The sequence below is a fragment of the Budorcas taxicolor genome, chromosome 25, assembly GCF_023091745.1.
Source record: "Budorcas taxicolor isolate Tak-1 chromosome 25, Takin1.1, whole genome shotgun sequence".
Taxonomy (NCBI): Eukaryota; Metazoa; Chordata; class Mammalia; order Artiodactyla; family Bovidae; genus Budorcas; species Budorcas taxicolor.
Window position 1 is genome coordinate 2,378,394 of NC_068934.1, and position 72,089 is coordinate 2,450,482.

A 72,089-nucleotide genomic window follows, 5' to 3' on the forward strand; every position below is an offset into this window, starting at 1 on the left:
AAAATTCTTCAAGAGATGGAATACTAGACCGCCTGACCTGCCTCCTGTGAATCCTGTATGCAAGTCAGGATGAAGCAACAGTTAGAACCAGACATGGAACAATGGACTGGTTCCAAATTGGGGAATGAGTACGTCAAGGCTGTATATTTTCACCCTGCTTATTTAACTTATATGCAGAGTATATCCTATGAAATGCCATGCTGGATGAAGCACAAGCTGGAATCAAGATCACCGGGAGAAATACCAATAACCTCAGATATGCAGATGACACCATCCTTATGGCAGAAAACAAAGAACTAAAGAGCGTCTTGATGAAAGCAAAAGAGGAGAGTGAAAAAGTTGGCTTAAGACTCAACATTTAGAAAACTAAGATCATGGCATCTGGTCCCATCACTTCATGGCAAATAGATGGGGGAAACAGTGGAAACAGTGACAGACTTTGTTTTTTGGGGCTCCAGAATTACTGCAGATGGTGACTGCAGCCATGAAATTAAAAGATGCTTGCTCCTTGGAAGAAAGGCTATGACCAACTTAGTCAGCATATTAATAAGCAGAAATATTACTTTGCCAACAAAGGTCTGTATAGTCAGTTATGTTTTTTCCAGTAGTCATGTGTGGATGTGAGTTGAATCGCAAAGAAAGCTGAGCACCAAAGAATTGATGCTTTTGAACTGTGGTGTTGGAGAAGACTCTTGAGAATCCCTTGGACTGCAAGGAGATCCAACCAGTCAATCCTAAAGGAAATCAGTCTTGAATATTCATTGGAAGGACTGATGTTGGAGCTGAACCTCCAATACTTTGGCCACCTGATGTGAAGAACTGACTCCTTGGAAAAGACCCTGAAGCTGGGAAAGATTGAAGGAGGGAGGAGAAGGGGACGACAGAGGATGAGATGGTTGGATGGCATCACTGACTCAATGGACATGAGTCTGAGCAAGCTCCAGGAGTTGGTGATGGATAGGGAGGCCTGGTGTGCTGCAGTCCATGGGGTCACAAAGTGTTGGATACAACTGAGCGACTAAACTGAACTGAACCAATTTCTTCTAACCCAGAGGTGTCAGCTTAAATGTCATCTGAGACGTCTGTCCTGCCTACTAATCTTAAAGTAGGTTCTCCAGTAGCACCCTGTTAGTATTTTCTTCACTAACATTGTAATCACATAGTAAATATTTTTCTTAGTTCCTTGCTTTTGCAAGCTCTTGTATTGAACTTTGAAGTCCAGTACATACCAGTGTTCTTTGCCATTATAGACCCTACATCTAGCATAGTCCCTGGCACAGGGATGGTGCTTCATAAATGTGTTTGGCTAAATTAAAGCTTTCTAAATAAGGCCATATTCAGTGACTTTCAACACCTATTTATTGAACCACTGATACATGCAGGGCACTCTGTAAGGCCTTATTGAGACAAAGGCAGAGACAAAGATACAGCTTCTCTGTGCAAACAGTCACAGTATATGAGAAATGATATATTTCCTGCCATATAAGTAAATATGGATATCACGATCATCAGTGATTGTAGGCCTCAAAAATAAGCTGGTGAGCCCTAAGGGTACGCAGGAAGGAGAATTCCTGCCATTTAGCAACCATCAGACTGCAGCCACTCCCAAGAGAGCTCAGGATGTGAATATACAGGACGCTGGCCGGGACAGCTAAGGGGCATATGAAAGGAATGATTTCAGGGAGCACAGACTCCTGCAGCCTCCCATACAGAGAAAAGTTCTAAGTCCCTTGACTTGGTTTTCTTTAGTTAACAATAGTCTTTTGATGTTCAGACTACCTGCCCTTTGTTGCAAAACTTCTATATATAACCTGGCTCTCACACTCACCTCCTCAGAGCAGTTTTCTCAGGGTTACTCAAGCTGTCTCCCAGGCTTGAAGTTCTAAAAATTCCCACAAAGTAAAATGTAACTCTCAACTTTTAGGTTGTGAATGTTTTTTTAAGTCGACAAGCATAAGACTCAGGCAGGGAAATAATTATGAGGAGCGAGGTGTTATAACAGAGATATGAGGAAGCAATTGAGATATGGTCCAAGGCATTAAAGTGAGGGAAAAAAAAAAACAAAGGAATTGCTAGGGTTCTGTCAGATTCTTTATAATATCGTTATTCTAATACAGCTTTTTCCTACCTCTTCTTCCAGTTTACAAGATCTGGAGCAGAAGTCACAGTAGTTTCTCAAGTAGTGAAATATGAAACCATATATTCTCTTGAATTTTATGATCACCCTTATCCCTTATCTCCATATCAGTCTGTAAAGATATTGAGACAGGCTGCTTGCTTCAGCTCAGACTTCCATTACAGGTCAGGTTTTTTTCTCTCACACTGCCAGATCGCTTATCCTGATGCTAAGATTGAGGACAATGGCTTTTGATTCCATTTAACACTCAAAGAAAGCCTTCCTAAGTGAACAGTGCAAAGATAAAGAGGAAAACAATAGAATGGGAAAGACTAGAGATCTCATCAAGAAAATGAGATACCAAGGGAACATTTCATGCAAAGATGGGCTCAATAAAGGACAGAAATGGTAGGGACCTAACAGAAGCAGAAGAGATTAAGAAGAGGTGGCAAGAATACACAGAAAAACTGTACAAAAAAGCTCTTCATGACCCAGATAACCATGATAGTTATCTGGAGATTACCATCTCCAGATTATCTCCAGGTTATCTGGTGAGCCAGACATCTTCGACTGGGAAGTGAAATGGGCCTTAGGAAGCACCGCTGTGAACAAAGCTAGTGGAGGTGATGGAATTCCACTTGAGCTATCCCGAATCCTAAAAGATGATGCTGTGAAAGTGCTGCACTCAATATACCTGCAAATTTGGAAAACTCAGCAGTGGCCACAGGACTGGAAAAGGTCAGTTTTCACTCCAATCCCAAAGAAGGGCAATGCCAAAGAATGCTCAAACTACTGCACACTTGCATTCATTTCACAGGCTAGCAAAGTAATGCTCAAAATTCTCCAAGTCAGGCCTCAACAGTACATGAACTGAGAGCTTCCAGATGTTCAAGCGGGATTTATAAAAGGCAGAAGTACCAGAGATCAAATTTCAAAATTCTGTTGGATTATAGAAAAAGCGAGAGAATTCCAGGAAAACGTTTATTTCTGCTTCACTGACTGTGCTAAAACCTTTGACTGTGTGGATCACAACAAACTGTGGGGAATTCTTCAAGAGATCGGAATACCAGACCACCTTACCTGCCTCCTGTGAATCCTGTATGTAGGTCAAGAAGCAACAGTTAGAACTGGACTTGGAACAATGGACTGGTTCCAAATTGCGGAAGGAGTACAAGGCTGTATACTTTCACCTTGCTTATTTAACTTATATGTGGAGGACATCAAGAGAAATGCCAGGCTGGATGAAGCACAAGCTGGAATGAAGATTACCGGGAGAAATACCAATAACCTCAGATATGCAGAGGACACCAGCCTCCCCTCCTGGCAGAAAGCAAAGAAGAACTAAAAAGCCTTTTGATGAAGGTGAAAGAAGAGAGTGAAAATGCTGGCTTAAAACTCAACATTCAAAAAAACTGAGTTCATGGCATCTGGTCCCATCACTTCATGGCAAATAGAAGGGGATGCAATGGAAACAGCAAAGTGACCAACTTTTTCCTTCGGCTCCAAAATCACTGCAGATGGTGACTGCAGCCGTGAAATTAAAAGAGACTTGCTCCTTGGAAGAAAAGCTTTGAGAAACCAGTCAGCATATTAAAAAGCAGAAACATTACTTTGCCAACAAAGAACCGACTCATTTGAAAAGACCCTGATGCTGGGAAAGATTGAATGCAGAAGGAGAAGGGAATGACAGAGGACACGATTTTTGAATGGCATCACTAACTCAGTGGACATGAGTTTCAGCAAGCTTTGGGACATGGTGAAGGACAAGGTATCCTGGAGTGCTGCCGTCCATGGGGTCGCAGAGTGGGACAGGACTGAGTGACTGAACAACAACTCTCAAAGGATAATGTTGCTCTTGCAAGACACTGTCCCAAGTGTTCTCATTACAATGGGTGGTTTCTTGGACAATTACCTGTCTGATGTGCATATTCTCTCCCACTGATCTGTAACAGGTACCCCACCCCAACATGGCTTACGATCCATGATGGAGCTCTTTCTTCTCTATCTTCCCTATATCTTTGTTATGTTTCTAGAACATTTCACATAAAACCTTTCTTTGGTGTTTGCATGTGTATATTTCAGAGTGATTGGGGTTGATCTAAAGGAAAAAAATGGTGTTGGCAAACCACAGTAAAACTCACAAAAGGATAAAACAGGACGAAACATAGATATTACTTAACTGCGTACATTTGAAATATTAGCATTTAAAGTACTTATCACTGTCGACTTAAAAAATATTCACAACCTAAAAGTTGAGATTCATGTTTTAATTGGCAGAAATTTTTAGGACTTCAAGTCCTGGAGATGGCATCTCAGGTAACCCTGAGAGAGCTGCTCCAAGAGGCGGTGGTAGTAGTGGTGGGAACCAGGTGTCTGCGACAAAGGGCAGGTAGCATGAACATCAAATGGTCATTGTTAATCAGAGAAAAGGAGATAACTCGAGTTTAGTACTTTTAGTGCTTTTCTGTATAAGGGAAGATACAAGAGTATGGGCTCACTAAAATCATTCCTTGGATACGCCCTTTGCTGACCGGGGGCCAGTTTCCTTTGCTCTCACATCCTGAGTGGCCTTCCCTCAGGGCTCAGAGTAGGGAGTGGCTGATGGTTGTTCAGTTCAGTTCAGTTCAGTCACTCAGTCGTGTCCAACTCTTTGCAACCCCATTGACTGCAGCACGCCAGGCCTCCCCGTCTATCACCAATTCCTGGAGTTTACCCAAATTCAGGTTCACTGAGTTAGTGATGCCATCCATCCATCTCATCCTCTGTCCTCCCCTTCTCCTCCCTCCTTCAATCTTTTCCAGCATCGGGGTCTTTTCAGATGAGTCAGTTCTTCACATCAGGTGGCCAAAGCTTTGGAGTTTCAGCTTCAGCATTGGTCCTTCCAATGAATATTCAGGATTGATTTCCTTTAGGATTTATTGCTTGGATCTCCTTGCTGTCCAAGGGGCTCTCAAGAGTCTTCTCCAACACCACAGTTCAAAAACATCAGTTTTTCAGTGCTCAGCTTTCTTTATAGTCCAACTCTCACATCTATACAAGGCTACTGGAAAAACCATAGTTTTGAGTAGACAGACCTTCGTCGGCAAAGTAACGTAGATGGACCTTTGTTGGCAAAGTAATGTCTCTGCTTTTTAATATGTTGTCTAGTTTGGACATAACTATTCTTCCAAGGTACAAGCGTCTTTTAATTTCATGGCTGCAGTCACCATTTGCAGTGATTCTGGAGCCCCCCCAAAATAAAGTCTGTCACTGTTTCCATTGTTTCCCCAACTATTTCCCATGAAGTGATGGGACCAGATGCCATGATCTTAGTTTTCAGAATGTTGAGTTTTAAGGCAAATTTTTCTCTCCTCTTTCACTTTCATCAAGAGACTCCTTAGTTCTTCTTCACTTTCTGCCACAAGGGTGGTGTCATCTGCATATCTGAGGTTATTGATATTTCTCCTGGCAATCTTGATCCTTGCTTGTGCTTCACCCAGTCCAGCACTTCTCATGATGTACTCTGCATATAAGTTAAATAAGCAGATTGACAATATACAGGCCTTGACATATTCCTTTCCCAATTTGGAACCAGCCTGTTGTTCCATGTCCAGTTCTAACTGTTGCTTCTTGACCTGCATACAGATTTCTCAGGAGGCAGGTCAGGTGGTCTAGTATTCCCATCTCTTGAAGACATTTCTGCAGTTTGTTGTGATCCACACAGTCAAAAGCTTTGACATAGTTAATAAAGCAGAAATAGATATTTTTCTGGAACTGTCTTCCTGTTTAGATGATCATACGGATGTTGGCACTTTGATCTCTGGTTCCTCTGTCTTTTCTAAATCCTGCTTGAACATCTGGAAGTTCATGGTTCACTTGAAGCCTGGCTTGGAGAATTTTGAGCATTACTTTGCTAGTGTGTGAGAAGAATGCAATTGTGCAGTAGTTTGAGCATTCTTTGACATTGTCTTTCTTTGGGATGAATGAAAACTGACCTTTTTCAGTCCTGTGGCCACTGCTGAGTTTTCCAAATTTGCTGGCATGTTGAGTGCAGCACTTTTACAGCATCATCTTTTAGGATTTGGGATAGATCAACTGAAATTCCATTACCTCCACTAGCTTTGTTCATAGTGATGCTTCCTAAGCCCTACTTGACTTCACATTCCAGGATGTCTGGCTCTAGGTGAGTGATCACACACCATCGTGATTATCTGGGTTGAGAGGATCTCTTTTGTGTAGCTCTTCTGTGAATTCTTGCCACCTCTTCTTAATATCTTCTGCTTCTGTTAGGTCCATACCATTCCTGTCCTTTTGTGTCCATCTTTACATGAAATATTCCCTTGGTATCTCTAATTTTCTTGAAGAGATCTTTAGTCTCCCATTCTATTGTTTTCCTCTATTTCTTTGCATTGATCCTGGAAGAAAGTTTTCTTATTTCTCCTTGCTCTTCTTTGGAACTCTGCATTCAAACGGGTATACTCTTCCATTTCTCCTTTGCCTTTCTCTTCTTTTTATAGCTGTTTATAAGGCCTCCTCAGCCAACCATTTTGTCTTTTTGCATTTCTTTTTCTCGGGGATGGTCTTGATCACTGCCTCCTGCACAATGTCAGGAACCTCCGTCCATAGTTCTTCAGGCACTCTGTCTATCAGATCTAATCTCTTCAATCTATTTGTCACTTCCACTATATAGTTGTAAGGAATTTAATTTAGGTCATACCTGAATGGTCTAGTGGTTTTCCCTACTTTCTTCAATTTAATCTGAATTTGGCAATAAAGAGTTCACAATCTAAGCCACAGTCAGCGCCCAGTCTTGTTTTTCTGCCTGTATAGAGCTTCTCCATTTTTAGTTGCAAAGAATATAATCAATCTGATTTCAGTGTTGACCATCTGGTGATGTCCATGTGTATCATCTTCTCTTATGTTGTTGGAAGAGGGTGTTTGCTATGACCAGTGCATTCTCTTGGCAAAACTGTTAGCCTTTGCCCTGCTTCATTCTGTATTCCAAGGCCAAGTTTAGTGCTTTTAGTACTTTTCTGTGTAAGGGAAGATGCAAGTGTCAGGGCTCACTAAAATCGTTCCTTTGATATGCCCGTTGCAGATGGGGGCAGTTTCCTGTGCTTTCACATCCTGAGTGTCCTCCCCCAGGGATCAGGGTAGGGAGTGGCTGATGGTTGCTAGATAGCAGGTATGTTCTCCTTCCTGAGTGCCCTTAGAGCTCACTGACTCAGTGATCCTAGAAATTAGACACTGCCCCGCCCCCCCCACCCCCCACCCCCAACCAAAACAACAACAACAAATCAATTTGCCTCAGAAGACCCTAGGGAAATACAATGAAGAAAAAGAAAAAGAAAAAAAAAAAAAACCATGCAAAAAACCACACAAGCAAACAAACCCAGAAAACAGAATATAAAAAACAAAGAGAACAACTTCAAAATTATTTTTATTTAATCCAAAAACTTTACTCATCCAGTGATGTAGTCCCGAGGGACCAGCTTTGCATACTGGAAGCCCTGGCTCCAGCTGCAGTTAGAAGTCCATATTTGCCATTTACTACATTACTATCCTTGGGCAAGTGTTACTTAGCTCTGTGTGCTTAGTTCCTGCATGAAAATGGACAAACACACTAGAATTATTGCAGAGGCTGATCATCTGAATAAAAGAAGACAATCCATGTACAGTGCTTAAGAATATTTGACACTGCATCAGTATTAGTCTTAACCTTAATTTCCTTTCAGCACTGTGGTAAGGGTAAGCATCTGTGAAGGGCACTGAAAAAAAGTCCTTAAAGTGAGACTGACTAAATGAAGTGCTTCTTGAGGGGACACTAAAGCTCTAAATAGACGCACAGAGAGATCAACAGCAAAGGAGTGGTCAGAACTTCAACACGGATGGCGCAAAAGTACTACCTCCTACTTCGCATTCTTCAGGGTGCCTTATAGAATGATTGTTTGCGTTCTTGCTCAGTCCTGTCCTGTCCAGTTCTCTGCGACCCTATGGGCTTTAGCCCATCAGGCTAAAGGCTCTTCTGTCCCTGGGATTTTCGTGGCAAGAATATGGAGTTGGTTGCCATTTCCTCCTCCAGTGGATCTTCCCCATGCAGGGATCAAACCTGTCTTGGCAGGCGGATTGTTTACTACTGAGCCACAGAATTCAGATTGCTTTCTGTATGTGTGTGTGTGTTAGTCGCTCAGTCGTGTCCGACTCTTTGCGATCCCATGGACTGTAGTCCGCCAGGCTCTTCTGTCCATGGAATTTTCCAGACAAGAATTCAGAATGCTAAAGCCTTGCAAATACATGGGCTCCTCAAATTTAAGCTCGTGGTTATATTTAAAGGCACCCTCCCCGCCCCCGCATGGTGACCCAGTTTGTAAAGAATCCGTCTGCAGTGCGGGAGCCGTGGGTTCGATCCCTAGGTTGGGAAGATCCCCTGGAGAAGGGAAGGTCTCCCCACTCCAGTATTGTGGCCTGGATAGTTCCGTGTCCTGTACAGTGCACTGGGTCGCAGAGTCGGACAGGACCGAGCGCCTCTCCCTTCCCCGCCCCCGCCCGTAAGGCCCGGGTCTCCGCTCGGTCTGCGCTGTCCCCAGTTGTCCCCGAAGCGCCTCCATCCCGGTGCCCGCGCCCGTCCTCAGCTCGGGCTCCCGGCCCCGGGCGCTCGGGGCGGGCTCGGCCGGCCCACCCGCGCAGTGCGCATGCTCGGCGGCCGGGCGGCGGGCGGCGGGCGGCGGGCTCGCTCCGCCGGCGCCCTCGGCCTGCAGCCGGCCACGCAGCGGCGGGAGCGCGCGCCCCGAGGCGGCGGCGTCCTGGAGACCCCCGAGCGATGGACGCGGCGGCGCCGGCGGCGGCCGAGGCGGCTGGGCGCGAGGAGCTCGGTGCGTGCGGCGCGGGCGCGGGGGCCCGGGGCTCGCCGTCGGCCTCGGGGTGCGCGGTGCTCGAGCAGGCGGGGTCGTCAGTGGGCTGCTTGCGGGGCGTGGGTCTGGCGTGCGTTCGAACGTGAGAGCAGCCGAGTCCCAGGACACGCGGGCGGCCCGAGGCCGCGCAGGGGCCTGACCTCGGGGGCCGCACCTGCGCAGGAGAGCGCGGTCAGGCGGGGAGCCGGGCCTGCAGAGGCTGTCAGAATGTGTGTGTGTGTGACAGTGTGTGTGTGACAGCGTGTGTGTGACTGTGTGAGAGTGTGTGTGACAGTGTGAGTGTGAGAGGGTGTGTGTGTGAATGTGTGACAGTGCGATAGTGTGATTGTGTGTGACAGTGTGTGTGTCCGTGTGTATGAGAGTGTGTGAGTGAGTGAATGTGTGTGTGTGTGAGGTCGGGTGGCGTGCACTGAGTGTACGTGTCAGAGGCAAACCACAGCCTGCGCTGTGACTCGCACTGTTTTTTTCCAGCGATGCTTTAAGGAAGTTGTCACAGTTGGGCTTTTCAGAGGAGGCACCCGGATCAGGAAAGCCGGCGAATCCTTAGTTTACTCTCCGCCCCCGGGCGTGGCCAGCGCTCTCTGATCAGACGCACACAGGCCAACTTTTGTTTTCCTCCTTTCGTTTCGTGTCTTATCTTGGCGACGGAGAATACATTGTTTATGGTTTCCCGCTGTCAAAAGGAAAACAAAAGTAGAGATCGGAGTAGTAATAATATTGTTCCTCCCGGTTATAAGCATCGTATTAGGAATATTTGTAATTCGTTGTTAAATCATTAAATGATTAAAAAAGAAGTTGAGGGAATTCCCTGGAGGGTGAGTGGTTAGGGCTCCTCCCTTCCATTGCAGAGGGCACGGGTTCCAGCCCTGGGTCCGGGAGCTAAAATCCTGCTTGCGTCTTTAAAGAAATACTTTATTATAGTAACAAGTAGACGTCCTCTAATACTGTGCACTTTGCAGTTGATTTCTTTCGAGTCCCAGTAATGGTGGAAATAAACATAGCGGTGTTGAATGTTTACTGTGTGTCAAGTAGTGTAAGCGCTTTTCCTACATTTTGTCTCCTTTAATTCTCACAATGATGAGTGAAGTAGGTGTAACTATTATCCCTGTTTTATAGATACAGTAATTTTAAGCTTATTAATGGTAGTACTCAGATAGGAACCCAGGTTTATCTGTTGTAAATTCGTTAAGAACCCAACCCAGTGAGGATGTCGGGAAATGTGTATTCTCATGCATTACTGGTAAAAGCAGTGTAATATATTTATCCTTAAAAACGCACATATTGTTTGACCCAGCATTTCTACTTCTAAAAATATTTCCCAAGGAAATAAGTCATGAAACATACCAACAGATGTTCATTACGTCATTTATAAAAGAGAAAAGCTGGTGACTAAATGTTCAGTTGAAGGAAATTGTTTAGATAAATTGTGATATAGCTATATGGTCATATGCTGAATAGCCATTTCAAGTTACATGGGAAGATATTTGCCAGATATATTTTTACTAACTGAAAAAATTTTCTGAATTATTTTTTTCAAGTTATGTCTGTTCATTAATTCAGTACATATTTGTTGAGCTTCTCCCATGCACTAGGCACTGCTTTAGGCATTTGGGATACATCTGTGAGCAACACAGATCAGATCAAGATTCTTGCTCTTGTGGAACTTATATTCTAGTAAGAGGAAGCAGACAGTAAACAGTAAGACTATTATTAGTTAATGTATATGTGTGTGCTCAGTTGCTCAGTTGTGTGGGACTCTTTGTGACTCCCTGGACTTTAGTCCACTAGACTTCTCTGTCCATGAAATTTTCCAGGCAAGAATCCTGGCGTGGGTTGCAATATCCAGGGGGATCTTCCCAACCCAGGAATCGAGCCTGAGTCTCTTGCGTCTCCAGCGTTGGCAGGCAGATTCTTTACCACTGCGCCACAATGATTACATTAGGCTAAAAGGGCTTTGGAGAAAAAGAACAAAGTAAGGGAAATCAGGAATGATTGTCAGGCTTGGCAGTTTATAGTATTTTATAAAGTGGTCTAAATGGACTTTATTGAAACAGTGAGATTTGAACAAAGACTTGAAAGACGTTAGGGGATTAGTCAAGTGGATATCTGAAGACAGACTATTACAGGCAGAAAGAACAGCTGGAGTAATGACAGAAATAGCAAGAAGGGCCAGGAAGCTGAAGCAGAATGGTCAAGGTGGTGATAAAGCCAGATTATGTAGTGGTGTGGACGTCCATGTAAAGCCTTTGGCTTTTACTCTGAGAAAATAGGGAGCCAACGCAGGGTTCAGGAGAGGAGAGACATGATCTGACTTTAATTCTAAAGGATCACTCTGGCTGCTGTGTGAAGAACAGGCTTAAGGGGGCAAAAGTAGAAGCAGGTTATTTCAGCAAATCAGCAAACAGATGGACTTGTCCTTCACAGCAGTGTGGTAGCAGCGTGGAGAATGGAGAGAAATGGTCAGACTCTGGATATATAAAGCAGAGCCAGAATGATTTCGTGACAGGTTCGATGTGGAGTGGTGGTGCAACAGAGGAGACAAGCCTAACTCCAGGGACCTGCATGTCTGGAAGAATGAAACTGCCATCATCTGAGACGTTGCAGTGGTTTTGTAGTATGTCTACAAATGCTTTGATGTTTCTCTCTTCTAGAGGAGGAACTTAATTCCCTTCCCTTTGAATGCGGGCTGTATTTAGTGACTTGTTTCTAGTGAATAGATACGGTGGAAATGGTGATGGAATCGTGGAAATGGTGGCAGTGACCCCAAAGCTGGGTCCTGAAAGGCACTGTGCCGTGCTGTCTTTTGGATCGGTTCCTTGCAGGGAAGCCAGCTGCCGTGCTGTGAGGACACTCAAGCAGCCGTAAGGAAGAGCCCATGTGTCATGGAACCGAGGCGTCCTGATGCAGATAGCAAGTTCCGATGGTTAAAGCTGGGCGGAGCAAGCTTGGTGGTGAAGATCAGTTTAGTTTGAGGCTTGCTAAGTTTGAGATGTCTGTTAGACATGAAAGTGCAGATGTTGAGTAGGCAATGGGATTTATGTCTAGAGTTAGTGAGAAGCCGGATCTGGAGATAGATATTTGGAAGTCATCAACATGTAGATAGTATTTAAAGCCGTAGGGCTGAATGAAAATAAACTGAAGTGAATTAACATGTTTGTTTGTGTGTACTCTAAAACGTTTCCAGTGGTAGTTTCTAGGTAACGAGGTCATTTTATTAAAAAAATTTGCTTATCTTTATATTGTCTAATTTTCTACAATGACCAAATATTATTTGATTTAAAAAAGAATTTTAAAAATTGGCTGTCTATGTGAAAAGCACTAGTAGAGTTGTTAAGATACAGGTTTCCTTGAGCTTAAGGTCCACACATTTTTTCAGAGCAAATAGGAACCTCTGGAAGGTTTCGTGCTGTGCATATAAGCTCTCTGCCTCAGAAATGGATAAAATAGTGACTGTTCTTCTCTTATATATGGTAGTACATAGATTTAGGTTGCAACATTATGTTATTTTTTAAAAAGGAAGCTTTCTACTTTATTTTAGTTTGTCCATTGTCAAAATATAAGTGGCTTCTTTTGCTATTATAAAAGTAAGGCAAGTTTATTACTTTCTCCTTATTTTTTACATTTTCCAGAGAAAGACAGAAAAAGGTACTCACACTTTCGTTGTCTGTATCTATCCTTGTTAACTTATTCACATTTTGTATTATTTCCTTTTTAAAATTTTTATTTAACTTTTAAAACATCGTTGCACTCATGCTGTGATTATCTAGCTTTTTCTTCCTCAGCAGTTGATATAGTATCACTGTTTTGTTCAGACTTTGAAAGCCATAATTTAATGTCAGTGTCATAGTTTACAAAGTGGATGTACTCTAGTGAATTGATGGATTTCCTGATTGTTACACAGTTAGGTTGTTTCCAAATTTTCAGCAGGTATTTTGTTTTGATAAACATCTTTGTGTAGAAATCCTTTTCTTCATATACTACATTGGCAGACGTGGGATTACTCAGGTTTCAGTTCATATTGCTAAATGAATGTGATTGTTCTTTATTCTGGTGATAACTGGAAATTTCAGATTGATTTTAGGTTAGGAAATTGAGATTGCAAAGAGCATAAAATCAAAGCTAAAGAATCTCCCAGTATCTTAAAGCATAGCTTTACTCTTACGAAGACCTGTTGTGCTGAGTTCCAGTTAGCACTAGGATAGTGGCAGCTGCCTAAATCTTCTCTCTCCACATATCCTCACCCGAAACCTGTTAATTCAACAAGATCACAACAAAACACATCTATGAAATTATTCATTTAGTATAGGAGACCAAGGATACCACAAGCTTCAGATAATCTGTAGATAGAAAAATAAACAGAAAATTCCCAGCAGGGATCCTTTTGCTGCTGCAAACATGGAGAGTGGAGCAGTCTCTGTGGAAAAGAGGAGAGGGAGCAGGAGGCTTGGAAGAAGCGCAGTGAAAATCTCCTTCAGAAAGGGAAAGTGTAAAGCGTGGTATATATTTATAATGGAGTACTACTCAGCCATAAAAAAGAATGAAATCCTGCAGTTTGCAACAACATGTATGGACTTGGAGGACATTATGCAAAGTGAAATAAGTCAGGCAAATACTGTATGATATCACTTATATGTGGAATCTAAAAAATATATAAAACTAGAGAATATAACAGAAAGGCCAACTCATAGAGGACAAAATAGTAGATACCAATGGGGAAAGGGAAGCAGGGAGGGGCAATATAGGGTCAGAAGATTAAGAGGTATAAATTATTAGATGTAAAAGCTGCATGTACAAATGCAACATGGGGAATATAGCCAATATTTTATAGTGACTATAAATGGAGTATAACCTCTAAAAATTGTGAACCACTATATATATACCTGTAACTTATGTAATACTGTACAACAATATTAAAAAGCTTTTTAATAAAAAGATAAAAATATGATTGCCATTTATGTACTCAGTATGATTTGACACTAACAAGAGATAAAAGTTCATTGGCTTATTTCTTCACATTTTCCATACCATAATTCTATCATCATTTACTATAAACCTCATGGAGACAAAGTAGAAAACGTGTTACAGTGAATACTTATGCTTTTCACCTTGCACTGCTTAGTCCAAGCAAAATAACCAGCAGTTAAGTCTAGTTGTTTCTTTCTAAATATGGTAAAACTATTAATGTGCATTCTAAATATGGTAAAAGCATTAATGTGCATTAACTTAGGGTGGAAATAGTAAAGATGAGTAAAATTGCATGGCCTTCTATTAAAAACTTCATTTACACCAGCTTAAACTCAATTTTTAAAATGATGGTGAAGCACTTTTTTTTCTTTTTAAGATATGGATGTAATGAGGCCCTTAATAAACGAGCAGAATTTTGATGGGACATCGGATGAAGAACAGGAGCAGGAGCTTCTGCCTGTTCAGAAGCATCACCAGCTTGAGGATCAAGAGGGTATCTCGTGAGTAATGAGGGTTTAAATGTCTTTTTCTCTTGGCATTCACTGTGTATTTTGTAATCATCTTCTACAGACCAGGCACTGGATACTGCAGAGTCACAAAGATGAGTAAGACATAGTCCTCACCCTCAAGAGATTCATAGTCTATTTGGGAAAGAAGAAAAACATCTAAATCACAGAGCAGTGTATAGGCATCACTGCATGATGAAAGTGAAAGTCGCTCAGTTGTGTCTGACTCTTTGCGACCCCATGGACTATACAGTCCTTGGGATTCTCCAGGCCAGAATACTGGAGTGGGGAGCCTTTCCCTTCTCCAGAGGATCTTCCCAACTCAGGAATCGAACCCAGGTCTCCCGCATTGCAGGTGGATTCTTTACCAGCTGAGCCACAAGGGAAGCCCCCTCACTACGTGATAATACATATCAACTGCTATGAATCTTGAAAGTAGGGGGATTGGATTGAGAGGAATAGAATTTTCAGAGATGGAGCTTCTGCAATGTTAAGGAGTTAGACTCTGGGAAGTAGGCAGTTAACAGTTCTTTATGTTGAGTGAATGGTGTGAAACAGTCATGGTCTCAGGAAAGCAGTGGAATATTTTAAAAATCTTTTTTGTTATTTTGTCATCATTAATAGATTTGAGTAAGTTATTTTTCTAATGATAATTTGACAGTTAAGCAAAGTAACATTTTTATTGACCAAAGATGAATAGTATAAACTAATAAAAACTTTAGATAAGCATTTTTTTTCAAAATTAAAAATTTGTGCCCTTTTTCCTAGTTTAATTTGTGTTTTCTTGGCCAAGAGACTCTCCAAATGCCTCTTGGAATGCTTTCTTAGGTGAAATCCCTTGGGAGTTCATGATTGTAAAAGCTGATTAGTATTTATCTTACTTGATGATATACACAGTTTTAGAAATTGTGTTTTTTTCTTTTAATTAACTTCCTCTGAGGTTGATAATCATAGATAAACTATGTTTAATGTCATGATTGCATAGTGCAATAAATTGCTGTCTTACCAGCTTAGCTGTATATAATATTCAGCATTGTTCTGAATATCATAGCAGCAAAGAATCTTATGAGAAAATTGCCTTTCATTTATTACTTTAATATATACAAAAATACTTTCATTTAACTCATTTAATCTCCATAATAACCCTCTGTATTCTGCTTTTAAAGAACAAAGGTAGTACTTGAACCAGATATAACTTCTGGCTTCTTTAGCTTCTGGTCACATGGAAATGTTAGTTTGATTCCTTGCCAAGATAAATTTTTAGTTCCCTTCTGATGCTAAAACCATGGTCATGTAATTTTAATAGCTTTTGTTCTAAAATGTTTAATTCTTACAACTTCTGCTTTTCAGATTTGTACAAACTCTTATTCATCTTCTTAAAGGAAATATTGGAACTGGTCTTTTAGGACTTCCACTGGCAATAAAAAATGCAGGCATAGTGGTAAGACTCATCTTTGTAATCTCTAGTTAAAATACAGTTACCAATCTTAATTTACAACAAAAATTAGAGCAAGTTAACATCTAGCCTAGTCAAATATAACCTGGTCAGGTGACAACTAGATAATCGTTTAGCTATTGTTGTTAAAATTATATGAACTATGATAATACCTAACTAAAAATGAGAGTCACTCTTTTCATTTCTACCTAATTACTTGTTTACAATATTTGACAGATCCTAAATCAGTATCTGATTTTTCCAGATATAGTTAGATCTTATTAGCCTTTTGGATTTTCAGGAATTTAGGTGATACATTCATAGCAACAGATAAATTTTTAGAGTATTAGTATTGGTGAAATTTTATAGTTTTTTAGATTCCAAATAAAATGTATAGTTTTCAGGTTTTAAGAATAATAGTTAAAAAAAGAATAGCAATATCTTTTGAAAACAAATATTCAAAGAGTTTGTTGGAACCAATTGTAATTATAGAGAATCCTGATAGGGGAGTATTCAGTTATGAACTAATGAAATTGTATTTAACATTTTTTAACTGATGAATTTTCTTAAGAGTTTTAACTATCATTTTGGACTTTGTCCATCCTAATTTAGAGAAACTGAAAAATTTCTCATTATAAAAATAACTTTGGCAATATTTTGTCTGTCAATAATCTAGGCGTCACTTTAATTTTAGTAAATGAATATTTGAAATTTTTATGTACCACTTTTTCAAATAATTATTTTCTAGGCACAGTTTCTCAGGTGTGATTCTCAACAAGTGATACACAGAAGTAGATTGCGTACAATCCCAGATGATACAGTGCTTTTTAGTAACTTAGATAATGTTTTATGGTTGTGTATACTTTTAATGATGGGATACCAGTTGTCACAGACTTGCCATCTGATGTTAAATATCACGCTGTATTCTATTCTATTGTGTTGCATTTATATATTCTACATTCATAGGTTTGGATAGTCAAGTTAATAATTATATGTGGTTGTCTTAAATATTACTAAATTCTTTCTGTATCAAGTCCATTAATTTCTATTATGCAAATGATTCTTTAATCATTTTGTCTAAAATTTGTCAGTGACAATTAATAGTCTGTATTTCATTGTTTATAAGATAATTTAATTTTTATCAAACTTAAATATTTAAAACTTATGTTTTTCCCACAGCTTGGACCAATCAGCCTTGTGTTTATAGGAATTATTTCTGTTCACTGTATGCACATTTTGGTACGTTGCAGTCACTTTCTATGTCAGAGGTAAATGTGAATTTGTTAAGTCTATTTAATTTATTTTAAAGCTATATAGTTTTTAAAGGATAAGATAATCTTATATTTCTACTGTGCTTTGCAACTAGACATTGTATTGCCTATAATCTATTACATGGACAATTCTAAGAGAATGATTACGGAAAAAGGTAGCATTTTATATGATTGAAATCTGGTCAGCATAAATATACTTCTTTTAAAAGTAGTGAAATCAAATTTTTTTAATATAGTGTAAATGAAAAAAATCAGGGAAGATATATGGGGCAAAAGGAGGCAGCAGGGCTACTTTTAGGTAAAAAATAATGGTCATTTGTTACTAATTTCATTTTGAGTATAAGACCTTTTATGCTCTTTGCTCATATGTGGGTTGGTAGATAGTAAAATAATATTCTGTTTTATTTTTGTATCAAAGTGTTTCTATTGGATAGTGAACCAACTTTTAAACAAACATTGTCTATTCTGGAAAACTAATATTCTAACTTTAACTCACTTTTGTTGTTGCTAAATGTTCTTAAAACTTAAGGCAGGTCATTTATGATCTTTAAATAACACTGTGTACTTGAAAAAATAGAAGTGAGAATGTGGCTATTAGATGATTAAATATATGACAGTCTATTATAAAGCCCTGTATGGGTTTTTAAAAATAATGCTGTTATAAGAATGGAATAGTTTAGGCATGAACAGTATAGTTGATGTTTTTAGATAATTGAAATATTTAAATCAGTGAAACACAAATATTATATGAATTTAACAAATATATAAACTTTAACAGTGGGTTAAAACTAATATATTGGTTAAAAAGATATATAAAAACTTTAAATTTCATGAGATGTCTTTAGAAATATGCAAATCTCCAAATTTCCAAAACTCCTCTGTCAGTATATAGCCCATTTATTGATGTTCTTTTCAAGAAATGGATTTATGGAACAGTTTAAAAGTTTTCTTTTTCATATGCATGTATGTCATTAAATTTCAGGTTTAAAAAGTCAACATTAGGGTATAGTGACACTGTGAGTTTTGCTATGGAAGTAAGTCCTTGGAGTTGTCTGCAGAAGCAATCAGCATGGGGGCGGTAAGTACTTGCTATGTTATTAATATATAGTTATCAGTATAGGTATGTTAATCTGATAAAGCAGATTAATAGAAGTAAAATAAAATTGGGGGAAACATAAGTTTTAGAGTTAAATGGACTTGGGTTCAAATTTCAGCTCTATCATTTTACAAATTCATGATCTGGGTCAAAGAATTTTTATTTTATTTGAGTTTTTTCACTACCAAGTGAGTTTATAATAATACTTCACAGAATTATAATGATAGTTGAAATAAAATGATATTTATAAAGTGTCTAGCTAACCTATGACATAATCATGTTTGATAATTTTTAAGGAAAAAAAAGCAACAAAAATGTCGCAATCTCTATTTCAAATAAAATTGTAGTGTTTAGCCCATACTCATAAGACATCTGAAGTATGTATTTTAATATAATGTTGTTTTGATCATTGTATAGTTTAAATGTAACTTTATAGTTGTCAGACATAGCTAGTCAAAATCAGGTGAACACAGGACTGGAAAATAAGCATAGGCAGTTTACAGCATGCTAACCAGGGTCCAAATAATGTGCGTGGTGGAAGTTAAAAGAAGGAAAAGGATGGTATCAGTAGAGTGGTTTATGGTTTGATTTTCAGGAAGTTAGATGTGTCTGTGAGCTGCTCAGAGTTTCCGGCCTGATAGACTGTGCGGGAGAAGGAAGGAAACAGAGCCCAGTGCCCTGGGGATTGCCTCCAGGACCCCGTCTTCCTCCTCCTCCTGCCAGGCTAAAGGCAGGTTTGTCTGCTTTTCCTGTCTAAAAGAATGGCTTTCAGACAGAAGCTACTGGGATGATTGTTGGTACAGGGTACTAAAATTAAAGGTGAGTGAAGAGATCTTAAAGAAATACTTAATTCATCGGAGAGAAGGAATTTGGATTCATTTCAAGGTACCAAGGTTATTTACACATGGGATCCCTGAAGAACCGTGAAGGAAGAGAGTTATGGCAAGAATGAAAATAGGCAAGGGCCCTTCCAGCTTCACATGGGAGGAGGAGGGTTTGTTGACTTGTAGACTAGACTACTTGATAGCTTGACAGTAATGGTCAAACAAGAGACTATAATGAATTAGTAAGTGCAAGCTCATTGTTCCCAGAGCAAAAGGCAGAGGTGTGGACTGCATACTAATAATATGCAGGCTGACTTTTAACTTGATTATAATCATACCCCAATAATGCTCATTTGGCCAGTGATTTCCCTTTCCCACTTCCATACCCGCTGTGTTATGTGGCTGGAATTGTTTAGAGTATCTACAAAACTGTGCAGAGAGCTAAGCAACCTGGAGAGGTCTCTGTAGAATGGTAAGGGCCATGCTCCCAGTCCTCTTCCATTTCGTATTCTTATTAGTGATTTGGATGGTAGGGAACATGCTCATCCTATTTGCTGGGAAATACCCTAGGTTGGAGAAGGCAATGGCACCCACTCCAGTACTCTTGCCTGGAAAATCCCATGGATGGAGGAGCCTGGTGGGCTGCAGTCCATGGGGTCGCTAAGAGTCGGACACGACTGAGCGACTTCACTTTCACTTTTCACTTGCATGCACTGGAGAAGGAAATGGCAACCCACTCCAGTACTCTTGCCTGGAGAATCCCAGGGATGGGGGAGCCTGGTGGGCTGCCATCTATGGGGTCGCACGGAGTCAGACACGACTGACGCAGCCTAGCAGCAGCAGCAGCACACCAGGTTGATCTGAAAAAGATCTGGAGAAACAGAAGAGATGGGCTTAATATAATTGATGAAATGTTTTCATGAAATCACTTTATAGATAGATACTCATTAATCTGTTGAATTTCAGAAGTAAATAATGGGAAAATTGGGAACTTTTAAGTATTATAACTTTTTTTGCTCAATGATATGTCTAGTGATATGCAGATCATAAATATATGCTCTTTGTAGATAATAAATATTTTAAGCAAATAGAAAAAAGTGGAAGCAGTGACAGATTTTATTTTCTTGGGCTCCAAAATCACTGCAGATGGTGACTGCAGCCATGAAATTAAAAGATACTTGTTCCTTGGAAGAAAAGCTGTGGCAAATCTAGACAGCATATTAAAATGCAGACATCACTTTGCTGCCAAGGTCCATATATATAGCCAAAGCTATGGTTTTGCTAGTGGTTGTGTCTGGACGTGAGACTTGGATCGTAAAGAAGGCTGAACACCAAAGAATCGATGCTTTCGAATTGTGGTGTTGGAGAAGACTCTTGAGAGTCCCGTGGACTGCAGGGATATCAAACCAGTCAATCCTAAAGGAAATCAGTCCTGAAGGTTCATTGGAAGGACTGATGCTGAAGCTCTAATACTTTGACCACCTGATGTGAAGAGCCAATTCTTTGGGGAAAAAACCCTGATACTGGGAAAGATTGAAGGCAAAAGGAGAAGGGGGTGACAGAGGATGAGATGGTTAGATAGCATCACTAACTCAGTGGACATGAATTTGAGCAAACTCAGGAAGACAGTGAAGGTCAGGGGAGCCGAGTGTGCTGCAGTCCATGGGGTTGCAAAGCATTGGATGTGACTTAGTGATTGAACAACAACGACATTATGACGTATTTAAAATAGTTAAAAGGGAAAAATATATTGACATTTCTTCAGCTCTTACTAATACGTATTTGTGGGTATCCCTTTTTAGGAATGTGGTTGACTTTTTTCTGGTGATAACACAGCTGGGATTCTGTAGTGTGTATATTGTCTTCTTAGCTGAAAATGTGAAACAAGTAAGTGTTTTTCTCCAGTTTTTGAAATCATTTTCTTCTGATGCCACAATTATGGCATCATATTTAGATATGGCATCAAACATAGATGGTTTGCAGTCTTGGTAGAGACTATCAGTTTAAACAAACATGCAAAGCACTGAAATAAAAAAAAAGCTCTCCTTTTAGCACAATGCCAAAGTACATTTCTTTATGTGCTTTAACTGATAGTTGGCCTGTATTATTCTTACTTTACCATATGTTTTTATTTAGTTATTTTAATCAATAACTGTTATTATCCACATGTGCATGGTACAATAGTAGGCATTACTCAGTAATCCAGAGTACTTCTGTAGGTATTTTAGTGCAAAATCATGTGAATATGTGGTGTAAAGAATCTCTATACCTAGTATATATTTGGGCTTCCCTGTGGCTCAGCTGGTAAAGAATCTGTCTGCAATGCAGGAGACCTGGGTTCGATCCCTGGGTTGGGAAGATCCCCTGGAGAAGGGAAAGGCTACCCACCCCAGTATTCTGTCCTGGAGAATTCCATGGACTGTATAGTCCTTGGGGTTGCAAAGAGACATGACTGAGCTACTTTCACTTTCACTTTCAAGTATATATTTGACTCACTCTTCTAAGTGTTGGCAACCATTTTTTGTAAAGGGCTAGATAGTAAGTATTTTCAGTTTTGCAGGCCATATGATCTCTATCTCAACTCAGCTGTAGACAATAATATGTTATATATGGCTATATTCCTATAAAATTTTATTTGCAAAAATAGATGGTAGGTTTTGGTCTGGGGGCCATAGTTTGATAAAGCCCTCCTCTTAGATTTTTAATGGTGGAAAGGGTCACTGAGTCATTCTTTTATAAATAAGAGAGTTGATGCTTTTATCAGCATTATTCATCATTGATGATGCTTTTGATTTTACAAGCATTTAATTCTTCAAGTCATATAGCTTTAGGATTACTGACTCAGTTAAGAGGCTATTTAATGTCAAGATACGGTAACCCATTTTGGCAGTCATTTACACAGAATATAATGGAAATGGTGCCTTGCTGGGATTGTGCAACCTGGTAGTAGTGAATGTTTTCTATCATCCCCTAAGAGAGCTACCAACAAGCTTGACCTAAAGTTATAGATAATGCTCATAATGCTCTATGATCCTGTATTTATAAACTGTGATACATATCCTTTAATTTTTGCAACTGCATTGTAATGTAAGTATTATACTTATTTTATGAATGAGGATACAGAGTCTCACAGAGCTGAGCAGTGTGCCCCGGGTCATGTGAGTTAGGCAGCAACCTAAATGCCTCATACAGCTGCCACACTGCTGTTCTTCCTAGGGCAGGGCATTGTCTGACTTTAGCTGTGAGTATGTGTGTGACAGACTATATACGTATATAAAATAAATATCTGTAAGCTCAGGATTGGTCACTTCCTCCAGTGAAATGTTATCAGTTGCCTCCAAAGTTGAATGGAGGAATTTAACTCATTTGCACATATCATAAGACCAGGTAGAAAAAGTGACTCTCTGGAAGGTAAGGAGAAGCTTGCAGTTGATAGAAAGATGAAAGTTCTTTTGCAGCCCAAAGAGCAGGATGGAAAAAGACATTGAGGCAGATGTGAGAGAAGTTGAAAGCAATGCTAAGCACCTCACCTTAGAGAGCAGACTGAATCAGCAGTCTGATCACTGAAACAGCCTCATCAGAGATTGCCCCTCTCTGCAGCAGCGTCCTCACATTTGAGAGCAGTCTCCAATAAAAGATACACAGGTTGATTAAACCGTACTAATTGCTACTACTTTTACAGTTTAAACCCATAAGGTTATTACCACCTTGATCTGCCTAAAACTGAAGGTTCAGTGTTACATCGAACCAGAGAGTTAAGAGTTTAGTTCCCATATGGAGCTGTGCGTCTCTTGCTCTGTAGCTGCTGCACAGCTGTTCTTGGTCCCGTTAAGCCACTGTGGATAGTTGGCAGGGGTGAGGTACTGTGGCGCTTCCAGTGATGCTGGTCCATCGTGGTTATAGTAGCTTCTTGCTGATCTTACGTTAAAATGCTCAAGAAAAGGTCGGATAGACAAAGTAGTGTATGTGGGCATGAAGAACAGGGAAGGGCTGTTACATTCAGAGAAAAAAAAATGTTGTGATACCAAAGCCCATGGACTTTAGAGTCAGAAGATCTGAATTCAGGTGCATGCTCTCAGTTTTTTTGGGTAAGACCCCCTTATTCCTGATCAAACCTCGATTTCCTCATTTGTAAACTAGGAACAATAGCAAAACCTCCCCATGTTCCTCATAGCCTTATTGTGAGGCTCAGCTGATGAAAGGTTTGTGAAAGCCTTTATACAATGCATTATGCATTTTATATGCAGTATGCAAATGTAGCGTATTATAGCTCTAATTCTGCATTATAGCTTTGCTGAAGAACATCATCTGCCTTTGGAATTTTAACCATTAAATCACTGAATTGAAAAGTTAATAAATTGTAGAATTTAGTAAATTTGAGCTCTACTGGAAGCAACTGAATTTAGTAATTTTATCTTATAATATTTATTTCAGTGTTTTGCATTTTGGTAAACATGTGAGAGCGTAGGAAGTCCTATTAGATAGCCAATCTCTGTCTCTAGAGGGCACCGAAGGACTCAAATGTTTACCTGAATCTTGCTCTGGGTATGTATCGATATTTTTATTTTACTTTATTTTTCAATCTTGAGAATTTCTTATAACCGTCTTTCTGCCAAAGAATACTAAACTATTATGAGAGGTTTGTGATAGAATTGATGTGAAATTCCCAAGCACCTAATGACTCAAATGACTACTTTTCTCTTGCCAGGAATCCTTGATAGAGCTTAACTCTATCATTACCTCATCTTGATTATGGGAGGTACTTCTTTGAATACTTCAGAAGTATTTGGCTGCAAATAATTTGATGACAGAGAAAATCGGGTCAGCAAATAAAATATCTTCTTAAAAGCCAAGTGATGTAAACAATCAATTTGGCTTCTATTTCAAGTTATAGAAGATAAAATAGGAAGTTTTAATGGCCAATTATAAGATAAATGAGAGCTGTGCATTTCTTAAATGGTACATGGCATAACCTGAGAGTCTGCTAGTCCAGTATGAGTTATAAGTTGCCAACATAACTTAAAACTGGTAGGTATAGTCCCTGCAATTTAAGATGATAATTACATTTGTAGTGACACTAAACATTACTTATTGTGGGTAAGGGTAAAATTAACCCCTTGAATTATTAATCATGTCAGATTTTTGTTCTGTACTTCTGACTTGTTGGCCTCCTAGTCCTGTATTTCGGGGGAGAGAGATGTCACAGAGGGGACTAGGGGCTCCTTGGGCAGACCCCTCCTTAAGGCTTGCAGCATTTTGATCAGGTGAACGTGTATCTGTCACACACTAGATTCTTGGTCTCAGACCTGGGCTTGAATCCTAGAACCACCACTTACTGACTTGATATTATATCGATTTTTCTTTTTTACTTTCCCTAAACCTCAGTTTCCTTGACTATAAAATGGAAATTAATATTACCACACACCTCAGAGCGTTGTTTTGAGGATTAAATGAGATGTTGCATATCATGTATTTAGTTCAGTACTTGACACAGTATATGTAAATCATGATGTTCTCTATATTTCTCCTTCATGGGTATACGCTGGTGGAAGCTTTTTCCTCCCCTCTTCCTTATTCTCCTTGTAATCCCGTATAGGTTCATGAAGGGTTCCTGGAGAGTAAAGTTCAGTACCTGACACATACAAAATACTCAGAAAATACTTGCTGCTACTACTATAAGTTTTGGTTCTTAATTTATATATCCAGAGACGTGATAATGTCATTATGTTCAAGGGAGGGTACAGTGTTTGGGGCAAATAGATTTTCACTGATATTTTTATTTTGCTATGATCTGCCTCTTTCTGTGAGTTTTTAAGATTATTTTTAAAGTCCTCTATAATTTCATTACTATTTTTGTAAGTTGGGCTATTTGATTAACTGAATGAGGGACAATTTTTAATATATGGAGCCTATAAATTATGGAATCTCATTTGGAAGCTAAACATTGGTTTATAGAAATAGCTGAATAAATTTTGAGGTAGAGTTGGTTTATCTTATAGAAGCTTTTTGCTCTGACAGAAATTTATTGTCTAGCACACAGAAGATAACTGATTTTTAATAAATATTTATTGAAAGTGATACTAATTCATCAACAGTTGCTTTATAGAATACCTTTAAAATTGGGCTCTGATTTCTGAGTTTCATTTTGATTACTGTACATTTCTAAAAGGCACTTGGAGATTGTTTGCTGCTTCGAAAAAACTGTGTTAGTAGACTACCCAATGGCCATTCTAGACAAGCATACTTCTACTTTTGATTATCTCAGAAGCAGATTGAGCCTTTGCAGGCATCACGAGCATCACAGTCACAAAGCTTCAAAACGAATTAGCAAATCTCTCCTCATAACTTTCTAGTGAACCTTGTTTTCACAGTATGATAGTTATTTTGCAAAGAAAACTATTTTAATTATCCTTAAATTACATATATATATATATATATATATTTATTTCTAGGTTGCTAGATTGTCTTAAAACTATGTATTTTATTTATTGCAAAGGAATTTATCATAGAGTGTATATAGATCATAGTTTTCTTTATATTTTTCCATGCTTATAAGTTAATGGAAGTTTTTGTCTTCCCTCTTCCTTATTCTCCTGGTAATCCTGTATAGGTGCATGAAGGGTTCCTGGAGAGTAAAGTGTTTGTTTTGAATAGTACCAATTCATCAAGTCCATGTGAGAGAAGAAGTATTGACCTAAGAATATATATGCTTTGCTTTCTTCCATTTTTAATTCTTTTGGTCTTCATTCGTGAGCTCAAGAATCTGTTTGTGCTTTCATTCCTTGCCAACATATCCATGGCTATCAGTCTTGTGATAATTTATCAGTATGTTGTTAGGGTAAGTATAACGTGTTTTTAACTGTGTTGTATGTTTTTTAACAAGTAAACATTTTTTTTTACTTTAGAGGTAAAAGTGATGATAAGTAAAGACCCTACTTCCTATGTGTCACCTAGGACACAGAATCAGGTTTTCTTTTGGGGGATACTGCTTAGCTGAAGAAGTATATGGCATAAAGGATGAAAGCATAGCCTTTGTAGTCAGATCTGGTTTTGAATCTTGGTCAGTATGCTTCTGAGCTGTATGGCATTGCCTCCGAAGGTAGTAATGCCTACCCTACTAGAGTTGTGAGATGCAGGACCCTGCTTTAGTACACTGCCTAACATGAAATAAAGAACTCATCAGTGTTTTGTTTATTCCTTTAAGACTTAAACCAATCATAGGAGATGGGAGTCTAGCTGTGATGTAATGATTTTCTTTCACGCCTGAAGCTTTATTTGCCGCCACTGCTTCAGCTCGCTGACACCGCCCTGGGCTGTAATCTCTTTCTGCAATAACCACAACGGAGTTCATCATCAGTAGTCTGGAGATACTTAACTCAGTTTCCTTAAAATAATCTGTTGAGGGGATCCAGGGGATCTGCAAATCCCTTAAAATTATTTCTAAGATTTAGTGTTTTTTGCCTGGAAAATCCCCTGGATGGAGGAGCCTGGTGGGCTGCAGTCCATGGGGTCGCAAGGAGTCGGACACGACTGAGCGACTTCACTTTCGCTTTTTACTTTCATGCATTGGAGAAGGAAATGGCAACCCACTCCAGTGTTCTTGCCTGGAGAATCCCAGGGACAGGGGAGCCTGGTGGGCTGCCGTCTCTGGGGTTGCACAGAGTCGGACACGACTGAAGCGACTTAGCAGCAGTGGCAGCAGCAGTGTTTCTGTATGTATATGTGCTTTTTCCACTGGGCAGCTGTATAGCTTTCATCTCTCACTGGGGCCAATGACTCAAAAAAGGTAAAGAATCCTTGTTTTATTCTTTTCTGATGCAATTAGACTTTTTAGACATTGCTGCCAAAGTAGTTGTCCTAAAATCTCCATTAGCAGTCCATGATGAATTCTCTTATGATGAGTCTCTGTCTCTTTTTTGCCCTGTCTGAATTCCAAAGCCTGTGGACTCATTGTTTTAGCACATGTGAGTGGAACAGGAGAAGCAGGAAGACCTCATAAGATTTTCTAGAATTCCTGACCCCTTAGTTGGACGTCTAGGAGTTAGTGGAGCAGAAATGTATGTTCCTTAGGTAGAGGGAAACTTGTGAGCCTTGAAGGACAGTTTAGCATTATCCAGCAATCCAAACATTTAAATTTTCCATTTTGATCCTAACATGTTTTTAGTCATGTAGCACCATCATGTCACACAGTTCTACTTGTGCTTCGCGTTTTCTCAGTTCAGTCGCTCAGTCGTGTCCAACTCTGCGACCCCATGGACCGCAGCATGCCAGGCTTCCCTGTCCATCACCACTCCCGGAGCTTGCTCAAACTCATGTCCATCTAGTTGGTGATGCCATCCAACCATCTCATCCTCTGTCATCCCCTTCTCCTCCTGCCTTCAATCTTTCCCTGCTTCAGGGTCTTTTCCAGTGAATCAGTTCTTTGCATCAAGTGGCCAAAGTGTTGGAGTTTCAGCTTCAACATCAATCCTTCCAATGAATATTCAGGACTGATTTCCTTTAGGATTGACTGGTTGGATCTCCTTGCAGTCCAAGGGACTCTCAAGAGTCTTCTCCAACACCACAGTGTTGGAAAAGCATCAGTTCTTTGGCGCTCAGATTTCTTTATGGTCCAACTCTCACATCTGCACATGACTACTGGAAAAACCATAGCTTTGACTAGGTGGTGGACCTTTGTCAGCAAAGTAATGTTTCTGCTTTGTAATGTTCTGTCTAGGTTGGTCATAGCTTTCCTTCCAAGGAGCAAGCATTTTTTAATTTCACGGCTGCAGTCACCATCTGCAGTGCTTTTGGAGCCCAAGAATATAAAGTTTTTCTAGACCTCTCTTATTCCCCCAGTTATCCCTGTGCTGTCACACTTCAGTGTCTTTGCTCATGCTTTCCATCGGCCTCGAATTCCACTTGCAGTCTGGTAAGGCAGAGAACACAGGGTGGTGAGGAGACTTGGGGTAGCTGGAGGAAGTAGCCACTTTGGACCCAGACATCTTGAACAAGATGTGCAGATTGTAAGTTTCCAGATAGTGAGGGTTGGAACAAGGCTGTATGAGTCAGCACCAAGTCATCGAAGCCAGAGTCAAGGCTTCTGCACAAATAATAAGGATGATGGCAATCGTCAGGTCGAAGAGTGAAACACTGAAGCCTGGAGCTAGGGAGCCACGCAGGGTGATGAGGCAGAGAGCCAGAGTTGGGCAGTCTCAGAAACCAAAAGAGCAATGAAAGGAGAGAGGGGACGAGTTCCACTGGATACTGTCAGCAGTGGTTGGCAGCTGGTTGTACAGCTCTCAGCTGAGATGATGAAGATGCTTGCGCGTTTCCAGCGATGGCAGGAGCCATGCCCAGTGAGAACAGCCTGGGCCTTACAGGTGGAAGCAGGTAATCAGGAGCGTTCAGCTCAGCTGGAACGTGTGGGCTCGAGGGAGACAGTTGCTTCTGGCAGTAAAATCCTAACAGCTTGGCTACCTTTAATAGGATGCTTAAACTTTTTATTGAAAGAATTATTCACATTTATAATCTACATTTGCTAGTGTGAAGCTCATAAGTGTATGATTTCACTCTTCTGCTTTAAATTGTTTCAAACAAGTAAGTAACTTATTTTTTCTTTCTTTCTCCAGAATATGCCAGATCTCCACAACCTTCCAATAGTGGCTGGTTGGAAAAAATACCCCCTCTTTTTTGGTACTGCTGTATTTGCTTTTGAAGGCATAGGAGTGGTAAGGATTTAGTCTTTATTATTATTTTTTAAAATCTTAAGTCAACACAGAGACTTACTTACATTTAAAAATACATGGTTTTCTTTCCTGTTTCTGGTTTTTTTTTGTTGTTGTTGTTGTTATTTCTATTTTTTTATTCCTAGAAAATGATTTGCATTTTGATATGATAATCTTGAATTACAGTTTAGCTCCTCTACTAACCAGGAGTTCATCATGTTTTATCTTGGATAATTTTCTTAATAAGTAAAATGAGAGCATTAGAATAGATTATTTTTAATATTTTGTTGTGAAAATTTTCAAACCTGTATAGTGTGATGAACTCCTCTGTAAGCATCACCAAGCTTCAAAACCCATTAACTCATGGTTAATTTTGTCTGATCTATATTCACTCTACTCTTTTAAGTCTGGGTTATATTTAGACAGATCCCAAACGTTATATCTTATAGACTAGATTATTAGAAATGAATTGAAATTGTTATAAAGTTTACTATTACATAGGAAGAGTCAAACATAAATTCTTTTTAGATTTGTGCATATCATATTTGTTTTGTGAAATGATGTTATCATGAAGCTAATACCAAGAGATACAAACATCGTGAGGACTCTGAGATCCTGAATATTTCCATTCAAGATGTTTCCAGTTCGGGGACATCCTTGTGACCTAGTGGTTAAGACACCGAACTCCCAGTTCAGGGGGTGCAGATTTGGGCCCTGGTTGGGGAGATAAGATGCCAAATGCCATGTGGTGTGGCCAGAAATTAAAAAAGATGCTTCCCACTCACTGAAAGCCTAGAATGTATGGATTTGGGCAAAAGAGGATATTGCTGTTTGTGTGCTCACTGAGTCTGTCATGTCCAACTCTTTGTGACCCCATGGACTGTAAGCTGCTGGGCTCCTCTGTCCATGGAAGTTTTCGGGCAAGAATACTGGACTGGGTTGCCATTTCCTACTTAAGGCGATCTTCTCGACCCAGAGATCAAACCTGCATCTCTTGTGTTTGCTGTGTTGGCACATGGATTCTTTGACGCTACTCCACCTGGGAAGCCCCCATACTACATTTGATCTTGGTCAAAAGACCATGTCTTTTTGTCTTTTCATACTGTTCATGGGGTTCTCAGGGCAAGAACACTGAAGCGGTTTGCCATCCCCTTCTCCCTGGACCCCCTGGTGGCTCAGATGGTAAAGCATCTGCCTGCAATGCAGGAGACCTGGGTTCGATCCCTGGATCAGGAAGATCCCGTGGAGAAGGAAAAGGCAACCCACTCCAGCATTCTTGCCTGGAAAATCCCATGGTTAGAGTAGCCTGGTAAGTTACAGTCCACGGGGTCACAAAGAGTTGGACACGACTAAGAGACCTCACTTCACTTCTCCCTGGACCACTGGGTCCTTCTCCAGTGACCCAGACCCTGATGCTGGGAAAGGTTGAGGGCAGGAGGAGAAGGGAGCAACAGAGGACGAGATGGTTGGATGGCTTCACTGACTCAATGGATGTGAGTTTAAGCAAACTCAGGGAGATAGTGAAGGATGGAGAAGCCTGGCATGCTACAGTCCATGGGGTTGCAAAGAGTCAGACACGACTTAGCAACTGAACAGTGAAAGGCCATAGCTTATGTTTCATAGACTGATGTTTGGTGTGGGAGCAGAACCACTGATAAACTTCTGTTTGTATGAACCACAGACAAAATAGAACTGAGACAGTTTAATGCGATTTGAGTTGGGTTTCTGCTCTCTCTGAATTCTCCTTTACAGAATTCTTACTAATTCTTGGAAGCTCCATTTATCCCTGTTAGAGCCATAATTGTAGATTTTCATTTCTGCTTTAACTAGTAAGCCGTAGTTAAGCTATTCCAGTTAACTATTGTTCCTCTGACATCTCAGATTCAACAACTCTGAAGTCTGACACATACTTTTGCTTTTTTATATGAAATCAGTTTCACGTCCTCATTTCTGTATTTCTTTTAGTTTTACTTTTGGTTGCTCAAACTTGAAACACTGGAGTATTTCTTTTCACTGTGTCCCTGGTTTCCCCATTCCAGTCAGTAATTAAGACGTGTTGAGTCTTCTTTTTGTCTTTCCCCAAATCAGCTCCGTAAGTGAGGTTATGTGTGGAACAGGCGGCGCTGCTTCACGCGGATGGAGCCTACGTAGTGCCCGTTTCCTTCCTGAACTGGCGCCACCCCTGACTTGAGCTTCCTCTTTCAGTCTGGGTTTTCTCTGAGCATACGACTCCCGCACTCTTCTGTTTTCTGTTAATCGCTCACAGTTTTCATATGGACTGACCTAACTCACCCGAAGAGTGGAGATAACATTAGTTATTATCTCATGAGGTTATTGTGAGGACTATGTGAGATCCTACATGCAAAGCTTTTAGAAAAACACCTGGCACACTGTAAGCACTTAGTAAATACTCATTATTACTTAGTGTAAAATTTGTATGCCCAAAACCTCCAAAAATTTGCCTACAAATTAAACTTCTAAATTAGCCCTCCCCCCCCCCCACCCCGCCCCAATAGTATAAATACTTATTCATCTCACTGGGGCTTCCCTGGTGGCTCAGACGGTAAGGAATCCACCTGCAATGTGGGAGATCTGGGTTTGATTCCTGGGTTGGGAAGATCCCCTGGAGAAGGGAAAGGCTATCCACTCCAGTATTCTGGCCTGGAGTATTCAATGGACAGAGGAGTCCACAGGGTCGCAAAGAGTCAGACACGACTGAGCGACTTTCACATTTCACACGTTCATCTCATTGACAGACAACAGATACAGATGGATAGATAGAGAAACAGTTGTAGACGTGTGTACTTGGGTCAGTATGCGTGCATGTACCTACTAACTCTGTCTGCTGAGAGAGCAGAAAGCAGTGGCACCCAGGAGCACTGAGCCCGCTTAGTGCCCAGATCGTGATTCTCCAGCAAAGGAAAAAAAGTTCTTCAGAGAAATGGCTGATTACAGGATGGAAGCAAGGAAATTCAAGCTATATCTGGAGCATATTGTAGTGCCAGAGAGTTTGTTTGTGTGTGTGTTAGTTGCACAGTTGTGTCTGACTCTGAAACCCCATGGACTTTAGCCTGCCAGGTTCCTGTCCATGGAGTTTTCCAGGCAAGAATATTGAAGTAGGTTGCCATTTCCTTCTCCAGGGGACCTTTCTGAGCCGGGGATTGAACCCTCATCTCTTACATGCCCTGCAGTGGCAGACAGGTTCTTTACCCATTAGTGCCAGCTGGGAAGCCCTGCCAGAAAGTACGGAAGTGCTCAAAAACCAAAAGAACAGATGCACATCAAAAGGACAGAGGACCTCACCTGATAGAATTCATGATGACCGAAGCTGGAATGAGAGTAGAACAAAATAAGCAATAGTAAACTATAAAACAAATATATATGAATCCCTATGAATGCAAATATGTGATTAAATAAATAAGCACATAGGGCAGATATCCAAATAGCTAATGTAGATACTATCCTCAAGGAGTTGTAACTTAATCCCCCCAGTCCCTGGAGTGTGGGCTGCCTGTAGTGATTTACTTCCAATGAAAAGAGTATGAGGAGGAGGAAGGAAAGAACTTTATAAGCAGAACTTTACTGGCAAACACTGCCTTAACCAGGGAATCAAAATGAACTTCACCAACGATAAATCATGTTGACACCATGTATGATAGGAAGGGCATCGCACCTCCATGGTGTACTTTTCTGAAAGCTATAATCCCAATCTAGCCATGAGGAAGACATCAGACGATTAATAAAGGGGCAGTGTGCCAACTACATAACCATGCTCCTCCAAACTGTCAAGGTAATCAACAATAAGGAAGGATCAACAAACTGCCCCAGACCAGAGGGGACTAAGGACACATGATGGCCAAATGCAAGTGCTGTCCTGCAGGACCCTGGAGCAGAAGAAGGACATTAGTGGGAAAACTGGTGAAATCCAAATACATTTTGGAGTTTAATTGTAATGTCCCAATATTGGTTCTTAGTTGTAACACATGTACTTTGGTTGTGGAAAATGTTAATAAAAGGAGAAATTGGTCAGGAGTGTATGGGAGTCTTTTGTTTATCTCTGCATTTTTTCTGTGAATCGAAAATTATTCCGAAGTAGAAAGTTTATTTTTTAAAAAAACCTGACAGTTTTGTGTATTAAGAGCTGATTTAAAATCTTTTTATTTTAGGAATTTAAAAAAATCTGTAGTCTGAAAAAATATGTAATATTTAGAAAAATACATAAACCATTATGTATTGCATATATTATACAAAGATTAATTTGGGCACCTATCAGGAGGATGCTATATTGTTTTCATCTACTTGCATTCTCTTCTTAGGTCCTTCCACTGGAAAATCAAATGAAAGAATCAAAACGCTTCCCCCAGGCATTGAATATTGGCATGGGGATTGTCACAGCACTGTATGTATCATTAGCTACTTTAGGATATATGTGTTTCCACGATGATATCAAAGGCAGCATAACTTTAAATCTTCCGCAAGACGTGTGGTAGGTAGACAAGAGTTTGTTAACCTAATTTGTATGTTTTATAATTTACTAGTGTTTTATGATAAAGGTGTATTTTTAGTTTTATGATTTAAACGTTTAAAATCTTTACTGTGGTTTCTTTATTTGTGTAATCTAAATTTTTTCATAATCATCAGAGGAGATCATCCTATTTTACCGATTTTTGTGGCATATTTTTAAAAGATTAAAATTACAGGTTGTTCCAAATTTGGATAACAGGTGAAACGTGAACTCTTTTAATATGGACTCACTTTAATAAAAAATTTATCCTTGCTGCCAAAAATCTAACATTCTGGGTTTCTGATAAAATCATACAACCCATCACTTATGGCCCTCAAGGTTTTAGTGGTCAGCTTTAACACTGTATGTGCCTCAGTCCTTTCTGAACACAGGACACATTATACAGTTGACCCTTGAACAACAGGGGTTGAACTGCATGGGTCCACTTATATGGATTTTTTTCAATTAATATGTTAGAAAAATTTTTGAGATTCATGACAATTTGAAAAAACTCACAAACTACATAGCCTAGAAATATAAAAAAGATATGTCATGAATCTATAAAATATATATAGCTGTACCTGTAACATACAAGATATGAGTTAATTGACTGTCAGTAAGGCTTCTAGTCAGCGGTAGGCTATTAGTAGCTAAGTTTGGGGGGAATCAGAAGTTATATGCAGGGTCAGACCCCAACCCCTGCATTGATCCAGGGTCAGCTGTAAATAATGCGGTGCATCTTAATATTCTCTTTAATATTAGAACCATATTCTGCTAAATGAAGCAATATATAGAGTCTTTATCTTCTTCCAGAAATTGGTCTTTGGAGATTTAATAAAGATATTGGCAGTGATTCTGATGTAGACTTACTCCCTTATTTATGAAATGGAAAGTAACTCCTTAGTTTTGATAAATGCAAAGAATAAATGCTGACCTAATATCGTGCTGCTCCTTTAGCTGTTCGGATGGAAGTCTGTGAAACCTTAAATTTAAATATTTTGACTGGCTTCCTGATGAGAGTTTGGTTGCTGTTCAGTAGACATTTGAATCCTGGGTCCTCATTAGAGTCCAAAATGTTGTTAGAACAAGTGTGTGTAGGGAACAATTTATGATAAGGAGAAGGTACCTAGAGTAGTTTCCAGGTTGCACAAGTCTCACATATGCAATGTGTTTATCTTTTTTTTTAATTACAGTTTTACTTTAGCTATGATGTATTTAGGAAGGCATTCCAGGATGGAACCGTTTCAGTGCTAAACATTTGTTTCAAGCTGGAGACATGATTACAAACAAGACATGTGGTTGTTTGGCATTTATTTCATTAACCTATTTTATAGTTGATAATATAATTTTGTTTCCTTCAAAAGTGCTCCTTTTTTTCTTTTTTGTAATAGTTTAGTATGGAGTATCGACAAACAGCTTAATATAAGAGGATCAAGGCTAAGAATTATGGTAGTTTAGTTTCTCTTCAAAGATAGTACAGTGTCTAGAAAACAAAATGATACATTTCTCCACTTGAAGTAAAGTTTAGACTAAATCCTAAAAGCAAATTCATAAGTAAATTTTACAAGTACTATAAGATGTAGGTGGAGAAACGATCTCAGAATTCTCCCCTACCCTTATTCATGAACGTATCTGAAGAAAGTCTTAAGGGGGAAGATACCGAGGTGGGAGTGCCTGCGTGTCAGGTTGAGACGCTCCTCTCCCCAGGGAGCTAGGAACCTGGCGAAGTAGCAGTGGGCACGGAGGTGGAGGGCATGCTTTTGGTTTTCACAGCTAAACCTCAAGGGGGTGGTACTGTCCCTGCAGTAGCTCTAATGACCTTCCCTTTTTCTGCATCCACTTCCCACCTTTGCCTTGTTCCCTAATTGCTATGGCTCCCCAGTTAGAAAGGAACTCATTATAAGCCTTAATTAAAACCAGACTATCAAATAAAACAACTCTCCACTTTCAGGTTGTGACTATTTTTTTTAGTTGACAAGATCATAGTTTCTATTCAGGAAAGCCTGGGTAGACACCTGCTTTTTATTTAGAAGAGGGGAGCCTTGTATCCTTGGAAACAAAAATCTGTACAAAACAGGAAAGCAAGTCAAGATACTCCCCTTGAGAGAACTGCTGTTGAGCAACACCTTCTTGTGGAGACATGCCTTTTCTGGCCTACAGTCTATTTCTTTATGGTTGCAACTGTGCGTGTGTGCTCAGTTGCTTCAGTCATGTCCGACTCTTAGCGACCCTATGGGCTGTAGCCCAGCAGGCTTCTCTGTCCATGGGAAGAATAGTGGAGTGTGTTGTCATACCCTTCTCCAGGGGATCTTCCCAGCCTAGTGATCAACCCCCTCCCCCACCCCCCATCTCTCACATCTTCTGCATTGGGAAGTGAGTTCTCTGCAACTAGGAGTTAAAATACTAGCCATGGGGGAGGGGTACTGGGGAGAAGGCGGTTGTCTTTTATAATGATAATCTGCCAAAATGAGAAGTCTGGACTAGGATAATCATGGGGTTATCGCAGAGATTCCTATCTTGAATTGCTGTGTGTGAGTCCCTTCTTCCCTCCCCTTCCTGTGCTTCAGGCAATAGGCTGAGCAGTTTAGGGAATGTGTAATGTACACTTTATTGGCTGGGTATTGATCTTGGAGAGGCAGCAGTGAGCCGTGATGTGAAGCGAGATCTTAGTTTCCTGCCCAGAAATTGAACCTGGGTAGCCTGGATGAAACTAGCCACTAGATCAGCAAGGCTTAGAGGCTAGAAGCTCTTGCCCCCATTGAAGTGCATTTCTCAAGGAGGCAAAAACTGTGAAAAGAGATACAAAGTTTGTTATTAGACACACGCAATCACAAGTGCGAGGGCCCAATGGAGAAAGTCTGTGTAGCTGAGAAAGATGTAAGGCGGAGATGCACACCCGGAGGGCAGGGCTGGGGTGTCCCCCTTAGCGACGAAGAGCACTGCAAAGAGTCAGTTAAGGCACTCACATAGGGCAGCTCTTCTGGGCCTTTGTTTACTTTGGGCCGATTATTGGGTTTCTTTTTCCACACCTGACTTACCCTAGGACCCTCCCCCATGGGCATGTGCAACACCATGGACTGTAGCCTGCCAATCCTGGGCTGGAATCCATTTTGCAGTGGATGGCAGGCAGCCTTGGCATCACATACTATGGGGGCGTGCCCCCTCCTTTGAGGCCAAGGAGCTTCAGTGTCTCCCTTGCCCCAAGGATGGGAAATATATGACCTCTTGATCCTTTACTCAAACAGGGTTTAGCCCCTCTCTGTTTCTGCCGTGACTATTACCTTAAGGTGTGCACAGAAGATATAGTCTGGCTATTTTCCCTGTTTCTGTTGTTATTTCTAACAGGAGGCTAGCTGTAGAATGTCCAGCCTGAAGCCCATTTTTTTTTTTTTCTGTCCCAAGAAATGTAAGCAGGAGCCCACCTAATCCCTGCCTCACTGCCTTTCAGCCAGTGACTGAAACTGTCACAGGAGCCTAGGGAGCCCAGGTACCAGCAATGAGAAGCTGTAAAAGGCTTTTGATGCCACGTTGACTGAAAAGTCTCAGAGTCCATATGGGGTATTCCTACAATAAAAGGTTGAGTTAGAGAGCAGCCCCAGAATAAGCAAGTATGGATTAGAGAGACTCCATGTTATTAATCACTTATCACCTTCAGTCTTATGAGGCATCATCTTTTGAAGCTAGTTATGAGTGATATGGTTCAATGTAGTGCGTTTAGCTTTTGAAGTAAAGGGTATATTTTAAAGATTATAATAAAGTAAATTGGGCTTCCCCGAGGGCTCAGGGGTTAAAGGACCTCCTGCAATGCAGAAGACACAGGAGACACGGGTTCGATCCTTGGGTTGGGAAGATCCCTTGGAGGAGGAAAGGGCAACCCACTCCAGTGTTCTTGGAGCCTGGCAGGCTGCAGTCCATGGAGCCTCACAGAGTCGGACACGACTGAGCGACTAAGCAATCAAGTAAATTCACAATTCTGAGCTAGAACAGGAGCACCTTGAGGCAGAAACCCTCCACCTCTGGGCTTGTGATGCATCTCCATAATATAGCACGTTACTCAGCACTTAGTAAATGTTCATTAAATAGTATTCTACGTATGAAAGCATTTCCCTTGTAACTGCTAGTCTTAGTTGAATGATGTTTTGGCAGTGTCTTTCCAGGATTTCCACTAGAGTAATCCAAATAGCAGACATTCTTCTCCTAAGAGATATCAAGGGTATATTAAGTTTTCAGATAAACAGACATTGAGAAGCAGTAAAGTGACTTCTTCCATCTCACACATGGAATCCTTTTGAAGCACACATTGGATAGGAAAATTCAAACAGGAGAGAAGCATGTAAGAACAGGGAAGACGTGGGGTAGATATTTTAATTTATTTAGATAAGTGAACTGGGACTTCACATTCCCCACAAAACAGAAAAAAAATCTTAAGTCTGAGTTCCTGTTTGTAGCATACAGGAACTAGGAGGTTAAATATTCTGGGAGATATAGATGACAAATAGTGGCAGATAGTCAAGCTATCTTAATTGATCCTACCAGGAAATCTGGGAGTTGACCTCTGAGGAATTTGTTACCTAAGATGAAAATGTTTAGGCAAGAATGGAATCACCAAAAGGCACAGTAAATAAAGATGCAGAGAAACATAAGGAAACAGGATAAAGATTTGCATATTCTGAACTATTTCTTCCATTCTCGCCCTCAGAAATTCTTAATGATATTCTTCCAATATTAAAATTGCCTATATCTAGGAATCCTGGCTGAAATGACCTCTGCCTTTCCTTTCCTCTGCCTGTCTTCTTTTTTCATCACAGTAAATACTATTAAATTTCTGAAACGATTAGCATATATGGCCAACATTAGTACATATGGACAATTACCACAGATACATGCTTAAAACCAAAATGAGAACAAAGGTTGATAAACATGTAAGAAAGTTGAGTATAGAAAAATAGAGTGCTCTAAATTATAGACATGAAACATAGAAATTAGAGGGTTCTTGAAACAAAAATAAAAATGGAATAGGTGACTTTAAAATACTGTAATGCTTCTCTTTAACACTGATTTCTGTATTACTCTCTGATGGATCCTTAACAAATATACCAGCTTCTAAAAAGATACTGACCATTTTATTTCCCATTTTTACTCTGGGTAACAGCAAATGATAGTAATTACATGTAATTAATATTCCTGAGTGGTGTTAATAATAACCAGATTCTTAACCTATAAAATTTGTTTTATACCAATAGAAAAGTTATTTTACCTATATGTATAATGATATATTTTTAGATATATTGTTAATCATATTTTTAAAACATGTAAGTTAAAAGATAATTAGAAAAAAGGACTGTAATAATAAACTGATAAGAATATTCAGTTCTCCAAAATTATGTATCAAAGTATATGAAGCAGGAGTCTTCTGGTTATTTTGTACATTTCAACAGCTTGACCATGTATGTTTAAACTTTAAAACATCAAGGTGAGAAATATACCTTGAGGTCTTTTTAATAGTAAGTTTGTATTGTCCCTAGCGCTGAGGCCTTCCTTCTTTCCTTAATTTTGCGGTTGGTAGTATTTTCAAATCTGTTTCTACTCAGCTTTCTTCCTTCCTCCTTCACTCCTAGGATGAATACATTATAGAAGGAGACGTAATCAAATTCCTCCTTGTTTGGCAGCTGTTTAGGAAAGCTGTTTATAATCTTGACCTATTAGTGATAGCATGCAGTATTTGTCTTTTTCTACCTGGCTTTTTCACTTAGCATAATGCCCGCCAGGTTCATGCATGTTGTCTTGTTTTTTGCTCATGCACGTTGTCTTAATATGAATCTAACTTTCTTTTTATTTTGGTTATTTTCATTTTATTTCTTTTATTTTTATTATGACTTAGATAAACAGAGAATAGATTGGTGTTTGCCAGGGGCTGGTGGATGGGGGAAAAGAGGAGTTTGGTAAAACGATACAAGCTTTCGGTTAAAAGATGAATAAGGTCTGAGCGTCTAATGTATAATATGGTGACTGTGGTTGATATTACTGTATAGTATGATTGAAATGTGCTGAGAGTAGAATTGGTGTTCCCACCAAAACAGAAGAAAATAGGCAAATATGTGAGGTGATGGATGTGTTTGTTAATTAATTCTGTTTGTGGCAATTCTTTCACAATGTATATCAAACCATCATGTTGTAGACTTTAAATGTCTTATAATTTCATTGGTTAGTTAGATGTCGGTAAAGCTGGAAATAAAAGAATGACTAAATTCTGAAAATTTTTAACAGGTTATATCAATCAGTGAAAATTCTGTATTCCTTCGGCATCTTTGTGACATATTCAATTCAGTTCTATGTTCCAGCAGAGATAATTATCCCTGTGATCACATCCAGATTTCATGCTAAATGGAAGCATATCTATGAATTTGCAATAAGGTCCTTCTTGGTTACTATTACTTGTAAGTATCACTGCATACTTATAATGATTTTTATTGTTGAATTTCTTCTAATGAAGCTACTTAAAGTGTAGTTTTTATATCTTTGAAATAATTTTGTTCACCTAACTAGGTACATTTTGGTTTAAAATTCTGTTATTCTACTGATAGAGAAGAAAATCATAAATCAGATCCTATCACACGTAAAACAAGTAACCAAATTATTATTTTCGAAATAATATTGCTCATGATTGAAATATAAGTATATTTAAATCAGATGCATAAGTGACTCTTTATATGGTTGATAACATTTTGCTTTGGCTTTCTAGTTTCCTGAGGTTTTTTTATATCTGCTAACTTTTGTATGTTTAACAGTTTAGCTCTGCATGACTACCTATACGAATGGGTTTTTGTTCTGTTTTGGTCTTTAACAGCTTTAGTGGCTTATTTTACTTACTGTTTGAAGGAGTGTGTATAATCTCTTATTATAGTTTCATATTATAAAATGCCCCACAAGGTAGAATTAATCATGGAGACTCGTGGAGAGGGGCCTTCATTTTGCCGTGGCACTGTCACAGTGACGCGACGGTTCAGAACTCAGGCCTCCCACTTCCTTGCTGGGTCTTTAGTTAAGTTACAAACCATCTTTGAGCCCTTCTTTCCTCAACTATGAAATGAAGATAAGACATTTAAAAAATATGAACAAAGTGGTTAGAAGTTGCTGTTAATACTGTCTTTGTTGTCACCACTTTTATTATAATTGCAAAGAGAAAGACGATTGCCACACCGACCTATCTGATGAGATTGCCTAGGATGATCCCAAGGATGAGATGACTGGTGATTGGGGGACAAGCAGCTTTGGAAATTCTAGAGAAGATTTGAGTAACTGTCTTGGCCCATTCGAGGTTAGAGAATGGTAGAACTAGAAATTCTGGGCAACTCTTAATTTCATTGAGCACCTTGGGGTGGAGCTTATGCCTAGATTTAAAGAATTGGGTGTATTATATTTTGTTCAAGGAAACAGCAAAGCTGGGCAAAGTAGATAAAGTAGATAAGACATACTTTTCGAAGCAATTAATTAAATGAAATATGTCAACTAATAAGGGAAATCACATTGAGGAATGAAGTCAGTAAACCCATGCTCCAATGATTAATGAAACACCCAGGAGGAAAAAATTATTTTAAAATGTTTTAGAATATTCTTTACACATTACTTTTATTGACAGTTTGGCAGCTGTACTAAATAAAAAGATGTATTTCAGGCAAAGTCCTTTTATCAGGAGATGTAAGGCAGTTCTGTTCTGAATGCATGTCTCCTTTTAAGGTTAGCTACTGAATTTTAATAACTTCACCCACTTCCACTCATTGGCTGCTGTTATGCTGAGCTCCCTGTCTGCTGCGGTCGGGACCAGACTGCACCTCTGCCTCCAGGAGTTTATCCCCACAGCCAGGGCTTTTCCTCAAGGGTTGAGTAGAGAGCACCGAGAGTTGCAGCCTGTTCTTTGTTGCTGCTGTCTTTTAGTTAAAAATAGAGAAGCCTGTTTAACCATATGTGAGGGCTATATTTACAGCATGCATTGGACACAGAGAACACAGACCATGTCATATGCCCTTCTACTTCATTGAGACACATCTCTGGACACTGACCTTCATTTAAATCTTTGGCAGGTCCTTCCAAGTTAAAATCAACTGATGTTCATGACAGACCTGTTTTGTATCCGTTATCCAAAGCACTTGAAAATGTCCTGGGGAGGACTCTACTGACGGGTGTGTAGAGAGCTGGCGGGACCTTGTCCTGTCTGTAGAGCAGGCTGTACCGCACCAGCAGGGGAAGTGGAGGCCCAGCTGGGTTTGCGCATTTCAGGCCCCATAGTCCTTTCTAGGTGCTCGGTCCACGTCTGCAGGACAGATCTTGCAAAAGTATGGGGCTCATCAGCTTGGGTTGTATGTTATGGCTAGGTCTCCATTTAGTATTGAATCGCCGTTTCACAGCATCTTCTTCATGTAATCGAAAGCTTGAAAGGATGGCTCAGGCTCTTCCTGCATGTTCCCCATAGATCCTTACCTGCTAGGTAGGCATTACACAGGTAAGAGAGAAGAGTGACTAGCAACTGGCCAGAGGCCACCTTGGACTGCAATAAATGCCTTTTATTTTAAAGGCAAACCTGTAGAAAAAGCTGCTAAATTTTGATTTCAAACCAGTATTTCGATCCCCTGTTTGAACTGAACCTACAAAATATGTTAAATACTACTTATTTCTGTTATTGTCCAATTCATTGATCCTTTTACTGTTTCTAATTTGAAAAGTCCTTGGATTTGAGAGTATGCTTTCTTCTTTTAGTAAACTATGACTACATAAAGCATAAATCTTTCATAGTTTGTAGAATACTGTGAAGATGTACCAGAACCATTTAACTTAGTTGTCACAGTGGCTGAAAATAAGTACCAATCTGTGCCCTGGTATTCTATCTTAGAGTCAGTAGGTATGTGGGGAGGATCATTCACTATTTGTGTTCTGCAACTAGAGAAAGCCTGCGTGCAGCAATGAAGACCCAGTGCAATTGAAACTAAAAATAAGTTTTAAAAAAGATTTACAAGCTAGAGTGTTGTTGATGTTACAGTATCGAGCATTTTATTTTTTTCTCTGATATATCTGCTTTTACCATTAAGATGCAAGAAAATGAGCCTTTTTTGCCATTGCTTTTTTTTTCCATGTCAGAGACAACTTTATACCTTAAGGATACATTCTTTTCCTCTATAATACAATTTTTGGAAATACTGAATAAGATTAATTAGTACTTACTAGATATATTCATCGGAGAAGGCAATGGTACCCCATTCCAGTACTCTTGCCTGGAGGGTCCCATGGATGGAGGAGCCTGGTAGGCTGCAGTCCATGGGGTCGCTGGGAGTCAGACACGACTGAGTGACTTCACTTTCACTTTTCACTTTCACGCATTGGAGAAGGAAATGGCAACCCATTCCAGTGTTCTTGCCTGGAGAATCCCAGGGACGGGGGAGCCTGGTGGGCTGCCGTCTCTGGGGTCGCACAGAGTCGGACACGACTGAAGCGACTTAGCAGCAGCAGATATATTCATAATAACTGTCTGTAAATGACAAAGGGCAGCATATTTATAGTAATCCTGTAGTGAATATTTGTAATTTGTAATGAATAAACTATCCTTATCCAAGCTATCCTTTGACTTACTATTTTTGTGATTTTTGAGTTCTTCTATGTCACATTTGCCTAAAGTATATATATTTCACTTTCTTCTTTACTAACATTATTAAATAATATTTCAAGCCATTTTTACTAGCAAATATATATTGGTTATATAACATTTAAAGAGTGACTTTATCTAATTGATAAATTTCATGATTTAAAAGCATTTGGTAAATGGAATTTTAGTCTGAATAAATAGATTCTAAAATACTATAGTGTTTCTCCAGATGCTTTTCCAAAAATACTTCACTTGATTTACTCATAACAACTTGGCCTATTGGAAAACATTAATTACAAAAAATAGACTCCAAAATGAAAGGCTCTTTAGATGACAAGGTGGTAGTCATGTTGGTCTGGTTGTCCTTTTAAATACTGCCATCTACTATAAGTGTTTTTTCACAAAATGGATAAAAGCCATTGGGTTTTGAAATGTTCTGTTGTGATTGAGAGTCATGCTTTATACTTCCTTTGAGAGAAGTGTTAAAATGGTATAGCACACATCCATTAAACAAGGATTCACTTTATTTCTAGTTCAGAGTTCCAACTTCACATTATTTTACTTAGGAGGATTTATTGTACTTCGGTCTTGTACAAGTGCAGCTATATTTATGATTTCAAAGTAACGTTTTTAGGATTTTAGCTTTCATGATAATGTAAATAAAAAGTGGTAAGTAGTATTGTGTGGTTCTAAGAAATGTGGTGGCTCCAAATTAATGCCACATCCTCCTGGAAAAACATCGAGAGCCACAAAGAGAATACGGGGAGGGAGAACCCATAAACTAACAGTTAAGAAGTCAAGAAACCAGGAGACCAGAAACTCGAAACTTGATTGCAAAGAGCATGAGTTAAATTACACACACACACACACACACACACACACACACACACACACAGAACGTTCAGTAAGAGACAAACATGCGGGGAAAAGCAAAGCAAAGGAGAGTAACCTTAGGAGTAGAAGGATGACAAAGAACAGTGAGAAAACCGATAGCTTTTGAAGGCAAGGAGGAACACCGACACATACATCATTAGAGGCCTCACAGCTGGAACTGTGGTTATGTAGTCATCTTTGGTGGCGGTGGTGGGTGGTGATAGAGTTGTCACAGCTTGCATGCCAGCAGACTTAGCTACCATTTCTGGTGGCAACTCCAACCGTTCACAAATCATTCAGTGATTTAAGGACAATTCAGATTTGGGTCCCTGAATCAGAAAATCCCCTGGAAAAGGAAATGGCAACCCCCTCCCGTATTCTTGCCTGGAGAATCCCATGGACGGAGGAGCTTGGTGGGCTACAGTCCACGGGTGGCAACGAGTTGGACACGACTGAGCAACTTCACTTTCACTTTCAGAGAAAGAATATGTCTCGATTTTTGCAAACCTTGTGTTGATACCTTTTGGTAAGATAAAGATAAGATCAAAAAAGTGCTGTATCAAAACTTGCAGAAAACTTGTCAATAGCTTGGCATAAAATCCTGCTGACAATAATGGTGCATACTTTTTTTAACTTTTCATTTTGAAATAGCTTAGAAAAGCTGTACAAGAAAGTAGAATTACCATAAACCCTTTAGTCTGTTTCCTCTAATGTTAGCAGCTTACATACCACAATACAGCAGTTCAAGCCAGGAAATTAACATCGCTAAAATGCTGCTAACTCATCTGTAGACCTCATTTTGATTTCACTGGTTTTCCCTTTTTCTGATCCAGGAACCAATTCAAGGTCCCACTTGAATTTAGTTGTCAGGCCTACTAGTCTCCCCTAGTCTTGACAGTTACCTTTTTTTTGTCTTCATTTACCTTGACATCTTTGAAGTGTCAGTAATTCTGTAGAATTTCCTTCAGTGTAGACTTGTGTGATGCTTTCTTATGATTAGGTTGAAGTTAAGCATCTTTAACAAGAATTCCACAGGTGATGCTTTGCACTTCTCAGTACATCACATTATGGCTTATGACTGCTGATGTTAACTTTGATCACTTGATTAAAGTGGTGTCTGTCAGGTGTCTCCACAGTAAAGTTACTTTTTTTTTCCCTTTATAATTAATGAGTTTTTAATAGGGGTATTTCCTGTTGTTATTAAAAAGAAAAGTGTAAAGTGTTAGTCACTCAGTTGTGTCCAGCTCTTTGCAACCCCATGGACTGTAGCCTGCCAGGCTTCTCCATCCATTGGATTTTCCAGGCAAGAATACTGGAGTGAGTTGCCATTTCCTTCTCCAGGGGATTTTCTGACCCAGAGATCCAACCCAGGTCTCCTGCATTGCAGGCAAATTCTTTGTCATCTGAGCCTTTTGCCCATTAATTTTAGGATCCTTCATTGACTTTTCCTGCAACAGTTATTACTGATGGTGTTTACTTAATAATGATTTTCTGTTTCCATGGTTTCTTCTATTTTGGTTAATTGGAATTCTAATGTAAGAAATAGTTATCTCTTCTCTTTGATTTAACCATTTGTTTATACCATACCAGACCAGATTCTGTGCTTTGTAGAATGAGCTGAATGGCAGAATAATGAAAATGCATTCTTTACCCAAAACCTCATAGCAAAAATTAAAAGTTGTTTATGTAAGAAACCCTAATGATAAGTCAAAGTCTGAGAAACATCACTCAGTGTTTTGGTTTCTTTCTTTATTTTCATTTTTAGCTCAGAACAAAACGTGACAGATGCTTCCGCAAGCAATAGTTTCATAGTGCTTACTTGCATCAGTTAATTTTAATGTATTCAAAGTATCTGTAGTTAGTGTTTACATAGGTATTAGATATTTACATAAGGAAAATTTGTGTTTTCGATTTTCTAGGTGCCGGCGCGATCCTCATTCCTCGGTTAGACATTGTGATCTCCTTCGTCGGAGCTGTGAGCAGCAGCACGCTGGCCCTGATCCTGCCACCCCTGGTTGAAATTCTCACATTCTCTAAGGAGCACTACAGTATATGGATGGTCCTGAAGAACGTTTCCATCGTGTTCACTGGAGTTGTTGGTTTCTTATTAGGGACATATGTAACTGTTGAAGAAATTATTTATCCTGCTCCCAGAGCTATCACTAGCACTCCACACGGTCCCTCTTTAAATTTGAATTCGACATGTTTTACATCGGGTATGAAATAGTAGAAGCAGAGATGTGAGTCTTCGGTTTGGAAATTATTTAAGAACCACTAGGACACATTGGCAATACTGATAAGCTACAACCTATTTCTTGGTTTTAAATATTAGAAGCAATTTCAAAAATTTTAGTTTTGAAAATCGAAAAAATTAAAATGTTAAATAATTAAAGAAATACTGTTACTTGTCTTTCAGTCAGAAATGATTCAACCAAGATTCTTTTACCTCCATGCTATTCTTTTATCACCTGGTTGAGGAGAGAACAGGGTTTCAGCATTAAGAGAATTAAAGAAGAAGGTATATACTGCTACTACTACGAAGTCACTTCAGTCGTGTCCGACTCTGTGCGACCCCATAGATGGCAGCCCACCAGGCTCCCCCGTCCCTGGGATTCTCCAGGCAAGAACACTGGAATGGGATGCCATTTCCAACTAAAATCTGACCACCCTAATGAATTTCAAAGTATACTTCATGTTAGTATAGAAATATCTCAATTGTGTTTTTATTAGAGAGCCAGATACTTAACGTTTACCCTTTGGAAGTTTAGAAAACCCTCATTAGCCATGATGTAAGTGTCAGAAAATCCCCCAAACAATTATTTTTAGCTGATCTTCACAATGCAAATCAAGAGGGCCTGTGCAAGAGTCTGACTTAGTGTTTCAACCAGACATGAAAGAGACTTTAAAAGTTGTGAAATACAAATTCCCTTGTCCTTTTTTAACCTGTGGAAATAGATACCCCCAGGATGGTTAAAGTTAACTTGATTGAGACCACTCAGCTTGAGATCGAGAGAACCTGATCTTTGGATTCCTGGTCCAGGATTTTTTACCTTTCACGTCACATCCTAGAAAAAGAATAAATTATGTTCAGTTCCACTTTAGTGTTAAGTCGGTTTAATATGTTTGCCAAGTGCATGTGACCTGAGCAGACAGTCACGGAGCTCTGGAAAGCCTGCAGCGCAGCCGTGGGGCAGAAGCAGCGCTTTAATGAGCCAGTGGAAACACCTTGCTGGTTCAGCTTCTGGCAGGTGGATGGTGCACAGCTGTCCTGTGTGTGGCTTTAGCTGTCCTTACTGTTTCTTCTTTCTAGGTTTGTAGGTGCCATCTTTCCTAATGACAAAAAAAAATAGATACCTGGAATGATACAGGACCTGTGCCCTCTTTCTGGCCTTATGGCCTTCCTCATCAGAGCCTTCTGTTGCTCCACATGGGCAAAATAAGAGAAAGATTCAAGCCAAGGGAAAATTGAGACAATAATAAACTGTTAAATACTGAGAGCTCCAGGCTTCTTCCAGAGAAATGCATTCTATTCTATTCCTCCATATTTTTCAAGCCCAGTTATTAACCAAAACAAAGAATCTCAGTGGGCATGGAAGATGAAAATGGTTAAATTTAAAATTGAGAATCTTAATTTTTTTTAAATCATAATTTAAAACTCATTGAATTTTTTAGTGAGGTTGGTGAAAGATCACCAAGATCACTGCAATGTATATAGTCTCTATTTTTGTATGTAAATGTCAGTTCAAGTATTTTTTGCTTACATCATAGAGTCGAGCATAATCCTAAAGGTATATCAGAAACTTTGTTTTGGTACAAATTCATCAGCATCAAAACTTTTAAAAAAACATTTGCGTCCAGAATCACCAATAATTGTTTATGACACTTTTATGTCAAATCTGTTATGTTGAACTTTTAGTCATGTTGGGAAAATGTGGAAGAAATTGTAGGAAAAGTAATTGACATTGAAGCGAATGTTGTATAATCTTGAATATAAGAGTAAATTAGGTATTTTTTTTAAGATATGTAACTTGGTATAAAGTGACTTGAAAACTATTATATAATACAAAGCACTATTAGAGTTTTTGTCAGCTGTATCAGATAATATTTCTAGTCTGTGTGAAACTTTATTTTTGTAGTTTTGCCTTTGTTTTCTTTATGAAATTTATCAACTTTAGTGAAATATCAAATGTTTGATCATAGCAACATATAAATCTTAATTTATATATTGTGAATAAATGTTGAGTATATTTTCAGAGTCAAGTTGAAATGCAGAAAGGAAGAGGGGGAGAATAGTTTTAGTTCCTATCAAGAAACACTATGTAGACGTAAATGCACTCTATATAAGGATTTTTGATGGTTTATTTCATTTGCAAAAAAAATCAGGTAATATTTTTCCCTTGAAAATTATTTTTAATGAGTCATAACATTTTCTGAATGTTATTAGAGAAGATACTTTGATCAAACCAGCTATTGATTTTATTTGGGGACCTGAAAAAATGAGAGTGATTGCACCTGTCAAATTGTTTATCCAGTATCTTTGGTTCATTGCATTCTGGCTGAAATGACTTCAGCATTTCATCTGCCACCACAGTAAAACACCTTTGGAAAGCCAACCAGGTGTCTTATGAACTTTACTATTGGAATGGGGAAGATAAAGGAAAACTTTATTCACCCCTGAAAACCTCAGAGATAAGCCAGTCACCTCTGTTGCTTTCCAGCCAAAAGAGTTTCTCCAGTTTCAGAGCTTATCAAAACACTGGCTCTCAGACCTTTCTTTTTTATCAAAGGATCTGTTTTTCCTCAAATGGCATGGTTCCTCCACAAGTGAAGAAATAAGACCTAGTTTTTCTTAGAGACCAATTTGCATAGTGTTGCCAAATGAAAAACATACTATGTTAGCAGATGCCATATTCTGTTTTAATCCTGTCCTCTGGATTCTTCTCTGTTGAAATGATTTCTGCCTCGTGTCTGTGTGATGCAGTTAACATTTTTGTAAGTGTTTTATGCAATATGCATGTTGTAAATGTCCTAACGTGGCCTAATTTCATTCAGTATTTTTGTATTAGTTGTAGAAAAGCTCTCTAACTGTTAAGTGCTATACAGATATTAATTGGGATATTAATTGAAGTTCTACATCAGTGACATGTCCAGCTGTGGGCATGCTTTACTCTAGCTTACCTGTGATATCTCCTCTGGGGCTGACATGCCAGAGAGGTCAGAACAGCAGCTGAGAAGTGCATTTGTTTACTGATAATATGTTTCCCCTCATTTCTTCATTTGCAAGGGAGAAGATACATAGCAGAGCTAATAGAAGTAATAAATAAAATTATTTAACTGATACCAGTGGCTCAGTGAATATTTTCTGTTGAGAAAATAACTTGGTAAAAACAAAGGCAATGCTATAAAATGAGTTTTTTAAAATGAGTATTTTTATCTTTTTGTCTTAGTTAGCTCCCCTTCATAAAACAATTTGAGAGACTTTGAACTAAAAGGTATAACAAGATACTTCCTAACATTAAATGGCTGACTGTAATAACTAACAAATTGGCAGTGTGGTTAACCATAATCTTATTCATGCCACTGGTGCTCACTAGGCTTAACACCATTCTCAAAGTTGTTGGTTCTGACCTAGGAGATAAGAAAACACTTTAGAAATGTTATTTATTGCCCTATGAAAAAATGAAATGACAAATCACTCCTATTCTTAAAATTATATATCAAGGTTACCTAGTCCTGATGTATCCACATATATACATTCCAGTACTTTGTGTTATATACTAATATAATTTGCCTTTGAAATTGGATCCAGACAGATGTATGTTGAAAGATCACCCTGAAAATGATTCCTTTAGAGTTTTCTTGATAACAAATAGGAAAACACATGCTTGTACCATGAATAAATTAAGCTGTGGAGTTTTGTTTCTTGAAATGATGTTGTTTGTTTGAGTGAAAACTACATATCCGTGCACTTGAGTCAATTATGTTCCTTTTAACTTATTTTTCTTTATAGTATGAAAAAATGTCTTTAAAAGTACTGTAACTTCTGAATTTTCAATAAAATATTATTTTGCTTGCAAATGCCTTTTTAAAATAAATTTGTCTTTTAGGAGGTTAAATGACACAAATGTCATAAACTGCAAAGGGCACTAGTATATTCTACTGTAACATTTTAATCAGTCTTTGAGGTTAATTCCTTGTCATGTGACCTTCTACATTGGAAGCTGCTGTTATGCACCACCGAGATATAAGAACCTAAGTTGACTGAAAATGAAAGGTCATACTTAAAACAGTGACCTGAACTTCCTGCAGAGTAAATGCTGGGAGGGCAGTCTGCCAGTGCCACAGCCATGCCATCATTTACCGTTCTCTTAGGGTCCAGACTGTACCAGTCACACTAATACGTTTTGCTTGCAATATGCCAACCCCAAATCAAAGGCCATAAAGGTATTTATACCTTGACCGCAATAATTCTGCTCTTGTGAACTTAAGAAAAGGGCATTCCATAGTTCATCAGAAGAGAAAGACTCTATACTTAAAGGTGCATTGGCAGCCTCAGGTGTAATAGTGAACAGCTGAAAACAACCTAAATATTCAACACTAAGGAAATCATAAATTGTGATATTTTAGCCTATAGTACAATTTTAGCCTACAGAGCCTACAGTACAATTGTTACATTTTAGCCTCAGTTCAGTTCAGTTCAGTTCAGTCGCTCAGTCGTGTCCGACTCTTTGTGACCCCATGGATCGCAGCACGCCAGGCCTCCCTGTCCATCACCATCTCCCAGAGTTCACTCAGACTCACGTGCATCGAGTCCGTGATGCCATCCAGCCATCTCATCCTCGGTCATCCCCTTCTCCTCTTGCCCCCAATCCCTCCCAGCATCAGAGTCTTTTCCAATGAGTCAACTCTTCGCATGAGGTGGCCAAAGTACTGGAGCTTCAGCTTTAGCATCATTCCTTCCAAAGCCTAGAGATTACATTATTCCACTAATGTTGTACGAAGATTAGTAATTTGGTTAAGAATAAATACAAAGTTAATTTTTTAACTGCAGCTCTATAAAAATACGCTTTTGGACCAAGACAGGAAGATAAGCAGGAAGTAAACCATGGTGCTGAAAGAAAGAGATGGGTTTTACGTTTTACTGCTTTTGAGTAGTTACAAGAAGGCAGTGAGAGAAATAGGGTTTTGAGAGTGGGACAGGCAGTTAATAAAGCTTTAGTAGTAGTACATGCTTTTGTTTAAAAAAAAAAAAAAAAAGGAACATAAAGACCAAAAAAAAACCCAACAACAACAAACAAAAATTACAGGATGTGGATAGGAGTGGGTACATAAGAGAGATGTAAATTCAATGAAAAGCCCTATGGAATACTTGGAGAAAAAATATGACCACTTTGCAAAATTAACTTTGGGGTTTTTTTTTTGTTAAATATAGAAAGTTTAGTGTTTGTTCTTAACAGATAAGCACATTCTCTCAAAATTTTACAAACAGATTGATGGAGCACACATCTCAAGGTGTCCACAGACCCAAGGGGAAAGAATTATTGGAAAAGGCACATCCGTGTTTGAAGAATGGCTTCGGCTCAGAGTTCCCCCGTGGAGGTGGACTTGTTTGCAGTAGCATGGAGGTCTTCGGTCACCACCGTTTCCTGAGGCCATGAAGTACAGGATGACACGGTAGGAGACAGTACATGCTTCTCAAACGAGACCTAACGCATTAATCTTGCCAAGGAATTTGGGAGTAACTTCCCCATCTTCCATCCTGGATCTGGATCTGGCCTACAGGACGAGGACTGGACGCTGACCCTCCAACCAGCACTGTGTGGAGAGGAAAGCTGCGCTGGGTGTGAGTCAAGGCTGAGCAGGCCTTGAGTAGAACAAGAAAGTGCTGGAAAAAATGGGTAGTGCAGAAGAAAGCAGCTTCAGATCACAAGCCTACGGGGCCTTACATACTTTTGTAGCTTCAGCAGCTCATCACACTATTAGGGCACAGAGTAGGCGCTCAAAACACTGAGCTTGTGACTCCCCTGCCGTAAATCTTTTCTTCTTCCCCAACCTCAGCTGTGTGAAGACCAAGGCATCCCCCACTATCTCAGCCTCCAGGTTCCAGCAGCACCAGCTGCAACAGCAACACACACACACCAGCTGGTTTTCATTGGCATGACCATCATGTCTTCATGCTGAAATACTTTCTACTTCCTCCTCCACTGTTTTCTGGCCAAGCCCTTGTTATTCTTAAGATTCAACTTAGGCATGTCTTCTACCAGGAAGCCTTCCTGTTTACCCTCTCCTCCACGCAGAATGAGCTGTGCACTCTTTCCTTCAAACTAGAAAACAATCTTAGGTTTACTATCCCACTTTGCACACTGCGATAATTCAGTTTCTGGATCTGTCTCTCCATTAAATTAGGAGTTCTATAAGCATACCATATGTGTGTGTGTGTGTGTGTGTGTGTGTAGGCAGTTTTGTCAACTGTGTTCAATACTAGAAGCCTATCAATCAGGCACTTTGGAGATGGTCAAAAATATTTGTTGAATAAATGGTAAGGAAAATCATTTATTTAACAGAATAAAAAGGAAAAGCCCATATTAGAGTTCTGGTATTTAATAGAATCTTTGAGTACAGGGGCCAAGTCATATTTTTGTACTGACTCTTCCAGCCTTGTGTGTATTTATTGAACAACGTGGCCAAATCTTTTTCACTTTGTATGTGAGCTCAGCAGTTGTCTTACAGAATATCCTCTGAATGAATCAAGCCTTAAACACATATTCAGGAACTTCTGGTAATGGATGTAAAGTCCTTAAGGAAAAGACTGAAAACCCTCCTTTGCAAACCTTTATGTCTTCATGCTTTATATAAGCAGATTGTTTTGTAGAAAAAAAATCAGAGGTTATACTTTCTATTTATCATATAAATATATATATATATGACCTAGAATGCAAATGTCCATTTCTGCCTAAAAAGAAGTATGTGTCTAAAGTATAACATCTAGTCCTGATATCTGAGGGTATTTTCCTGAACTTTTGATGCTCAAGGGATCCCTGCTGGTAAGAGTCACACATTTAGATGTTTGGAATCTTCTCGCAGAGGTGAATACTCTGGCTGTTCTGAGAAGCTCTGTCTGTGCTCTGTGCTCAGTTGCACCTGACTCTTTGCGATCCCATGAACTGTAGCCTGCTGGGCTCCTCTGTTCATAGATTTTTCTTCATGCAAGAATACTGGAGAGGATTGCCACTTCCTACTCTAGAGGAACTTCCCAACCCAGGGATCGAACCTGCATCTCTTGCATCTCCTGCATTGGCAGGTGGATTCTTTACCACTAGCACCCCCTGGGAAGTCCTACCAGGCTTCTCCGTCCATGAGATTCTCCAGGCAAGAATACTGGAGTGGATTGCCATTTCCTTCTCCAGGGGATCTTCCTGACCCAGGGATCAAACCCAGGTCTCCCACATTGCAGGCAGACACTTTAACCTCTGAGCCAACAGGGAAACAGAGATCTGAGAAGCTACCTCTTGTCAAAGTGCATTGCATCACTCTATATGACAGAGATGGACCTCAGTGCAGGGCAAGAACGAGAACCTATCCGTGTGGGAAAAGTGACTGCCAAGATGATTACTGTGCAAGAATAGCTAGAAATGAAAATGAAATTAAGAAGAATAGAAATGATAGCTGGAAATTGGAATTAGTTTAACTGAAAATTCATTTACCCCAATACATTGTGTTTAACGAGGCTTTGCCCAAGTGTATTATTAGCACATAAAGTGGAGTGCTCTGTGGCAATGAGTGACCATAGTCATACCTTTCAGTATAAAGCATATGAATTTTGCCACTGGAAAAATACAAGAGACATCAGATTATACTCCTCTTGGAAAAAAATGGATCTGGGTTATCTTTTTCCTATATGCTGGTAACTCTGGCCACCCAATGTTAATAACCAGTCAAAACCTATATCAAAAAACACTGCCAGAAAACAGTATGGAGGTTTCTTCACAAAAACTAAAAACTGAACTACCGTTATGACCCAGAAATTCCACTCCTGAATCTATATCTTGAAAAAAATGAAAACACTAATTCAAAAAGACACATGTACCACATTGTCCACGGCATCATTATTTACAATGCTGCTATGAACCTAAGTGTCCATCAACAGATGAATGGAAAAAGACGTGGTGTATAAATACACAACGGAATATTGTTCAGCTTTTAAAAAGAAGGAAATCCTGCCACTTGCAGCAACTGGAGACCAAACTAGTGGTTCCCAGAGGGGAGAGGTGAGGGGTCAGGGGCAATATAGGAACAGGGGAGTAAGAGGTACAAACAATTAGGTATAAAATACACTACAAGGATATAATGTACAACATGGGGGAAGACAGCCAATATTTTGTAATCAACTGTAAATGGAGTATTAGCTCTAAACATTGTGAATCAATATATGGTATATCTTTAATGCATACAATATTGTTCATCAACTATACTTCAATAAAGATTACAAATTTAAAATTTACAAAAAGACCACTGCTGGAAATGGCATAGTATCAGTGGTAGAAGATGCTCATCAAAGGGTGTGCCTCAGCATTTCTCTTTTCAGCCACTGCTGTGGAGGATGCCCATGGAGGAAGTACTTGATGACTTAGTGATACTGTAACAAAAAATCCAAACCAACAGGAGAAGAGATGTTCTAATTTAAAGTTTCTTTTGGAGCCATCATGCAGACTGGCGATGTGCTGTGCTCAGTTCTGACAAGGGCCCGGATTCTCACGAGAAGAGAACACCGGTCCCTGAATGCAAACCCATGCACTGCTTGGTTTTCAGGGGTTAATTAACAACGTGTGCTGACAGAGCCTCCTGACTGCAATTTTATGTTTAAGGAAATAGTGAAAATTATAACTACCATCAAATTGCAGCTATTAAATATCCACTTTTCGAGCACATTCTGCCAAGAAATGGGGGGTGAATGTACAACACTGCTTTTCATTGCTGAGGAATGCTGGCTGGCAGAGAGAAATGTGCTCCTAGGAGCTGTAAAATCAGGGATGGGACATTTCTTCATGACATTAATAATCTCAATATACGCCATTTCTATCATTTCAAATGCACAGTGCATCTCAGCAATATCTTCAATTATCTTGACAATCCTGAACTCACCAAAGGAGAAATAAACTTCTGCCAGTTTTCCATGGTGAGGATAAGGTGTCAGAATTAAAACAAGACAAGACAAAACAAGCTAGGGTAAAAATGCTCCAGTCACTAGGAAATTGATTCATCCCCAATATTTGATGATTTTATTTCTCATTAGAGAAAACAAGACAGTGAAATCTTGGGTATGCTTAAAAGCCACATCAAGATGCAGCAATAAAATGGTAACAATTGCTTGACGGAATGAAATGTAACCAGGGTGGACTGAGAATTCATTTGTCACTATCCTCAAGTAAAGTCAAACTGCCACATTTTGATATAATTGTGGACTTAGAGTTTTCAAGGTACTACTTACTAAATCTCTCCATTAATTTCGGGTCCATGTTTGACTTGAATGGGCTTCCCCGGCAGCTCAGCAGTAAAGAATCTGCCTGCCAATTCAGGAGACACGGGTTCTATCCCTGGGTAGGGAAGATCCCCTAGAGAAGTGGCAATCTACTCCAGTATTCTTGCCTGGGAAATCCCACAGAGCCTGGCGGTCTATAGTCCACGGGGTCGCAAAAGAGTCAGACATGGCTGAGCGACTAAACAACATACAATATTTGACTTGAATATCCAGATTTATCCGATGGAGCCATCAAGCACGCACATTCCCAATCATTGATAACTGTCATTTTAGCCTCTAATTTAGTAGCAGCAAAATACAGGAAAGAGGCATAATGCTTGTAGAACCTAATGCTTGAATTATTGAGACAAAAGTGAAAAAGGTTAGCAATGAGATCATGTATCTTCCACAGACATGAAACAGTTATTTTTGCCATTAATATTATGTTCCATTTTTATAACTTAAGTACTTATCATGTCTCTTTCTATTCACTTAAAATTAATGGTCTGTGAGAACAATGAGCAAACCATAGGGTGGTTTGGGAATAACAAACATCTGAGAACTGCTGGTGAGAGATAGCTGACGGAAGGAATGGCTGAGGGAATTCTGTAGGCTACTCAAGAGCTGATGGTAATGAAAGTACGCCCTCAAGTGACTTATCCTGGTTGTGACCATGGAAAATTGAGAATAAGTGCTGAAAACCGGTGGAGGAGGAAATGGCAACCCAGTCCGGTATTCTTGCCTGGAAAATCCCATGGATGGAGGAGCCAGGCAGGCTGTGGTCCATGGGGTCACAAAGAGTCAGACACAGCTGAAGCAACTGAGTACAGCATAGCGCAGCTGAAACTGGTGCAGATCCTGAGATGTGCATTTGATGAAGATGGTTAATATGGGAATAATGGAATCTTTTGAAATTCTTAAAATACAAGTGATGGAAATGATCACAGTATAAACTGATTGCATCGTTAGTCACCATCTTTCAATAAAAATTGATGTTCACTGATAGAATGACAGTAGATCAGAAACCCTTAAATCTGCCAAGTGATGCAAACAATTTTTCCTCCTGTCAAGAAGATTCATTTGCCAAAATTTCAACCCAAGTAGCCCCTTGTACAGTATTCTGTGCGGTACAGAATAGGCCCTTGCATCTTGTACGATATTCTGGACATTTTCTCTCAGTGATTACCACAGTAAAGATCGTTGAGCTTGGGGAACAAAGAAAAGTAAAAAAACAAATATTTCTGGTATCCATACATTGTATTAGTCTTAGGTCTAGAAACATTGTCACAGCAAGAAGAAAGAGGAGAGAAATTGCCTAGATCCTAAATCTCATTATCATCCTTCAATTTAGCCCCATTTTCAAATTTTATGAACTCAATGAAATCGCATCATAATAGGTGTGGACTTATTATGACAAGTAATATGTCAGGACAAGTAATATAGCTGCTGTATCAAATCACCTCTATATTCTCAGCAATCTTGTAGAGACAGTAGTTGAGCGGTCCTAAAGAGAGATTTTAGTTCTCTACATAGGAATTGAACGTGGGTAACGTGTTCTTGCCTAGGGAATCCCAGGGAGGGGGGAGCCTGGTGGGCTGCTGTCTATGGGGTCGCACAGAGTCGGACACGACTGAAGCAACTTAGCAGCAGCAGCAGCAACCTGGATGGAAACCAAGAATCCTAGCCACTAAACCGCCAAGGGCTAGAGGCTAGAAGCAAAGTGGCCCTGAACATTCATGAAAGAATGTTTCAAGGAGGCAAAGTCTGTGAAAACAACTATAAAGTTTAGAGACTTTAGAGACACACAGCATAACATGTGGGCGAGTACACAGAGAAACTGTTTATTTAAAATTGAAACAGGCAGAAATACACACCCATGAGGAGTGCGGGCATCCTGAGGTGACTTAAGTCATTCACATAGGACAGTTCTTTGAGGTCTGTGTTTATTTTTGGCCTTGTTTCTTTCCTCCAACCTGACTGGTCTTAGGACTCTCCCCAAGATGTGTGCACCACTTTTTGCTAAGACAGCTTCCAGCCCTGAGGCCTGTGGGGGTATGTCCACGTGTGTTATGGGCTGGCACCCCCTCTCTTTTGACCCTCAAGGAACCTTCCTGCACACGTGCAGATTGGGAAGTTTTCCTTGACCTTTGGAGTGGGCATGTTATTGCTTCACCTCAGCCGAGCTCAGCTTTTGCCACGAGCTTTGTCCAAGAGTGTCTGGATGAGAACAAATTTCAATTTTACTCAACTTGACAAACACCAGCTGTCTAGCCCAGGGGCCCATCCATCGCCTACCTCACTAGTCATGAATCACAGCAAAATTCTCCTTCTTGACCAGGTCACAGTATGCTATACATTGAGGCTGCCTCTTCCATGCAGGGAGGGATTCAGTGATAGCCAACTGCCTGCATCTTATACCACTGCTACATTCACCTCCAAGACTGCCATGGGCACGGGAGACCTTTTGTGGAGTTCTGCGGCCAGACCTGGAAGAGCATTACAGAACTTCTGCCCGCCTCCCAGTGCCTGGACCCTCACCCCACAGCCTGGGTTACCAGTTCCAGGAGGGGCTGGGAAGGAGTCGCCCTGTGCGCCCAGGAAGAGGGAATGGGATTGGCAATCACGCAGGAAGTCTCAGGTGCAAACCATACATAATTAGGCTATTAAGATCCAAAAAGCGTATACATATACATTTTAAACATAAAGCACAATACTCCAAAGAAATTTTGAGCTGAAGGGTTTTGATGGGAGTTAAACTATGGACCCTTGAGAAAACACATTCACACACCGATATCTCACACACACAAGAGCTATCTCAGTAAAGATGTTTGAGAAGCTCGTAGCAATGCCCTCAAACTGAGCTAGCCACACTTCCTCATCTTCATCTTGGTGATCAGCATCAGAGAGCTGATCTCTGCACACAAGTACACAATTTGCACACTTAGCACAAAGCTCCCTCTCACATCTTCCCTCCAGTTCAGTTCAGTTCAGTCACTCAGTCGCGTCTGACTCTTTGCAACCTCATAACCGCAGCACGCCAGGCCTCCCTGTCTATCACCAACTCCCGGAGTCCACTCAAATCATGTTCATTGAGTCGGTAATGCCATCCAACCATCTCATCCTCTGTCGTCCCCTTCTCCTCCTGCCCTCAATCTTTCCCAGCATCAGGGTCTGTTCCAATGAGTTTCTTCACATCAGGTGGCCAAAGTAGTGGCATATTCCCTCCAGACACTCTCTCAATGCAGATAACCATTAAGGCATGGAAAGATGGAAACAACTGAGGTGATGATCTTCTTATCACTGTGATCTGAACAAAGAGACCTCGACATGGGAATCTGAAAGGAGAAGATGATTGAGGATTAATTGCTGCTGTAAAAAGGGTGGAAGGAACCTAGTCTGTTCAGATTTTAAGATTAAAAAAAAAAGGAGAAACTTCACAGTGGAGAGGGATATGGAATGGTGTTGCATATGTGTCCACTTCAGAAATTTGCATGTGATTTTCTCTTCAAAATAATCGCTCTCTCTCTCAAAGTTGCTCAGTTGTGTCCAGCTCTTTGTGACCCCATGGACTGTAGCCGTCCTAGCTCCTCTGGCCATGGGGTTCTCCTGTAAGAATACTGGAGTGGGTAGCTATTCCCTTCTCCAGGGGATCTTCTCGACCCAAGGATTGAACCCAAGTCTCTCACACTGCAGGCAGATCCTTTACCGTCTGAGCCACCAGGAAATCCCCAATAATGGTAGAACTAAACATGCATTGTACAAGGAATGCAGTCATGAATGAAATTTAAAAGTCCCTTCCGCAGATGAACCTGTTTGAAGGACAGGAAGAGAGACGCAGACACAGAGAACAGCATGTGGGCACAGGGAGAAGGGAGGCGGGATGGACCGGGAGAGCAGCACTGCCGTCTGTACACACCGTGTGTGAAACGGATGGCTAGTGGGGAACATACACAGCAGAGGGAGCTCAGCTCGGTGCTCGGTGATGACCTAGGGGGGTGGGGTGGGGGTCCAAGCGGGAGGGATATACGTATACATACAGCTGATTCCCTTTGTTGTGTGGCAGAAACTAACACAGCATTGTAAAGCAATTATATGGCAATAAAAATGATATTCACAAAGCTATTAGCAGTATATCTAGAAAAAATGAACAAAAAAACAAGTTATTCAAAAGAAATCCATGTTCCCTTTCTCCTGAACTTATATGCATATTGGTAGAGCACCTGAGCAGCCATGATAAAGATTGCATTTTCCAGCAAAAAGCAAAACAAAACAGTCCCTCTGAACACAGCAAAGTGTCAATAAACATTTGATGAATTGAGAAACAGGTGAAAAAATGGTATTGAAGTACTGACAGCTCCTGAATATAGCACCCTATCATTTTTATATTAAAAAGATAAAGTCAGTAATTAGACTTACTGTTTTGAGAATTAATTTTCCAGAATTTCAATAATATTAAACATGTAAACATTACATGACTCTAAGTAAATAGTTGTTTCATGTTGTTAAGTAAAAAGTGTGATTTGATGTAGTTGGAATGCATATATCTGGAGATAACAGTTAGCAATGAAATGAATCAAACTTTTACAATAGAGTGCAAAACCCACCCAATCACAGATTAACCTTGTGTGATTTGCAAATACTTTCTTCCAGAGTGTAGCTTGCCATTTTATCCTTTTCACAGGGTATTTTGCAAAACAAAGATTTTAATTTTGATAAAGTCCTATTGATATACTTTAGATTTTATAGATCACACTTTTGGTTTCAAGTCTAAGGACTCTTTGCCTTGATCCAGATCCTAAGGATTTTCTTTTTGTTTAAAACTAATTTTACATTTTTACCTTTTACATTTAAGTTCATGATCCACTTTGAGAGAATTTTTAAGGTATGACACTTAGGTCACGATTCATTTTCCTCTGTAGATGTCTAATTGCTCCAGCATTATATAATGAAAAGGCTATCTTTCCTCCACTGAATTTGCACCTTTGTTTGGGGATATTTGTGGATATCTGTTTCTGAGTTCTTTATTCTATTCCACTAATCCATGAGTTTATTCCTCCACTGATATCACTCTGTTCTGATCATTGTAACTGTAGAATAGGTGTGGGCATTCGGTAGACTGATCTCTACTACTTTATTCTTCATTTTCAAAATTGGTTTAGCTATTATAGTTCCTTTACCTCTCGATGTAAATTTTAGAATCATCTTGTCTGTATCCACTAAAAACCTTTTAGTAGGTTTTTTAACTTAGTTATTTGCTTACAACTTTAAAAACAACAAATGTGAGAACTCACTGTGTGACCATTTTATGTTCACCTCAGTTATGTTGTGGAGGGTTCCAGTTTTCAGCCTGTGGTTTTCAAGCTCGGTAGCTGTTATTATTTAATGTAAACATTATCTGTGTGGGGGGCACAGAATGGACACTATCAGAAAGAGATGAAAGTTCTCATATTCCCTTCACCAGCTTCTCACCCACAAGAGCTTGCCTCCCTTGATATCTTGAGTATAGCTCTATTTAACCCCTTGGTTTGGCGTCTTGCTTCTTACTTCTAACCTGCTGCTCTGTAGTGCTATTAGACTCCAGTAATGGAAGTCCAGTGCAGAGAATAAAATAATCTAGGAATTATTCCAACCACTTTTGACAGCCACCTTGCCAATGATAGCTGAGAACTGCCACCCAAAGATTTAGCTGCCATCTAAGGAGAAAAGGAAAGATATAAGCATCTGAATGCAGAGTTCCAAAGAAGAGCAAGGAGAGATAAGAAAGCTTTCCTCAGCGATCAATGCAAAGAAATAGAAGAAAACAATAGAATGAGAAAGACTAGAGATCTCTTCAAGAAAATTAGAGATACCAAGGGAACGTTTCGTGCAAAGATGGGCTTGATAAAGGACAGAAATGATATGGACCTAACAGAAGCAGAAGATATTAAGAGGCGACAAGAATACACAGAAGAAATGTACAAAAAAGATCTTCACGACCCAGATAATCACGATGGTGTGATCACTCATACTCATCAAGAGCCAGATACCCTGGAATGTGAAGTCAAGTGGGCCTTAGAAAGCATCACTACGAACAAAGCTAGTGGAGGTGATGGAATTCCAGTTGAGCTATTTCAAATCCTGAAAGATGATGCTGTGAAAGTGCTGCACTCAATATGCCAGCACATTTGGAAAACTCAGCAGTGGCCACAGGACTGGAAAAGGTCAGTTTTCATTCCAATACCAAGGAAGGGCAATGCCAAAGAATACTCAAACTACTGCACAGTTGCACTCATCTCACATGCTAGTAAAATAATGCTCAAAATTCTCCAAGCCAGGCTTCAGTAATACGTGAACCATGGACTTCCAGATGTTCAAGCTGGTTTTAGAAAAGGCAGAGGAACCAGAGATCAAATTGCCAACATCCACTGGATCATGGAAAAAGCAAGAGAGTTCCAGAAAAACATCTATTTCTGCTTTAGTGACTATGCCAAAGTCTTTGACTGTGTGGATCACAAGAAACTGTGGAAAATTCTGAAAGAGATGGGAATACCAGACCACCAAACCTGCCTGTTGAGAAATCTGTATGTAGGTCAGGAAGCAACAGTTAGAACTGGACATGGAACAACAGACTGGTTCCAAATAGGAAAAGGAGTACGTCAAGGCCGTATATTGTCATCTTGCTTATTTAACTTCTATGCAGAATACTTCATGAGAAACGCTGGGCTGGAAGAAGCACAAGCTGGAATCGAGATTGTCAGGAGAAATATCAATAACCTCAGATATGCAGATGACACCACCCTTATGGCAGAAAGTGAAGAGGAACTGAAAAGCCTCTTGATGAAAGTGAAAGAGGTGAGTGAAAAAGTTGGCTTAAAGCTCAACATTCAGAAAATGAAGATCATGGCATCTGGTCCCATCACTTCATGGCAAATAGATGGGGAAACAGTGGAAAGAGTGTCAGACTTTATTTTTGGGGTCTCCAAAATCACTGCAGATGGTGATTGCAGCCATGAAATTAAAAGATGCTTACTCCTTGGGAGGAAAGTTATGACCAACCTAGATAGCATATTCAAAAGCAGAGACATTACTTTGCCAACAAAGGTCTGTCGAGTCAAGGCTATGGTTTTTCTAGTGGTGTATGGATATGAAAGTTGGACTGTGAAGAAAGCTGATCGCCAAAGAATTGATGGTTTTGAACTGTGGTGTTGGAGAAGACTCTTGAGAGTCCCTTGGACTGCAAGGAGATCCAACCAGTCCATTCTAAAGGAGATCAGTCCCGGGTGTTCTTTGGAAGGACTGATGCTGAAGCTGAAACTCCAATAATTTGGCCACCTGAAGGGAAGAGTTGACTCACTGGAAAAGACTCTGATGCTGGGAGGGATTAGGGGCAGGAGGAGAAGGGAACAACAGAGGATGAGATGCCTGGATGGCATCACCGACTCAATGGACATGAGTTTGGGTGAACTCCAGGAGTTGGTGATGGACAGGGAGGCCTGGCGTGCTGCGATTCATGGTATCACAAAGAGTTGGACACGACTGAGTGACTGAACTGAACTGAACTGAAAGATTTTTCACAATAGGGCTCAGCACGACTTTTGGGCACGTGACTTCATAAATGGCACTTAGACCAGTTTCGTAAGGGCTTTGAACATCTCCGAATTTAGTTATTGGGGTTGGGCAAGACCTGGAACCAATCCCTCATGGATAAGAAGGGACAACTGGATATATTATATTTCACCACTTCTTTGTGGAGGGCAATGACACTGAATGTTAGGGATCAAATTAATTATCATCCTATGACATTATCCAGCTTTAATGGGAATAGCTCTTGGCATTTTTCAAAAGTCATACAATGAAGCAGTAACTTCTTTAGGTGATTATGTGAATGCTTCCAGGTTGTTCCATCCTTCTTAAAAATGTCAAGAGACACAAGAGAGGAGACAAGCTCAAATTAGATCAGGTCAGATATAAAGAAGATGTTCCCAAGAGTATAATAAGCATGGAAATGTTTTACTGAAAGATGGAGTGCATTATCTTGAGACATCTGTACAAAGGTTTAGATTTCAGCCTGTAGCAAGAGAAACTGATTAAATTACTCTGGAAGTCTTCAAGAGTTTTCATTTTTAGGAAATTCTGAATCAAAAATCAGATCCCCAAAAACATGTCTAAAATCTCTTTGGTTTTAATAAAGCAAGACCAAGCAATTCCAAATCTGAATTTGTGGGTTACTTAGAAAATTAATATTTTGGTATAAATTTAGTAAATTAATTTAGATTAATATTGACAATGCAAATTATATTGCTGATTAAGACCTCCAAAAAATAGTTGGCTTTGCAATAAGAATTGCAATGTTAATTCAATATAGCTGAAGTATGTTGCAGATGACAGTAAGCGAAGAGGAACTAAAAAGCCTCTTGATGAAAGTGAAAGAGGAGAGTGAAAAAGTTAGCTCAACATTCAGAAAATGAAGATCATGGCATCTGGTCCCATAACTTCATGGGAAATAGATGGGGAAACAGTGGAAACAGTGTCAGACTTTATTTTTGAGGTCTCTAAAATCACTGCAGATGGTAACTGCAGCCATGAAATTAAAAGACGCTTACTCCTTGGAAGGAAAGTTATGACCAACCTAGAGAGCATATTCAAAAGCAGAGACATTACTTTGCCAACAAAGGTCCATCTAGTCAAGGCTATGGTTTTTCCTGTGGTCATGAATGGATGTGAGAGTTGGACTGTGAAGAAAGCTGAGTGGCGAAGAATTGATGGTTTTGAACTGTGGTGTTGGAGAAGACTCTTGAGAGTTCCTTGGACTGCAAGGAGATCCAACCAGTCCATTCTAAAGGAGATCAGTCCTGGGTGTTTATTGGAAGGACTGATGCTGAAGCTGAAACTCCAATACTTTGGCCGCGTCAGGTGAAGAGTTGACTAATTAGAAAAGACCCTGATGCTGGGAGGGATTGGGGGCAGGTGGAGAAGGGGACGACAGAGGATGAGATGACTGGATGGCATTTCCGACTTGATGGACATGAGTTTGGGTGAACTCCGGGAGCTGGTGATGAACAGGGAGGCCTGGCGTGCTGCAATTCATGGGGCTGCAAAGAGTCAGACACGACTGAGTGATTGAACTGAACTGAACTGAAGTATGTTGGACACACACATACACACACCATACATACATGTATTGCAGATGAATGTGTAGTACTCATATGTCATAAAATTATTCTGAAAAATTTATTTAAATACATTTCATTTTAAAAATTAAATGAGAACTTCTAAAGAATAAATTTATTATTTAAGTTATGTGTTTAGAGATATAAAAGCAAACCATCTGACATCCAAATGCAAACACAAAGAAACTTCAAAAGTTGTACAATAAACAACACATTATAATTGCCGAAATCCCAACACTATGGATTTAAGTGAATTCAATTTCACAGACCCTGAAGGAGCATCTCCCAAGTGTTGATCTCATGTTGATTTCATGATGTTGGACCAAGCATACATTGGGCTGTCCTCTGCCATTAGACCCCTTTGAAATAACAGTCAAGAGATACAAAGGGAATAAAGGAATTGTAGTAAAGAGAATTGCAGAAGAGTCATCAACAAATGAAGGATTCTTGAGCTCCAGGACCTTGCTTTGGATGTGTAAAGTCCCCCATCCATTAAACCACTGATGTGTCTGTTGCTGACTCTGGGTTCTGTTCTTTGATCGGGAAGCTGAGCAAGTCCCACAAGGATCCCTTGTGGGATTCAACCCAACACTCTCTCATGTTCAGGGGAAGCTGAACAAGGCAGGTGATGTGGTGCCAGTTGGCACTCTTTGTTAAAATACTTTATTTTATTGAAATTGATTAACAATGTTGTGTTAGTTTCAGGTATACATGTACATAAATTCATTCTATTTTAGATTCTTTTCTCATATAGGTTGTTGTAGAACATTGAATGGATTTCCCTGTGCTATCCAGTAAGCCTTGTCTGAGAATTTATATTACATATACTAATGTGCACCCCACTCCAGTACTCTTGCCTGGAAAATCCCATGAACAGAGGAGCCTGGTAGGCCACAGTCCATGGGGTCGCGAAGAGTCGGACACAACTGAGTGACTTCACTTTCACTTTTCACTTTCATGTATTGGAGAAGGAAATCGCAACCCACTCCAGTGTTCTTGCCTGGAGAATCCCAGGGACGGGGGAGCCTGGTGGGCTGCCGTCTATGGGGTCGCACAGAGTCGGACACGACTGAAGTGACTTAACAGCAGTAGCAGCACAAGTGTTTATCCCAAGCTCCTGTTCTATCCCTCCCTCCATATTTTCCCTTTAGTAAGCATAAGCTTGTTTTTGATATTTGTAAGCCTGCTTCTGCTTTGTAAGTAAGTCCGTTGGTATATTTTTAATATTAGATTCCATATATGGGTGATATTATAATATTTGTCTTTCTCTGTGTGACTTACTTCATTTAGTATGATAATCTCTAGGTCCGTCTATTTTGCTGCAAATGGTGTTATTTTATTATTTGATATGGGCTAATATTCCACTATTTATATATATATACATATACCATATCTTCTTTATCTTTTCCTCTGTCAATGGACATTTAGGTTACTTCCATGTCTTGGCTATTGTAAATAGTGCTACAATGAACATTGAGGTGCATATATCCTTTTGGATTATTGTATTCTCCAGATATATGCCCAAGAGTGGGACTGCTGGATCATATGGTAGTTCTTAGTTTTTTAAGGAACCTCCCTACTGTCCATACATTCCCACCAACAGTGTAAGAAGGTTCCCATTTCTCCACACCCTCTCTAGCATTTATCTTTCGTAGATTTTTTGACACTGGCCATTACTGAAAGCAGATTGATTATATTCTTTGCAGCCAAAGATGGAGAAAGCTCTATACAGTCAGCAAGAACAAGACCAGGGGCTGATTGTGGCTCAGATCATGTACTCCTTATACCAAATTCAGACTTAGATTGAAGCAAGTAGGAAAACCACTAGACCATTTGGGTATGACCTAAATCAAATCCCTTTCGATTATACACATTAAGTGACAAATAGATTTAAGGGATTAGATCTGATAGAAAGAGTGCCTAAAGAACTAAGGACACATGTTCCTGACATTGTACAGGAGGCAGTGATCAAGCCCATTCCCAAGAAAAAAATGCGAAAAGGCAAAATGGTTGTATGAGGAGGCCTTACAACTATGAAAAGAAGAGAAGCAAAAGGCAAAGGAGAAAAGGAAAGATATACCCATTTGAATGCAGAGTTCCAAAGCATACCAAGGAGAGATAAGAAAGCCTTCCTCAGTGATTAATGCAAGGAAATAGAGGATAACAATAGAATGGGAAGACTAGAGACCTCTTCAAGAAAATTAGAGATACCAAGGGAACGTTTCATGCAAAGATGGACACAATAAAGACAGAAGTGGTATGAACCTAACAGAAGCAGAAGATATTAAGAAGAGGTGGCAAGAATACACAGAAGAATTATGCAAAAAAAGATCTTCAAGACCCAGATGATCATGATAGTGTGATCACTCACCTACCAGATATCCTGGAATGTGAAGTCAAGTGGGCCTTAGGAAGCATCATGAACAAAGCTAGCAGAGGTGATAGAATTCCAGTTAAGCTATTTCAAATCCTAAAAGATGATGCTGTGGAAGTGTTGCACTCAACATGCCAGCAAATTTGGAAAACTCAGAGGACTGGAAAAGGTCAGTTTTCCAATCCCAAAGAAAGGCAATGCCAAACAATGCTCAGACTATTGCACAATTGCACTCATTTCACTTGAAGTAGTAAAGTAATGCCCCAAATTATCCAAGCCAGGCTTCAACAGTATGTGAACCCTGAATTTCCAGATGTGCAAGCTGGATTTAGAAAAGGCAGAGGAACCAGAGATCTAAGTGCCAACATCCGTTGGACCATCAAAAAAGCAAGAGAGTTTCCGAAAAACATCTATATCTGCTTTATTGACTATGCCAAAGCCTTTGACTGGAAAATTCTTCAAGGGATGGGAATACCAGACCACCTGACCTGCCTCCTGAGAAATCTGTACACAGGTCAAGAAGCAACAGTTAGAACTGGATATGGAACAACAGATGTTTCAAATCAGGAAAGGAGTATGTCAAGGCTGTATATTGTCACCCTGCTTATTTAACTTATATGCAGAGTACATCGTGAGAATCGCTGGGCTGGATGAAGCACAAGCTAGAATCAAGATTGGCAGGAGAAATATCAATATCATATGCAGATGACACCACCCTTATGGCAGAAAGCAAAGAAGAATTAAAGAGCTTCTTGATGAAAGTGAAAGAGGAGTGTGAAAAAATTGACTTAAAACTTAACATTCAGAAAACAAAGATCATGGCATCTGGTTCCATCATTTCATGGCAGATAGATGGGGAAACAATGGAAACAGGAACAAACTTTATTTTGGTGGACTCCAAAATCACTGCAGATGGTGACTGCAGCCATGAAATTAAAAGACGCTTGCTCCTTGGAAGAAAAGCTATGACCAACCTGGACAGCATATTAAAAAGCAGAGACATTACTTTGCCAACAAAGGTCGTGTAATCAAAGCTATGGTTTTTCCAGTAGTCATGTACGGATGTGAGAGCTGGACTATAAAGAAAGCTGAGCACCAAAGAATTGATGCTTTTGAACTGTGGTGTTGGAGAAGACTCTTGAGAGTCCCTTGGACAGCAAGGAGGTCAATCCAGTCCATCCTAAAGGAGATCAGTCCTGAGTGTTCATTGGAAGGATTGATCCTGAAGCTGAAACTCCAATACTCTGGCCACCTGCTGACTCCTTGGAAAAGACCTTCATGCTGCAAAGGATTGAAGGTGGGAGAAGGGGATGACAGAGGATAACAGATAACAGGATGACAGAGGTTGGATGGCATCACAGACTCAGTGGACATGAGTTTGAGTAAGCTCCGGGGGTTGCTGATGGACAGGGAGGCCTGATGTGCTGCGGTCCATCGGGTCACAAAGAGTTGGACACGACTGAGTGACTAAACTGAACTGATACTGACCAGTGTGTGGTGATACATCATTGCAGTTTTGATTTGTGTTTAATAGTTACTGACGTTGAGCATCTTTTCACGTGTCCTTGGCCATTTCTATTTCTTCCTAGGAAAACTATTTAGATCTTCCACATATATTTTGATTGTTCTTTTTTTTTTTTTGGTTTCTTGGCATAGATCTGCATGAGCTGTTTGTATATTTCAGAGATTAATTCCTGTCAGTTGTGTCATTTGCAAATATTTTCTTCCATTCTGTGGGTTGTTTTTTTTGTTTCGTTGATGGCTTCCTTTGTTGTGCAGAAACCTTTAAGTTTAATTGGGTCTGTTTGCTTCTTTTCTTTATATGACTCTAGGAGGTGGGTCAAAAAAGCTCTTGCTGCGATTTATGTAGTTGGCACTCTTGATCCGTTGTGCCTTGCCGCACGTCATGGAAGCCCAGAGGTGAACAGAACTTACACCCTCACTAAACAGCAATGAGGCAGTGTTAGTAAATGCTCCAGTTTTACCAGGAGGCATCAGTGTGGTCAAAAGGGAGCTGAACTTCCACTTTCACATCAACCTGTAAACTATAGCTTCACTGAGTGACTGCCTGCAGAAGAGAGATATAAGATCCAGGATCTCACAACATAATACTCAAACGATAGAATACAACCAAAAAATCACTTATACCAAGGATCATTTCAACATGAACAAGAAAACACAATCCATGGATGCTGTGATGACACAGGTGCTGGCATTAACTGACAAGGATTTTAAAGCAGCCACAAGAAAATGGGCAACTAATACCATTCTTGAAACAAAAGATAAAATAGAAAGTCTAAACAAATAAATGAAATATGTGAGGAGAATAAAATGGAAGTCTCAAAAGGGAAAAAAATAAATAATAACGGACATTTTTAAAAGTCCTTTATAAATAAACATGAGTCCTCACTGGACAGACTCAATAACAAAATGAATATGACAGAGGAAAGAGTAAGTGAACATGAAAATAGGAAAGAAAAATGGTTCAGTCTGAAAAACAGACAGAAAATGGGCAGAAAATAAGTGAACAGAATCCCAAGTACCTATGAATCTGTAGCAATAGATCTAACATTTGTATAATGAGAGATCCAGAGAAAAGGAGGAAGAGTGGGGCTCAGAATATTTGCAGGAGATAATAATAATTCAGGCTTTTTTTTAGCAAGACATTCCTCTTATATATTTTATTTTCTTAACTTCATTTTATATTGGGGTATAGTTGATTTATAATATTGTGTTAGTTTCAGGTGTACAGCAAAGTAATTCAGTTATACACATACATATATCGATTCTTTTTCAGATTCTTTTCCTATATGTTACTTAGGTTTCTTGAGTAGAGTTAAAGTAGTAAAAATTTTCAGAGGACCCCCCCCTCATCAGAGTTGTTGTTAGCTGCTAATGTCTGACTATTTGAGACCCCACGGACTACAGCACACCAGACTTCCCTATCTTTCACCATCTCCAAATGCCCTCAAATTCATGTCCATAGCTGGTGATATCATTCAACCATATAATTCTATGTCACCCTCTTCTCCTCCTGCCTTCAGTGTTTCCCAGCATCAGGGTCTTTTCCAATGAGTTGGCTCTTTGCATCAGGTGGCCAAAGTATTGGAGCTTCAGCTTCAGCATCAGTCCTTCCAATGAACATTCAGAGTTGATTTCCTTTAGGATGGACTGGTTGGATCTCCTTGCAGTCCAAGAAACTCTCAAGAGTCTTTTCCAATACAATTCAAAGGCATCAGTTCTTTGGTCCTCAGCCTTCTTTATGGTCCAACTCTTCCATCCATACATGACTACGAGAAAAATCATAGCTTTGACTATACAGACCTTTGTCAGCAAAATGATGTCTATGCTTTTTAATTCACTGTCCAGAATTGTCATTGTTCTTCTTCCAAGGAGCAAATGTCTTAATTTTGTGGCTGCAGTCACCATCTGTAGTGATTTTGGAGCCCAAGAAAATAAAATGTTACTGTTTTTGCTTTTTCCCCTACTATTTGCATGGAATGATAGGACTGGATGCCATAATTTTAGTTTTCTGAATGCTGAGTTCTAAGCCAGCTTCTTTACTCTCCTCTTTCATCCTCATCAAGTTCTTTAGTTCCTCTTCACTTTCTGCCATCAGAGTGGTATCATCTGCATATCTGAGATTATTGATATTTCTCCCAGTAATCTTGATTTCAGCTTGTGATTCACCCAGCCCAGGATTTCACATGATGTACTCTGCATGTAAGTTAAATAAGCAGGGTGACAATATACAGCCTTATATACATACTTAAATATAGCCTTCAGCTCAGTTCAGTTCAGTCACTCAGTCGTGTCCGACTTTTTGCAACCACATGAATTGCAGCACACCAGGCCTCCCTGTCCATCACCAACTCCCGGAGTTCACTCAGACTCATGTCTATTGAGTTGGTGATGCCATCCAACCATCTCATCCTCTGTCATCCCCTTCTCCTCCTGCCCCCAATCCCTCCCACCATCAGAGTCTTTTCCAATGAGTCAATTCTTCTCATGAGGTGGCCAAAGTATTGGAGTTTCAGCTTTAGCATCAGTCCTTCCAATCAACACCCAGGACTGATCTCCTTTAGAATGGACTGGTTGGATCTCCTTGCAGTCCAAGGGACTCTCAAGAGTCTTCACCAACACCACAGTTCAAAAGCATCAATTCTTCGGTGCTCAGCCTTCTTCACAGTCCAACTCTCACATCCATACATGACCACTGGAAAAACCATAGCCTTGACTAGACAGACCTTTGTTGGCAAAGTAATGTCTCTGCTTTTGAATATGCTCTCTAGGTTGATCATAACTTTCCTTCCAAGGAGTAAGCATGTTTTAATTTCCTGGCTGCAGTCACCATCTGCAGTGATTTTGGAGCCCAAAAAATAAAGTCTGACACTGTTTCCCCTGTTTCCCCATCTATTTCCCATGAAATGATGGGACCAGATGCCATGCTCTTAGTTTTCTGAATGTTGAGCTTTCAACCAACTTTTTCACACTCCTCTTTCACTTTTGTCAAGAAGCTTTTTAGTGCCTCTTCACTTTCTGCCATAAGGGTGGTGTCATCTGATATTATATACATACATAAACAAACTCCGTTCTCAATTTGGAACCAGTCTGTTGTTCCATGTCCATTTCTAACTGTTGCTTCTTGGCCTGCATACAGTTTTCTCAGGAGGCAGGTAAGGTCGTCTGGTATTCCCATCTCTTTAAAACTTTTCCACAGTTTTGTTGTGATTCACATAGTCAAACTATGTGTAGTCAATAAAGCAGAAGTAGATATTTTTCTGAAATTCCCTTGCTCTCTCTATGATCCAATGGACATTGGCAATTTGATCTCTGGTTCCTCTGCCTTTTCTAAATCCAGCTAGTACATCTGGAATTTGTCAGTTCATGTACTGTTGAAGCCTAGCTTGAAGGATGTTCAGCATTACCTTGCTAGTTTGTGAAATGAGAGCAATTGTGCTTGAGTTTGAACATTCTTTCGCATTGCCTTTCTTTGAGATTGGAGTGAAAACTGACCTTTTCCAGTCCTGTGGCCACTGTTGAAAATTTTCCATCATAGTCATCATACTTTTCACATGTATCCATAAGAAAATATGAATAGCAAAAAGCTGCAATGAATTTAGGGGTGCTTTATAGTAAATCTGCATTGTGTTATCACAACTATCTGAGATGGTAGTAAGCACAGGTATATGTGTGGCATGTGTCTCCCACCTGCCAAGCAACACTT

General features: G+C 39.7%; 1 protein-coding gene across 1 annotated transcript; it reads left to right on the forward strand.

Moving 5' to 3' along the window:
* Positions 1 to 8,915: 8,915 nt before the first annotated feature.
* Positions 8,916 to 46,048, forward strand: SLC36A4 (solute carrier family 36 member 4). Its single transcript, XM_052662151.1, has 11 exons — positions 8,916 to 8,967; positions 14,348 to 14,471; positions 15,828 to 15,918; positions 17,092 to 17,180; positions 18,166 to 18,261; positions 20,906 to 20,990; positions 25,714 to 25,941; positions 28,715 to 28,813; positions 33,127 to 33,296; positions 39,582 to 39,751; positions 45,741 to 46,048. The coding sequence occupies exons 1-11, from the start codon at positions 8,916 to 8,918 to the stop codon at positions 46,046 to 46,048; spliced, it is 1,512 nt and encodes a 503-aa protein (XP_052518111.1).
* Positions 46,049 to 72,089: the final 26,041 nt, after the last annotated feature.

Bases quoted from the DNA above. Each gene is read 5' to 3' on its own strand.
- SLC36A4 (XM_052662151.1), top strand. From the start codon at position 8,916: ATGGACGCGGCGGCGCCGGCGGCGGCCGAGGCGGCTGGGCGCGAGGAG. The intron at 28,814-33,126 runs GTAAGGATTTAG...TTCTCTTCTTAG, and splicing joins CTTTTGAAGGCATAGGAGTG to GTCCTTCCACTGGAAAATCA. The intron at 33,297-39,581 runs GTAGGTAGACAA...AATTTTTAACAG, and splicing joins AATCTTCCGCAAGACGTGTG to GTTATATCAATCAGTGAAAA.